The following is a 72,089-nucleotide window of genomic DNA, read 5'->3' as shown; positions in this document are numbered from 1 at the left end:
TTCTGAAAGAGTACAAAAGGCAACAAACTTACAATGGGAGTCGGAGTCCTCAGTCAATTTACCAGATAATATTGATGTCACGTTTACATCGTCTAACACTGATCAACAATCTCAATTGATGAAGAAAGTGGTGGATCATGTGTTAGATAATGATGAAACCGAGGAGTCAAAATCGGAGTCTATGTCGGAGACAAAGTCTGGGTCCAGCACTCCGGGTCAAAATGAAAAACAAGGCAAAAGAGTTTATGATAAAGAATTCATGTTATCAAAATCTAATTTGAATGATGAAACATTTAAAGTGGCATATACTTTGAATGATTCGGACAAATTATATTCTGATGAGAAATTTCCAATAAGAGGTGTCAAAACTGAAATGATCAAAAAGGTTTTCAAATTAACAGAAATCAATATTTCTGAAATAAAAGATATAAATCTTACTGATAAACCTAAAAAATACACCTCAAGAGTGCAACAAAGATTAAACAAGAAAAAAGGGTTACAGTTCTGGTTCTGGTTTTCAAAAGAAACCAAACCATAACGGTAATTTCAAAAAGAAAGGTTTAGGTTTTACTCCAACAGAAAAATGAAAAATATGTTCGAGATTTTAAATCAAAGATGACATTTGTTTCAGGTATATCCTCTGAAGAAGAGAAAGAAAAGTTATTCAAAAAACAGTCAAACAGAGAGTTCCTTGCAATGAAGCAAGATGAGATGAAGACTGTTGATCAGAAGAAGAAAACTCGAACCTGTTTCAAATGTGGAAAAAATGGTCATATTGCCATGAAGTGTTCACAGGCAATTCAAACCAAACAGGGAGTTTCTAAACTGAAAGAGAAAGTGATTGAGTTTGAACCACCAATTGATAGAACCAAATTATTTAAAAGTTCGAAATTTGAAATTGGTGAATGTTCAAACAGGTTTTACAAGAAAAGAGCTAAGTCTGACAACAAGAAATGGGTTGTTAAGAAGTCTGTTGATAGTTCTAGCGATGATTCTGATAGATTGAAATCAGAGGAGCTATCTTCTGGCGATGAATCTGATTCCATAAAATCAGAGGAGCCACAGATTGTAGAAAATGGTGATGAATCAGTTCCAACTGTGGATGATGAGAATTTTCCACCACTTCGGGCTGAAAATTTTAAGAAGAAAATTGGTAAAGTTGAAATTTTAAACCAATTTTATTCTGACAAAAAGGTTTTTGATGTTGAAAAAGCCTTTAACCCCAAGGTGAAACATGTCTTTGGAAAAATGATTGACCGAAAAGTTAAAGGGGTTAAAGAGTTCTATGAGAAGAAAATGGGAGGTAAGAAACCGAGTGTTGATGACTCGGTAACACCCAAGGTTGGTAAGGCTTGGGTGGATATTTTCTTTGATTAAACACCTGACTTGCCGGAGCCCCCAGGTTGGTAAGCGAGGAGCAGGAATCGGCACATTTCTTGAGAAATTCACGAAAAGTGATTTCGTCTTACAAGTGATACAGAGGTTTGATTGTGCATACTTGAAAGTGGTAAATCAGGGACATTAAATTGTACTTGATTTCCTAAAAGTGGTTAAAGATGAACAATGTGATGAGTTTACCCTGAACCTACAAATGGTAAAATCAACTAAACTTATTTTCTGGAAAAACCATTTTGATTAAAACAAACTTAAGTGTTTTGAAATCTAAATGGGAAAATAGTTTGTTGAAAGGGGGAGTTCTGATTGTTTATGCTAAGTGGATGGCGAATTGAAGCGATTTGATATCAGTTGTCAATTTACTTGTACAGTTTGTTTTCAATTTTCTTTTAATGGGTTTGCATTTTAGGGGGAGTAAAAATTTCAGAAAATCCAAAAACATTAAAATTTTTTGAAAAAGTCAAAAACATGATAAAATTCAAAAATGAGTTTTGTTGTATAAAAGAGGAAATGATAGTACATCAGTTGACTATCACAACATGCTAAAGATTTGGAAAGTTAAAAATGTGATAAACAATCTCACTGCGGATATGCCAGTAGGTTTTTCCACATTTAGTAGATTGTGACAAGATATAAACCTAAATTCAAACTTGCTTATATCGTGGGGAACATTTCTTGGATATATGGGTAATCCCCAAAATCTTGTTTGAAAGGTCCCTCTTTCTGAGATACTAGGTCTTTATACTCAATGATATCTGGGGTATTATCCTGGGACTTCTGCTAAATGGAAATTCTGACCTAGTCCCCGTATAATACTTTCTGCAAATGCTTGAAAAATAGTGTCGCCCTCAGTACAAAAAATGATGAAACATTGAAAAATGTTAATCATGTGCTGTTGAAGAAAAGATCCTCTAAAGGGGACACACCAAAAGTCGAGCCGTCATCTCTCTGCTAAACGGAAGTTCTGACCTGAGCTCTCACGGTTTCGCATCTAACCCCTTACAGATATCATCTAGGTATACTCACCTGTAAGACTGAATATTGGGATCTGGATATGGGAGCATATTCAAGTGGTGGGACACGCGATTAAGTTTAAGTGCTTAAGACATTAATCTCGAATCTTGAAACAATTGAACTTTGTGTGAAAAATTAAATGGACTAGTATACTGACAATCTAGGTGAATTGTTTAGAACTTAAAATGAAATGAAGCTTAACAGTGTTGGTGATTTGTCTCATAAACTGATATGATTCTCTTACACAAACTCACAAAAATAGTGTCTGTAAATATTTCTTTACTGCATTTTTTTAAATTCAAAAATCCAAAAAGATTTTAGTGTGTTTTAGCATAAATTTTGAAAAATTCAAAAAGATTTTCGACAACTGATGTTGGAGAGCTGATTTTCAAAATTCCAAGTCTTAGACATGATGAGCATGTGGTGAGGGGGAGTCTGTGTTTAAATGAGAAAATTTTTGAAATAAAAACAATATTCCTGCAAGTGGTTCATCAGAGACTATAAATGATAGATCTTTTTGAGATTCGCTCTACAAGTGGTTAGCAGTGTATAAACTTATCAAATTTGAAAACTTATGTTTGTGGTAGAGAATGTGCAGGTTTGAGTAAGAGCTGGGTTAATCGATTCTGAGAAGCTTGTGATTAGAGAGCCAAGTTTCGATTCTGAGCAAAGTATGAGCCAGGCAATGATCTTGAACCTGTGAAAGCCAGACTGCGATCCCAGCTTATTGAAAGAGAGGAATCTACTGGTGCTAATGAGAAGAGAAGATAGAGATTGAGGATACTTACAGCGTCAGATACTTTGAAAAGAAGCCCGAATACTGATAAAGACTGAAGATGCGAAGACTCGACACTGAATACTCGTCAACATTCGAGGGGGAGTTTGTTGGTGCATGCGTCTGTCGACTTCGTCTTGTATCGAGTCTTGTACAGAACTAGTTAGATCAGGGCACGAAAAACGAGAAAGTGTGAATTAGAGGTGATTCCGCTTGAAATGATACCTGGTCATTTCAAGCGAAATCAAAATGATTCTAATTCCGCTTGAGTTAAACAAACTGATTTCGCTTGAATCTTTGATGTTAATTCCGCTTGAAATGACCAATGGTCATGTTCAAGCGGAATCTCAGTGCCTATATAAAGGCCATTCCAAGCGAAATCATGAAACAGTTTTCCGGTTGAGCAATGAAGTGCTGCCGAAGTGTCGACTCGCTGTAAATCGTCATTATATCAATAATATCGACAGTTTAAAGTGTATATCTAGCTGAATTGACCTCAATACGTCTGTTTCCGCCTTTCGTATTGAGAAAAACTCTTCTGATCGACTCGTTCGGGTCTGAAAACGATCCTACATCAAAGGCCTCTCGTCGCAAGAGGAAGAACAACAACATCAGTAGCAAAAATGGGGCAGGTACCGTTGTCGTACCGTTGAATACTATCTATACCCTACCGTAGCCTCAACACCGCCAAGTAGCGACACCGATTACCAACGCACCGCCAGCTAAGCGTGCGTATACTGGTCCTCACCCGTTCTGCCCTACTTGCACCTACCACCAAGCTGTGGGAATCGCTTGCAGATACTGTGTGCATTGCAACATGTACGGCCATTTCACCGCCAACTGCCGTAATGGTCCACGTCAAGCTCCAGCTCCAGCTCAAGGTCAAACTACTGCTCCACAAGCTCTACTTCCTGCTCCTCAAGGACAACAAGCGGCTCCTGCACCCACGATCCATGCTAGAGCTTGCTTTGCGTGTGGTGATCAACCACTTTGTAAACATGTGCCCAAATCGAGTGGTGAAGCAAGCGCCACAACAGCAGTAGCCCCAGCAACAGCAGCAGCAGCAGCAGCCAGCAATAATGTGGTTAATGGTACGTTCCTTAGGAATAGTATATATGCTTCGTGTTTGTTTGATACTAGAGTCGATAACTGTTTTGTGTCGTTTGAATTCGAAAAGCTCCTTAATCATAAGCGCGCCCATCTCCCCTCGAGTTTCGATGTCGAAGTTGCCACCGGAAGAACCGTCGCTTTCAATTATGTTCTTCGTGATTGCACTCTCGAACTCAACAATCACATCTTCCCTATCGACCTTATTCTGATGCAGCTCGGTAGTTTTGACATAATAGTAGGCATGGACTTTCTTCGCAAAAACCATGCTGAAGTTGTTTGTTTCGATAAGATGATTCGATTCTCGCTTGCTAATGGAGACCAACTTTGTGTGTATGGAGAAACTCCTTCAAAAGGTCTCAAGCTCATGTCGTGTGTCCAAGCTAGCAAGTATCTCCGCAAGGAACACAGAGCTTTCTTGGCTAACATTTTATTAGCAGAGAAGGAAAAGAAAGGTAATCCTGGAATAAACGGTGTTCCCGTTGTTCGTGAATTTCCTAACGTATTTCCTAATTGACACATTTTTTGTACATAACATTGCAACAATTAAGTTCTTTTATTGATATTGATTGGGCTGAATTACCCGGTTTACCTCCAAGTCATGATATTGACTTTCGTATCGACCTTATTCCAGGAGCAAATCCCGTTGCTAGAGCCACTTATCGACTCGCTCCGCCTAAAATGCGCGAACTCTCGAGTCGGCTCCAGGAATTGCTTGACAAAGGCTTAATTCACCCTAGCACCTCTCCGTGGGGCACACTAGTCCTTTTCGTCAAAAAGAAGGATGAGTCATTCCAGATGTGCATCAACTATAGGGAATTGAATAAGCTAATGATCAAGAATCGTTATCCCCTGCCTCGAATAGATGATTTGTTTGACCAGTTACAAGGTGCTACGTGCTTTTCAAAGATCGATCTACGCTCAGCCTACCACCAATTACGCATTCAAGAGGAGGATATACCCAAAACCGCTTTTCGCACTCGATACGGCCACTATGAGTTCGTTGTTATGCATTTTGGTTTGACCAACGCACTCGCGGTTTTCATGGATCTGATGAATCGCGTGCGTAAACCATTTCTCGACCGCTTCGTCATCATGTTCATCGATGATATCCTGATCTATTCCAAGTTGAAAACCGAACACGCGCAACATCTACGTTTGGTTCTCGAATTGCTCCAAGGAAATCGACTCTACGCCAAGTTCTCCAAGTGTGAATTTTGGCTGGAAGAGGTTCAATTCCTCGGTCATATTGTCAATAGTCAAGGTATTCACGTCGACCCCGTGAAGATCGAAGCTGTTAAGAGTTGGGTTACACCTAAGAACCCGTCTGAAGTCCGTTCTTTTCTCGGACTAGCGGGCTATTATCGCCGATTTATCGAAGGATTCTCTAAAATCATTGTGCCGCTTACTTCTCTCACACATAAAGATAAGCCTTTTGTTTGCGGAACCGGACAAGAGACTGCCTTTCAAACCCTCAAGCATATGCTCTGCAATGACCCCGTCCTTACCTTACCTGACAGAAACGACGGCTTCGTGGTCTACTGCGATGCCTCGAACCTTGGTCTCGGTTGTGTTCTCATGCAACGGGACAAGGTTATCGCTTACACGTCTCGTCAGCTCAAGATCCACGAGAAGAACTATACAACCCACGACCTCGAGCTAGGCGCAGTTGTTTTTGCATTGAAGATTTGGCGACACTACCTTTATGGTACCAAGTGTACGATCTTCACAGATTATAAGAGCCTGCAACACATCCTCAGTCAAAAAGAACTGAACATGCGCCAACGCCGATGGGTAGAACTTCTCAACGATTACGACTGTGAGATTCGCTATCATCCTGGCAAAGCAAATGTCGTTGCCGATGCCCTCAGCAGACGAAGCTATTTGCATAGCGCTCGTAGTATTCAAGCCCATCATCATCTCGAAACTCTTATTCGCGAAGCCCAACGTGCTTGTTTCACCGAACGCACTTTGAAGAAGGAAAGGATTCTCAACGATGGAGCCCAGCTAGTGAATAAGTCGAATGGGATATTCCATTATCTGGACCGAATTTGGATCCCTAAGCGGACCGACTTACGACCGATTCTAATGGACGAAGCCCACAAGTCCCGATATTCTATTCATCCCGGTGCTGATAAAATGTACCAGGACCTTCGCTATAAGTACTGGTGGCCGGGCACGAAGAGAGATATCGCAATCTGTGTTTCGAAGTACCTGACTTGCTCGAAAGTCAAAGCCGAGCATCAAAGACCCTCTGGCTTGCTCGTCTAACCCGAAATCCCTATGTGGAAATGGGAGAGCATAGCTATGGACTTCATAACGAAACTTCCGCGCACGCCATCAAGTCACGCAACATCTGGGTTGTCGTTGACCGCTTGACTAAATCTGCTCATTTTATGCCGATACGAGAAGACTATAAGGTAGAAAAACTAGCCCGAATCTACACCGATGAGATCATTTGTCGACATGGGATGCCTCGCGACATCATCTCTGACCGCGATGGTAGGTTTACCTCGCGTCTTTGGGAAACGTTTCAATCTGCTCTTGGTACTACGCTTAATCTAAGTACCGCTTTCCATCCCCAAACCGACGGTCAGACTGAAAGAACGATTCATACCCTTGAAGAGATGCTCCGTTCGTGTGTCATAGATTTCGGTGGTAATTGGGACGTATACTTACCTTTAGTCAAATTCTCGTACAATAACAGTTATCATTCCAGCATTCAAATGGCACCGTTTGAGGCATTATACGGAAGAAGATGTCGATCACCTATTGTATGGCACGAGATCGAAGACTCACAACTAACCGGTCCTGAGCTGTTGCAAGAAACGACTGACAAAATCCTCCAAATTCGAGACAATCTGCTGAAAGCTCGGAGTCGTCAGAAAAGTTACGCCGATAGACGACGCAAGCCCATTGAATCTGACGTTGGCAACCACGTACTCCTAAAGGTATCACCTTGGAAGGGTGTGGTCAGATTCGGCAAGAAAGGAAAGCTCGCGCCTCGATATGTAGGACCCTTCAAGATTCTGGAAAGGATCGGCAAAGTGGCATACAGACTCGAACTATTGGAGGAACTTAGTAACGTCCACCTGACTTTCCATGTTTCGAACCTCAGAAAGTGTCTGGCTGAGCATGATTTACAAGTTCCACTGGAGGATTTACAAGTGGACAAAGCATTACACTTCGTGGAGAAGCCTGTCGAGATCATAGACCGAGAAACCAAGAAGCTCAGGCGCTCACGCATTCCCATTATGAAGGTTCGCTGGGAAGGCAAACGAGGCGCAGATTTCACCTGGGAACTCGAAAGCGACATGAAGGCGAAGTACCTACAGTTGTTTGTTACGGCCAAGGCCTAATTTCGGGACGAAATTCCCTTAAGTAGGGGAGGCTGTAACACCCCGTGTTTTGAAAATCAAAGTCAAAGTCAAGATTTAAGTCAAAGGAAGAAAAGATTGCTAATTGCGATCTGTCACTCCTGGCTTAATTAATGATTTGATTTCTTTGACTTGTAATCGAATCTTTATTTTATTTGCTTTAGTTGTATTATGTGGAGTATCTGTGAATAATCAAAGATTAATCGACATTTATCGCATGTTTTATCGCTTATCGCATTGCAATCGCTTTCGCAACTCGAACTATGCGTTCTGGATATTGTTTTACGTGTGTGTGCTTCTTATGTATTACTTGTGCATGTTTACTTTATGTTTGTGGTGATTAATTGAAACGCAATCGCAACTCTATCGCAATGTAATCGAATCGCAAACGCTACACGCAAGTTATTTACGATGATTGTATGTTAGATATAGTATTTGTGTGTTTATTGTTATTCTATCGCATCACTCGCTTGAAACACAACGCAAAACCCAACGCATGAAGCGAAACGCCGAAACTCAGTCATCGGAGCCACTCAATCGAGTGACCACTCGATCGGATGGCCAACCGATCGGATGGCCATCCGATCGGATCGGCATCCGATCAGAGTGGCATCCGATCAGTGACCCACTCGACCCTATGCACTTTCCTTTTGGGGAAGCCCTACAAATAACCTCACTTGTCACATCACTTGATGTGACAGCACTCCCACTCGACCAGCCGCACTCAAGCACTCATTTCTCTCGATTTCTCACGATTGTTGTAAGTTTTCAACCTAAATCTTGTACTTCTATGATCTACACACACTCCTTCATCTTTTTCACCTTTGAATCTTAACTTTTGACCGTGAAATCAGTAGATTTGAGGTGTTCTAGGGTGATGTCATTATGGAGTTCTTATGAACTTCAAGTTTGGCATCATTCCACCATGAATAACTCAAATCTAAAGGATTTTCACAAGATTTAACAATGTTTTCACACAGATCTACACATATTCATGGTTAAAAGGATTGAAAGATGGTTTTCCAACTTTCTTTCCACTCTTTTACACTCAATGCACTCAAAACCGATAGAATCGGAGCTCGTTCTGACCTTCTACTCTTTCTTGGTGATGTGTTGGTTCAAGATCTGGTTTCTATCAGAGAGACAATCGATTTCGGGTTAAACATGAACCACCGTCACGAACCAGTAAACTGATCGGACTTGGGTGATTCCTGTTCAATCGGGTCACATGGGTCATGATGGGCTTTCTGTTGTTTAGCACATTGTCAGACCATCTCGATCAACCGCAAAACTTTCAAAACTTAACAACTTCCAAGTTTGCAAAGAGATCAGATCGCGGGACGGATTGTCGTCCGATCGGATTGACATCCGATCAAACCGCAATCCGATCAGTTTGCACTTGGGGTTCAACACTTAAACTTTTTATTCAACTTTCAAAGATCTGGACGTCGAGCGGATTGCCGTCCGATCGGATAGCCGTCTGACCGAACGACCATCCGATCATGTGACGTTTGGAATTTCAACACTTAACAATTTTCAACATGTTCAATGCACTATCAGTTCTAACGGATTGCCACCCGATCGGTAGACCATCCGATTGGATGACAACACTGCTATGAATTTGTTCTTCGAGAAATATCTCGCCGAGCGGATCGTTGTTCGATCGAACCGCTGTTCGATCGACGACCTGAAAGGTAGAGATACTTCTCTGTTTTCAAAATTCTACAACGAAAACTTCAAAAGACAAACCATAGTACACAAACACATCTTCACCAAGACGAATGTCAATCCAATCGAATGGCCATCCAATCGGATGACCATCCGAACGGATAGACATCCGATCGACTAGCCATCCGATCAGATTTCCATCCGATCGAATTACCATCCGACACTTGGTACTTTTCATCGTTTTACGCACCGCTTATCGTTTATGCTATCGTTAACTGTTCAGGCTAATCTCTCTCAGCGCTCCCTTCAATCCAAGAGAGTGTTTACTTGTTAAACACAATCTGTGAGTATACCCGATACCTTTTTGCTTTATGCACTTTTGGGTGTTACATATGTTACTTATATTCAAATCACAACGACACACAACACAATCACTTTAACGCTAACCGTTATCGCATGTTATACGTGACTCGATGAATGCCTGTTTGTTATGTTTACATATTGATTGTTGTCTACCTGCCTTAGCAATGATAGTACTATAGTTTGGACTCAACACATGTTCACTCAGGGGTTGTTAAGGACAATACTTCACGTGTTCGCAGTGGTGAACATGTGTTGCACACTCGCTACTCGCAGTCAAATCGCAGTCATTGGTATTGATAGGATCTTTGTCGATAACTTACATGCTTCACATTATACGTTGTACACGCTAGTTATGCGTAAACTATTTCGAACTCTATTATGCTATATCAAACTTGTATGCTCACCTTTACACTATGTGTATTGACCTTTATTTTAACATATGTGACAGGTGTTTAGGATGCTTGCTATTTGGGAATCAAGTAGGATTGAGAGTCTAGAAACAAAGACAATTTAATTTATTTTAAATCTGAGTTGTCAAAACATGTTATTTGTTTTCGAGATATCTCTGTTTGTAATAACTTAATTTGCTTGATGGGTTATGGTATGGGACATAATATTAACTATCTGGTAATGTAGTTGTTATGGAATTTCTCTTGAACAACCTGTTTCGCTCAGTGCCGCACCTCGATGTTTCCTCCATCGGTTGGGGTGTGACAAAGAGAAGCTTCACGAGTGTTGGATGTTGTCGACCAGATAAGAGCCAAGGGGAAGAGATGAGATCGCACGTAATGGGGCTGATTAGGGTTTATGCATGTTTATATATATACACAACTTTGAGCCGGTGAGGGGTTATTAAAGTTGGTCCGAGTTTGTATAACAAGATAGAGGTTTCGAGTTTAGGAGGTATAGTGGGGGGAAGTATGTTAGAGTTTAGGATTTCCGAGTTTGGTGTTGGGTTTTAGGAGTGTCTGAGTTTAAGAGGATTTCGGGTTTAGGAAACTTTTTAGAGTTAGTCCGAGGTTATGGGTTGGGTTTGTTATGTCCACAATAATCCCCTAAAGTGTCAACACAATAAAACTTGTATAGAAAGTTAGCAATTTAACTTTAAGTGTATATGTGAAACTAGTCCCATTAGTTTATGTTAGTTCGTGTGTTATCACTTACACGTGTAATGTGCATGCAAGTACGTATGTTCTAGAAAACCATAAAGATTAAACTAAGAAAGCTAACGGTAATAACCTGAAAATGCGAGTTGTCACACTTTCAATGTATTGTTTCTCATTTTGTTTGTTTAACAAATTATTGTATGTTGCCATATATGATCCATTGATTCGGGGAAAAGCTCAAGCCATGCTTTTTAACTGTGAAAAACATGATGTGGGTTTAAGTCAAAGTGTAAAACAAAGTGCAACATTCATTGGCACTACAAGAAACGGGCACCTTTAGCGGCGCCAGCTGTCGCCGCTACAACTATTGTTTGTCGCCGCTATTGGTATTAGCGGCGACTTGTCGCCGCTAAAGGGTCGCCGGTATAGCTCGGCCGGTATTGCCCTTTTTGTCACTGCTCCTTTAGACTTTTAGCGACGACATGTCGTCGCTAAAGGGTGGTCGGTATTAACTTGGTCGATAATGGATAAAGATCAATAGCGACGGCATATGTTGCCGCTAAAAGTCTAATTTTTTTTTGCACAGCTGCTGAATGCAGCTACATCCAGCCTATTTCCGGCCGAAAAAACAAAATCTGCTAAATTACAAATAACGCAAACAAACGCCATAAACATATACTAAAAGTAATATAATTACAAACAACGTTTAGGTCCTACATTATCATCCTACAACGTTTAAGTCCTACATTATCATCCTATGTTAAAAATAATAAGTCACTCGTCGGATTCATCCTCATCTTCGTTATCGAATAAGTTATCAGAATCGTAGTCGTTTGCCTTTCCTTTTCCTTTTAAACCAAGATAATTGTCAAGTTGATTCAAAAAGGGTGGGGTTTGGAACAAGCTGTTAACAAATTCCTTCAATAATAAATATAAAAATGTATATTAGCATATTAATTAATGCTACCAACATATATTTACAAGGAAACATGCGTTCGTTTATCATTTTATAAATTGCGTAGTTTACCTCAGAAAAGGGTTCTTGAGTCTGAGGTTGCGAAGCTGACAAGTTCGAGAGCGTGCTTGAAGAAGGTTTGTTAGGAAACTTTATTTGTAAGTAATGAAGAAAATCATATTCAACTTGATCTATGAAGAAGACAACAGTCCTGAAGATCACAACAAGAAGAAGAAGATCGGATAGGACAACTGAAATGAACAGCATCTACTTCAAAGAATCACAAGTTGATCAAGAGTTGAAAAGGATTATCAGAGAAGGTCATTTCTGATGATATTTCTGATGAAATATCATCAGTTTTTGACGATTCTGATCATCAGATTTTCTGATGATTTGTTCACTAGAATTTCTGATGAAGTGGTTTATCAGAAATTTTGATGAATACCCCACTTGTCTAAAAATCAGCTCTATCCTGCCACAATGATCGAAGCAACTTGACATTATTGGATATCATGATTACAAAGGCAACTTGAACGTTGGATTCAATGAATATGTCAAATTCCTACTTTATGCAGGACTTATTGCATGAATAAACAATTGATTGTTCATGTACCCAGCCTTTTAAAAATAGAAGGCTCACCAAGCAGAAGATGATGAGTTTGAAGCTTAGCTTTCATACATACTACAAAACTCCATTGCTCTTCTCACCCACAGAATTCAAGATTCATTTGTATTAGATAATAATCTTACAATCACCTTGTGACCGATTTTGTTTCAAAGTGATATAAACTTGATAATTCTGTAGGTCTTGTTTCTTGAAAGTCTGATTTCCATTTCCGCACATCTTTTTCACATCTACTGAAATCACTTGTCATATTGCGTGAAAAGAAGTTTTTAAGCCCAAACTGGGTCCAACAATTGGTATCAAAGCAGATTGAATAAAGTATTTTCAAACGATCAATCGCTCATCTTCTTTTCTCTAAATATGGCCGACTTTCAAATCCTGGAATAATGCTTTTAACATTGGTTCTATGTCTAAACCTCCGACTCTAGTCAGAGAGGAATACCCCCAATGGAAAATCAGGATGCTAAATTTCCTCAATGGTCATGACCGAGCTCTGTTTCAATCCATTGAAAGGGGTCCACATATATCAATGACTGAAATACCAGCTATTCCAGCAACTGACCAATCACCAGCAATCCCTGCCTCCCGTGCTCCCAAAAGTGAAATAAACTGGAGCGCGGAAGACAAGGAACTGGTGGCTGGGGATGAAAGGGAAAAGTCACTTTTAATAATGGCCATCCCCAATGACATATTTTCACAAGTTGATGCATGTGCATCAGCTAAGGAAATATGGGATCAGTTGGAAAATCTTTGTGAAGGAGGAGAAAGGATGAGAAGAAACAAGAGAACAAACAATGTTTCCTCATATGAGAGGTTTAAAAGTTTACCCAATGAAAGATTAAATGATACATATCAAAGATTTACAAAACTTTTAAACGAGCTAAAGAAATTTGGTATAACAAAATCAAATGATGAAAGAAACATAAAATTTCTAGATGCTTTACCTAGAGAATGGAGAAGTCTAACCATGACTTTGTCCTCAACCTTAGAACTAGGAAATATGAGTCTTCATGACTTATACAACATCTTGATCGCTAGAGAGGAAGAAATATTTGAAGAAACAGTTCAAAGGGGGGGGGGGGATCTTTAGCTCTTATCTCAAACTCACAAAGAATACCACCTACCAATGATCCACAACCATCAAACATCCAAAATCTTGAAATTTCTGATACATCATCAGATTTTTCAGCTTTTGCTGAAGCAATAGCACTACTCACCAAAACATTTGAGCAGAAGTTGAGGGGAGGAGGCCAGAGATACCAGAGAAGTGACAGAGGGAGGATGGATGGAAGATCTAAGGAAGAAGGTAGATCTAAGGATAAAGGGAAAGCTGAAGTTGTGTGTTACAAGTGCAAGCAAAGAGGTCACTATGCATCAGAATGCAAGACCAAGAAGCTGAAAGATGTTGCTTATTATGAGAAGAAGCTGGAAGAAGCTAAGAAGCAGCAGCAGCAAGTCAGCTTAATTGCAGGGACAGATACATGGCTATCTAATGATTCTTCTGATGAAGAAGAAGAAGAAATGGCAAATTTCTGCCTCATGGCACTTTCTGATGACATACCAGAAACTTCAGGATAACAAGTAAATTTAGACAATCTTGATCTTGAACACAAGCTAAATGAGCTTATGTCAGATTTTCTAAATCTATAAGATAAACATCAATCAGATAGTAAAAAATCTGATGAGTTGCAAAGGACCATGAATAAAATCATTCTTGAAAACCAATTACTAATTGAAGAAAGTTTAGATCAAAGAACTAAAATTGAGTTCTATGAAAATGAAAGAAAAGATCTTTACAAGAAAATTAATGATAAAAAAATTAATGTAAGAGGTTTTCAACAAGCCAAAGAATTCATAAACTTCATTGAGTCCACACGAAAGAACAAAGGAGAGGGTTTAGGATATGTAAAAACAAGAGAAAGTAAACCCACTGTCTTTGTACAAGCGACTCATCAGATTTCTGATAAATATTCATCAGAATCTGATTCTGAATCTGGCAAGTCAACCTGTTCTGAACACTCTTTTGAAAAACCCAACTTTAAACCAAACAGAAGTGAATACAAACAAGAATCTTTAAAGACACCAGAAGCAGTTCACTCATCTTTTCAAAATTATCCACTCATTCTGATAAATCTTGTATGTGTGTTGACATACTGAAGCTTGTTCAACACCATCTCCAAATGAAAAATGTAAAATCTGTTTATAGCTCAACATATAACAGAATTTCTGATGAAAGGCCAACAAGAGAAAATAATTTGTTTAAAATCTCATTAGAAAGAGTACCCAAGCAAGCTTGGGTACCAAAAACCCTCTATCATTCCATTTCAGGACCATCATGTGCAGTAGATCTGGTACTGTGATTCAGTTGCTCCAAGCACATGACTGGGGACAGGAGCTTACTCAGCAACTTTGTTTCAAAGCTGGGTAAAATGGTAAATTTTGGAAATGGAGTGAAAGGGAGGATCATGGGATATGGATGCATAAGGTATGGATGTTTGACCATAGAGAAAGTAGCCTATGTTGAAGGCTTAATGTATAATCTGCTAAATATTGGTCAATTCTGTGATAAAGGCCCTTCAAATAACCTTATTACCAGAAAAATGCTTAAAAATTTGTCTCAAATAATCAAAAGAAAAGGATTGTAAATCTGATAAAGCACCAGAAAATCTGATAAATTATCAGAAAATCTGATGTATCATCAGAGAATCTGATATACCATCAGAATATCTGATAAATCATCAGAAATTCTGATAAAAACATTTTGAAAAATCAGAATCATTGTTTGATTATTAGAACAAATTTATGCATGTCATCATCTTTATCTATATCACATATCTGCAAACTCATAAACTGTAGTGTTTTCGTTTAGTTTTCTTTATTTTTTTATTTTTTTATTTTTTCTCCTTGGTGCTGGATAACGTCATATGACAGAAGATTTTCTAGGAACTCGTTAGTGGTTGTAAAGCTTTTTCTCTCCTTCATTAAATACACTTAAGTGACATATTGGTAGGTAATCATGATATAAAATCAGAAAATGGCCGCCTAAATCATTTAATGCAGGAGAGTTTATCTGAGATATTCTTTATGCTTTCTGATGATAATTTAATTACAAAGATTGTGATAAACAAAATCTATAGGTAGGTAGATGTCATTTATGACAAATTTTAAGTTTACACTATATGTTCACCTCCTTAAGCAAAGACTGTCACCATCATAAAAACACCAGAAAACTTAACTTCATCTTCTTTTTCAACACTCGCATCTTCTCACTCTCACAAAAATGCTTACCATAAAACTGATCGTTTCCCACTTCCTCACCATCCTTACCACAACCTCAAACTAAGAACCAACTTTGAGGGTCCTCACTGGGAAGGATGCCAAACAGTGGTGAATCTGCTCATGGGAAGTAACTTGAAATATGCCATCACTGCCAATATAATAGTCTTCCCAGAAATTCTTCAAATGTTCTGGCAAAATGCAGTTTTGTCAGAATATGAGAATAGAGGGCAGATATTTATTGAAAGTGTTGTGCTCAACCAAAGAGTTCGAGTAGATGAAGATATCATCAGGACGGTTCTACAACTCAATAATAATTGTGATGTTCAGATATGCACAAAGACTGAAATAGAAGAAACCTTGGAGCTGATGGGTTACAAACCTATAAACTCACCACGAGCAATCACCAAAAATGGCTTCATCAAGCCATGGCAATTTCTGATCACACAAATGGGTGCATGCTTCTCAAAGAAAATCATTAATCATCATGAAGCATCCCATAGGTTGATGGAGAATGTTCGAGCACTCATATTAGATATACCTTACAACTTCTCATATTACTTGATGAAAGATTTTGCAAGTAATATGTGGCCTGGCAGGCCATTCTTGATATATCCTCGTTTTCTGATGAGGATAATCACAAGCCAGCTAGGCTTTGGAGGTGTTCCTGCAAGGTATATCAGAGCTGAGATGAGGCTCCAACAAAACATGAATCTCAGTGTGCTTAGACCTACTGATCAGAATTCTGGTTTGGTGACTGATCTATGGGTGCTCCTTGAGATGGAACATGGAGAAGGAGTAGATATTGATTAGGTTTTTCTTTGTTTAAATCTAGTTTGTGTAGATATTTTGCATTATAATATGTTTATATAATATGTTTCTTATATTACTTTGTTGTCTGACTTATAGTTTGGGAAAAAGAAAAATGGGTAAAGAAAAATGAGAAACATGATCATCAGAAAACAAAAACATTTGACACAAAATTCTGAGTTTCTGATGACAGGAGATAAAAACTGGTAATCCAAAATTAAAATGCATCTCTAATTTTTTTTTTCTGTTGAAACTTCAAAATAACAAAAAGTTTTAAGAATATCAGAAAAAGCCATAGAGACTTGGATGCCACCAGAAAATCATATGTAAGTCTTCTGATCTTATCTCATTCCCTCTCATCTCAAAAAAAAAAAAAAAAAAAAAAAAAAACAGTACACCTCTAAATCAATCAAAAGGGAAACTTCAAAATCTGTTGAAGAGGGTCACAAATTTAGGGGGAATTTCAATTGAGAAATTCTGTTGAAGAAAGTTGACTTCTGTTGACCACATCTAAAAGGTCAACAAAAGTCAAAACAAAACAGAAAATATATTCTTAACAAAATTCATGTTGAATTTCTGATGACATCATCAGAATGGAACTTTGACTGATAAGGAAAAGAGGATGAAGAAAGCTGATTAGACCTCTTTACAAAATGGGGTCCACAAAGATGAAAAGGTGTCATATAACCGATAGCTTTCTCCAATCAAAATTCAGTGTAACACTTTCGTGAAGGAATGATTCAAGAAACTACAAATTGTAGGGACAAGTTGAAAGGGCATAACCACGATTACACGATCAACCATCATTAATGTCTTGTTACCCACGATCCAACGGTTACATTCTAAACCAAAAACTCATGTCACACGATCTAACGGTAATAAAGACAATTGATCTTTTAACCGCCATTACATGGCACGTTCCATATCCCCTCAACTCCATAAACCCACAATTCTCTGCTGAAACCCTCACTACATAACTCACACTTAGCAGAAATTCAAAAATCACTCACCTTCTTTACAAAAAAACTTCAGCCCTGAAAATCCCATGTTCCTCACTCAAAATCCAAAAATCCCTAAATTTCAAACCCTTATTAACAAAATTCAACAATGGCAGAAGTGAACCTCAACATCCCAATTGTTCAACATGAAGTACCTGTTGTTGAAGACACATAATTTCTACCAATGAAAGAAACAATCTACTGATGAATACAGAGCATTCAGAATATGATGTAAGATGTCAACTTCTGGTAGAATATCTTGTGAAATGTCCAATCTCAGGAGCACTAACAAAAGGAAGAGAAGTACCAGAAAAGCTACTATAGCAATTTGGTCACACTTTTAATGAAGTTGAAGAAAATCAGGTCTCTGCTCATGTATGGGGAAATGTTTTTGTAACATTAACCCTTGCAAGGGTAAGAGAATGGCTTGAACTACCAATTCTTGATAGTTACATTGAAGCACCAAGCAGAGAAGAATTAATAAGCTTAATTATTGAGCTTGGTTACAAGAAAAAGGATATCAACAAAATTGGAGCAAACAGCATCAAGACCACTGACTCCTGTCAGAACAGCCTTAAGGGAAGAGAGGATAAAAAGAGGTTCAAACAGCATTCACTACAAGAATGAAAATCCAGTGAAAAGGATCTTAAACGTGGATGAAATAAAAGTTACAACTGATGATATTGGAGGAACTTATGTGCAGAACAGATACACACTTCTCAGAGAAAATGGGAATGAAGAAAGAGTGACTGACGAAGACATAGCTGACAAGTTACATCCTTTAGACATTATGTTTATGAAGGATCACTATGAAAAGGAAAAGAAAAACACCCAAGAAGCCATAAGGGCATTAAAAAGCATATCAAAGGCTGGAATACTGCTGTTTGAAAGAATGGCTTTTTCAGACTTTGATTTGTGCATCAACTATGAACATGTGCACAACAAAAAGGTGTATGTCAGATCACCAAAGACAAAAGTTCCCACAGAGATATTGGAAAATGCAAGATCCGGAGACATCATCGAACTACCAAGTAAAACTGCCAGTCATAACTATGGTGTCATCTTCAGAGATTTTGAAAGAAACAAATCTCTGTTTAGAAGTGTGGATATCTGCAAATACTCAAATCAAATCTGAGGTTTATCATGAAAGGTATGAGCAAGAGACAAGAACACCTTCAGAAGAGAGGAAAGAACTTGGAGGGTCACAGGAAAGAAATTGAGCAAATGATTGAAGAATGGATCCAAGCAAGAACATGGTATAAAGACATGTATGACATCTGCAACAAGTATATCTCCTACAAGAAGCAGTTAAAGAAAGGAGATGTGCATAAGAAACTGAAGCTGACTTGAAGAACTTGTTTATTTGAATTTTCATCTTTTATGTAATTTGTTTTTCAGAACAATCAGTAACTGGTTTAATTTTGCAAATGTTATGTTTCCACTGGTTGGAAATTTTCTGTTCATGAGATAGTTCATTTTCATACAATACTTAGGGGGAAACTGTTAGGAAACTTTATTTGTAAGTATTGAAGAAAATCAGATTCAACTTGATCTATGAAGAAGACAATAGTCCTGAAGATCACAACAAGAAGAAGAAGATCGGATAGGACAACTGAAATGAACAATATCTACTTCAAAGAATCACAAGTTGATCAAGAGCTGAAAAGGATTATCAGAGAAGGTCATTTCTGATGGATCTGATGATATTTCTGATGAAATATCATCAGTTTCTGACGATTCTGATCATCAGATTCTCTGATGATTTGTTCACCAGAATTTCTGATGAAGTGGTTTATCAGAAATTCTGATGAATACCCCACTTGTCTAAATATCAGCTCTATCCTGCCACAATGACCGAAGCAACTTGACATTATTGGATATCATGATTACAAAGGCAACTTGAACGTTGGATTCAATGAATATGTCAAATTGCTACTTTATGCAGGACTTATTGCATGAATAAACAATTGTTTATTCATGTACCCAGCCTTCTGTAAATAGAAGGCTCACCAAGCAGAAGACAATGAGTTTGAAGCTTAGCATTCATACATACTACAAAACTCCATTGCTCTTCTCATACACAGAATTCAAGATTCATTTGTATTAGATAATAATCTTACAATCACCTTGTAAACGATTTTGTTTCAAAGTGATATAAACTTGATAATTCTGTAGGTCTTGTTTCTTGAAAGTCTGATTTCCATTTCCGCACATCTTTTTCACATCTACTGAAATCACTTGCCATATTACGTGAAAAGAAGTTTTTAAGCCCAAACTGGGTCTAACAAGGTTTATGCCCCATTCCCCGGTACCATCCTCGCCGCTTTCCCAACGCTTCCTGATACGGGCCAATTGGAGGACCATCACCGCTCCAGATGTTTGTGGCGTACTGTAAATTCCGTTGTATATTACGAAGATGATTAAATATATATATATATATATATATATATATATATATATATATATATATATATATATATATATATATATATATATATATATATATATATATATATATATATATATATATATTTGTTATAGAAAATTATACTTAAAAGAAAAACTTACGTAATTTTGTTCAGCAACTAGGTCAACCCAATTCTCGTGATTATCCGTGTGGGTTTTAGCGTACACAGGTACCCAATCTATATCTTGTTTAACATTAAACTCAGATTAGACATTAAATAAACAAAAGCTTACACACACGCACACATATATAAAACATTACATTTTTATAGGCGGTGCTACCATATGACGTTGTCCCCCTGTGGAATGGTAATAGTTGTTTCCCGCATACTTGCTTGTTGGCCTCGCTTCTTTTAATATATTTTTCGTCTAGGAAACCTTCAATGGTTCTCAACCAGTAATCATAGGGCATATCCTCGGGATGGAATGCCCTTGCCCTCTCAACATCATTGTAACTTCCCTTTCAAAGAAATAGTTTTTTTAGCATCGTGCTTGCGGTCAGAGTACCGCTTCATAAACACACTCTTAATTCCACCCTTCCAGTTTTTCGCCTCTAAATCACGTTTCATTTCATCAAATTAATATTTTCCTACGAATTAAATAAAAAAGTTAAAATATTATATATAAATTCAGTTTAACGACCCGTCAAATGGCTGCAAAATCGCCATAAACGGGCCTTTAAACGGCTGCAAACGTAGCCGCAAACGGCAGCGACTTCGCAGCCCTTTAACGGAGTGTTTCTTGCCATTTAAAGGCCCGTTTACGGCTGCAAATGCGCTGTTAAATGGATGCGATTTCACAGCCGTTTAACGGCGCATTTGCAGCCGTTTATGGTGATTTTGCAGCTGCAAACAGCAGCGATTTTGCAGTCGTTTGCAGCTGCGTTTTCCGCCGTTTAAAGGCGCATTTGCAGTCGTAAACGGGCCTTTAATCGGCTGCAAACGCAACCGCAAACGTCAACGATTTTGCATCCCTTTAATGGTGCGTTTTTAGCCGTTTAAACGCCCGTTTACGGCTGCAAATGCGCCGTTAAACAGCTACAAAATCGCAACCGTTTAACGATGCATTTGCAGCCGTAAACGGGCCTTTAAACGGCTACAAACGCAGCCGCAAACAACAGCGATTTCACAGCCCTTTAACGGCGCGTTTGCAGCCATTTTAAAGCCCGTTTACGTATGCAAAGGCGCCGTTAAACGGCCGTAATTTCACAGCCGTTTAATGACGCATTTGCAGCCGTTTACGATGATTTTGCAGCTGCAAACGGCAGTGAAATCGTTGTCGTTTACCGGCGCATTTAGTTATTAAGGATGCCACTTATTATTTGGAAGACGAATATCCGAAGTCTAAAATTGGGGATTTTAATTGAAGTGCGAAATCACCATTAAATGGCAGCCGCAAACGGCAGCGATTTCGCAGCCATTTAACGGCACATTCGCAGCCATTTAAAGGTCCGTTTACGGCTGCAAATTTTGCAAGGACTCGTTTTCTTTCCAAAAGAGAGCACAATCATTTGTGCACACGTCTGTCATCTCATATGCCAAACCAATCTTCTTAAATGTCTTCTTAACTACATCATACGAAGGGGGAATCTTGTTACCTTCTGGCATTGAATCTCGTAACAACGTGAGGATATGATCAAATGCTTCATTAGTCAAATGGTGCATATCTTTTATATTCATAAGCTTTGTTAAAATGTCAAGAGAAGAATACTTGGTACAACTAGGATATATTTCTGTTTCAACTTCCTTTGCCAGGTCTTCAAAATCATCACCAACACCGCTACTATCTCCATTCGAGTTCTCTTGGTTAAGGTATGTATCTTCTTCCACACGCTCCCCCTAACGTCTTCAATAACGTTTCCCATACCGTCTTGTGGCGCAACATCGTTTATTTCCGCAACTGGAGTCGTTTCCCCGTGATAGGTCCACTTCGTGTATTCTTTCCAAAAACTTCTAATACACAAATGGTTTTTAATTTGTGCCATGTTTATTAAGCTGGAATTTTTACATAGGATACACGAACGTCTAACTTCATCGCGGTTTTTGATCACTCTTTCACACATCTCGATGAAAGACTCGAGTCCTTGCTTGTAGTGAGGTGAATGACGTGGAAAATCAATCCAGCTTTTATTGATAGGCATTATGCAACTGAAAGAAAATCTAATTTAGGATTAACAAGACAAGGGTAGGTTGTTAAACCCACTTTTTGAACATTTTATCTCATATGTGAATGTGTATTACATGATTGTATGTTTAAGAAAAATTCTGATAAATCTTGTATGTGTGTTGACATACTGAAGCTTGTTCAACACCATCTCCAAATGAAAAATGTAAAATCTGTTTATAGCTCAACATATAACAGAATTTCTGATGAAAGGCCAACAAGAGAAAATAATTTGTTTAAAATCTCATTAGAAAGAGTACCCAAGCAAGCTTGGGTACCAAAAACCCTCTATCATTCCATTTCAGGACCATCATGTGCAGTAGATCTGGTACTGCGATTCAGTTGCTCCAAGCACATGACTGGGGACAGGAGCTTACTCAGCAACTTTGTTTCAAAGCTGGGTAAAATGGTAAATTTTGGAAATGGAGTGAAAGGGAGGATCATGGGATATGGATGCATAAGGTATGGATGTTTGACCATAGAGAAAGTAGCCTATGTTGAAGGCTTAATGTATAATCTGCTAAATATTGGTCAATTCTGTGATAAAGGCCCTTCAAATAACCTTATTACCAGAAAAATGCTTAAAAATTTGTCTCAAATAATCAAAAGAAAAGGATTGTAAATCTGATAAAGCACCAGAAAATCTGATAAATTATCAGAAAATCTGATGTATCATCAGAGAATCTGATATACCATCAGAATATCTGATAAATCATCAGAAATTCTGATAAAAACATTTTGAAAAATCAGAATCATTGTTTGATTATTAGAACAAATTTATGCATGTCATCATCTTTATCTATATCACATATCTGCAAACTCATAAACTGTAGTGTTTTCGTTTAGTTTTCTTTATTTTTTTATTTTTTCTCCTTAGTGCTGGATAACGTCATATGACAGAAGATTTTCTAGGAACTCGTTAGTGGTTGTAAAGCTTTTTCTCTCCTTCATTAAATACACTTAAGTGACATATTGGTAGGTAATCATGATATAAAATCAGAAAATGGCCGCCTAAATCATTTAATGCAGGAGAGTTTATCTGAGATATTCTTTATGCTTTCTGATGATAATTTAATTACAAAGATTGTGATAAACAAAATCTATAGGTAGGTAGATGTCATTTATGACAAATTTTAAGTTTACACTATATGTTCACCTCCTTAAGCAAAGACTGTCACCATCACAAAAACACCAGAAAACTTAACTTCATCTTCTTTTTCAACACTCGCATCTTCTCACTCTCACAAAAATGCTTACCATAAAAGCTGATCGTTTCCCACTTCCTCACCATCCTTACCACAACCTCAAACTAAGAATCAACTTTGAGGGTCCTCACTGGGAAGGATGCCAAACAGTGGTGAATCTGTTCATGGGAAGTAACTTAAAATATGCCATCACTGCCAATATAATAGTCTTCCCAGAAATTCTTCAAATGTTCTGGAAAAATGCAGTTTTGTCAGAATATGAGAATAGAGGGCAGATATTTATTGAAAGTGTTGTGCTCAACCAAAGAGTTCGAGTAGATGAAGATATCATCAGGACGGTTCTACAACTCAATAATAATTGTGATGTTCAGATGTTCACAAAGACTGAAATAGAAGAAACCTTGGAGCTGATGGGTTACAAACCTATAAACTCACCACGAGCAATCACCAAAAATGGCTTCATCAAGCCATGGCAATTTTTGATCACACAAATGGGTGCATGCTTCTCAAAGAAAATCATTAATCATCATGAAGCATCCCATAGGTTGATGGAGAATGTTCGAGCACTCATATTAGATATACCTTACAACTTCTCATATTACTTGATGAAAGATTTTGCAAGTAATATGTGGCCTGGCAGGCCATTCTTGATATATCCTCGTTTTCTGATGAGGATAATCACAAGCCAGCTAGGCTTTGGAGGTGTTCCTGCAAGGTATATCAGAGCTGAGATGAGGCTCCAACAAAACATGAATCTCAGTGTGCTTAGACCTACTGATCAGAATTCTGGTTTGGTGACTGATCTATGGGTGCTCCTTGAGATGGAACATGGAGAAGGAGTAGATATTGATTAGGTTTTTCTTTGTTTAAATCTAGTTTGTGTAGATATTTTGCATTATAATATGTTTATATAATATGTTTCTTATATTACTTTGTTGTCTGACTTATAGTTTGGGAAAAAGAAAAATGGGTAAAGAAAAATGAGAAACATGATCATCAGAAAACAAAAACATTTGACACAAAATTCTGAGTTTCTGATGACAGGAGATAAAAACTGGTAATCCAAAATTAAAATGCATCTCTAATTTTTTTTTCTGTTGAAACTTCAAAATAACAAAAAGTTTTAAGAATATCAGAAAAAGCCATAGAGACTTGGATGCCACCAGAAAATCATATGTAAGTCTTCTGATCTTATCTCATTCCCTCTCATCTCAAAAAAAAAAAAAAAAAAAAAAAAAAACAGTACACCTCTAAATCAATCAAAAGGGAAACTTCAAAATCTGTTGAAGAGGGTCACAAATTTAGGGGGAATTTCAATTGAGAAATTCTGTTGAAGAAAGTTGACTTCTGTTGACCACATCTAAAAGGTCAACAAAAGTCAAAACAAAACAGAAAATATATTCTTAACAAAATTCATGTTGAATTTCTGATGACATCATCAGAATGGAACTTTGACTGATAAGGAAAAGAGGATGAAGAAAGCTGATTAGACCTCTTTACAAAATGGGGTCCACAAAGATGAAAAGGTGTCATATAACCGATAGCTTTCTCCAATCAAAATTCAGTGTAACACTTTCGTGAAGGAATGATTCAAGAAACTACAAATTGTAGGGACAAGTTGAAAGGGCATAACCACGATTACACGATCAACCATCATTAATGTCTTGTTACCCACGATCCAACGGTTACATTCTAAACCAAAAACTCATGTCACACGATCTAACGGTAATAAAGACAATTGATCTTTTAACCGCCATTACATGGCACGTTCCATATCCCCTCAACTCCATAAACCCACAATTCTCTGCTGAAACCCTCACTACATAACTCACACTTAGCAGAAATTCAAAAATCACTCACCTTCTTTACAAAAAAACTTCAGCCCTGAAAATCCCATGTTCCTCACTCAAAATCCAAAGATCCCTAAATTTCAAACCCTTATTAACAAAATTCAACAATGGCAGAAGTGAACCTCAACATCCCAATTGTTCAACATGAAGTACCTGTTGTTGAAGACACATAATTTCTACCAATGAAAGAAACAATCTGCTGATGAATACAGAGCATTCAGAATATGATGTAAGATGTCAACTTCTGGTAGAATATCTTGTGAAATGTCCAATCTCAGGAGCACTAACAAAAGGAAGAGAAGTACCGGAAAAGCTACTATAGCAATTTGGTCACACTTTTAATGAAGTTGGAGAAAATCAGGTCTCTGCTCATGAATGGGGAAATGTTTTTGTAACATTAACCCATGCAAGGGTAAGAGAATGGCTTGAACTACCAATTCTTGATAGTTACATTGAAGCACCAAGCAGAGAAGAATTAATAAACTTAATTATTGAGCTTGGTTACAAGAAAAAGGATATCAACAAAATTGGAGCAAACAGCATCAAGACCACTGACTCCTGTCAGAACAGCCTTAAGGGAAGAGAGGATAAAAAGAGGTTCAAACAGCATTCACTACAAGAATGAAAATCCAGTGAAAAGGATCTTAAACGTGGATGAAATAAAAGTTACAACTGATGATATTGGAGGAACTTATGTGCAGAACAGATACACACTTCTCAGAGAAAATGGGAATGAAGAAAGAGTGACTGACGAAGACATAGCTGACAAGTTACATCCTTTAGACATTATGTTTATGAAGGATCACTATGAAAAGGAAAAGAAAAACACCCAAGAAGCCATAAGGGCATTAAAAAGCATATCAAAGGCTGGAATACTGCTGTTTGAAAGAATGGCTTTTTCAGACTTTGATTTGTGCATCAACTATGAACATGTGCACAACAAAAAGGTGTATGTCAGATCACCAAAGACAAAAGTTCCCACAGAGATATTGGAAAATGCAAGATCCGGAGACATCATCGAACTACCAAGTAAAACTGCCAGTCATAACTATGGTGTCATCTTCAGAGATTTTGAAAGAAACAAATCTCTGTTTAGAAGTGTGGATATCTGCAAATACTCAAATCAAATCTGAGGTTTATCATGAAAGGTATGAGCAAGAGACAAGAACACCTTCAGAAGAGAGGAAAGAACTTGGAGGGTCACAGGAAAGAAATTGAGCAAATGATTGAAGAATGGATCCAAGCAAGAACATGGTATAAAGACATGTATGACATCTGCAACAAGTATATCTCCTACAAGAAGCAGTTAAAGAAAGGAGATGTGCATAAGAAACTGAAGCTGACTTGAAGAACTTGTTTATTTGAATTTTCATCTTTTATGTAATTTGTTTTTCAGAACAATCAGTAACTGGTTTAATTTTGCAAATGTTATGTTTCCACTGGTTGGAAATTTTCTGTTCATGAGATAGTTCATTTTCATACAATACTTAGGGGGAAACTATTAGGAAACTTTATTTGTAAGTATTGAAGAAAATCAGATTCAACTTGATCTATGAAGAAGACAACAGTCCTGAAGATCACAACAAGAAGAAGAAGATCGGATAGGACAACTGAAATGAACAATATCTACTTCAAAGAATCAAAAGTTGATCAAGAGCTGAAAAGGATTATCAGAGAAGGTCATTTCTGATGGATCTGATGATATTTCTGATGAAATATCATCAGTTTCTGACGATTCTGATCATCAGATTCTCTGATGATTTGTTCACCAGAATTTCTGATGAAGTGGTTTATCAGAAATTCTGATGAATACCCCACTTGTCTAAATATCAGCTCTATCCTGCCACAATGACCGAAGCAACTTGACATTATTGGATATCATGATTACAAAGGCAACTTGAACGTTGGATTCAATGAATATGTCAAATTGCTACTTTATGCAGGACTTATTGCATGAATAAACAATTGTTTATTCATGTACCCAGCCTTCTGTAAATAGAAGGCTCACCAAGCAGAAGACAATGAGTTTGAAGCTTAGCATTCATATATACTACAAAACTCCATTGCTCTTCTCATACACAGAATTCAAGATTCATTTGTATTAGATAATAATCTTACAATCACCTTGTAAACGATTTTGTTTCAAAGTGATATAAACTTGATAATTCTGATTTCCATTTCCGCACATCTTTTTCACATCTACTGAAATCACTTGCCATATTACGTGAAAAGAAGTTTTTAAGCCCAAACTGGGTCTAACAAGGTTTATGCCCCATTCCCCGGTACCATCCTCGCCGCTTTCCCAACGCTTCCTGATACGGGCCAATTGGAGGACCATCACCGCTCCAGATGTTTGTGGCGTACTGTAAATTCCGTTGTATTTTACGAAGATGATTAAATATATATATATATATATATATATATATATATATATATATATATATATATATATATATATATATATATATATATTTGTTATAGAAAATTATACTTAAAAGAAAAACTTACGTAATTTTGTTCAGCAACTAGGTCAACCCAATTCCCGTGATTATCCGTGTGGGTTTTAGCGTACACAGGTACCCAATCTATATCTTGTTTAACATTAAACTCAGATTAGACATTAAATAAACAAAAGCTTACACACACGCACACATATATAAAACATTACATTTTTATAGGCGGTGCTAGCCCCTGTGGAATGGTAATAGTTGTTTCCCGCATACTTGCTTGTTGGCCTCGCTTCTTTTAATATATTTTTCGTCTAGGAAACCTTCAATGGTTCTCAACCAGTTATCATAGGGCATATCCTCGGGATGGAATGCCCTTGCCCTCTCAACATCATTGTAACTTCCCTTTCAAAGAAGTATTTTTTTAGCATCGTGCTTGCGGTCAGAGTACCACTTCATAAGCACACTCTTAATTCCACCCTTCCAGTTTTTCGCCTCTAAATCACGTTTCATTTCATCAAATTAAAATTTTCCTACGAATTAAATAAAAAAGTTAAAATATTATATATATAAACTCAGTTTAACGACCCATCAAATGGCTGCAAAATCGCCATAAACGGGCCTTTAAACGGCTGCAAACGTAGCCGCAAACGGCAGCGACTTCGCAGCCCTTTAACGGAGTGTTTCTAGCCATTTAAAGGCCCGTTTACGGCTGCAAATGCGCTGTTAAATGGATGCGATTTCACAGCCGTTTAACGGCGCATTTGCAGCCGTTTATGGTGATTTTGAAGCTGCAAACAGCAGCGATTTTGCAGTCGTTTGCAGCTGCGTTTTCCGCCGTTTAAAGGCGCATTTGCATGCGTAAACGGGCCTTTAATCGGCTGCAAATGCAACCGCAAACGTCAACGATTTTGCATCCCTTTAATGGTGCGTTTTTAGCCGTTTAAACGCCCGTTTACGGCTGCAAATGCGCCGTTCAACAGCTACAAAATCACAACCGTTTAACGATGCATTTGCAGCCGTAAACGGGCCTTTAAACGGCTACAAACGCAGCCGCAAACAACAGCGATTTCGCAGCCCTTTAACGGCGCGTTTGCAGCCATTTAAAAGCCCGTTTACGTATGCAAATGCGCCGTTAAACGGCCGCAATTTCACAGCCGTTTAATGACGCATTTGCAGCCGTTTACGATGATTTTGCAGCTGCAAACGGCAGTGAAATCGTTGTCGTTTACCGGCGCATTTAGTTATTAAGGATGCCACTTATTATTTGGAAGACGAATATCCGAAGTCTAAAATTGGGGATTTTAATTGAAGTGCGAAATCACCATTAAATGGCAGCCGCAAACGGCAGCGATTTCGCAGCCATTTAACGGCACATTCGCAGCCATTTAAAGGTCCGTTTACGGCTGCAAATTTTGCAAGGACTCGTTTTCTTTCCAAAAGAGAGCACAATCATTTGTGCACACGTCTGTCATCTCATATGCCAAACCAATCTTCTTAAATGTCTTCTTAACTACATCATACGAAGGGGGAATCTTGTTACCTTCTGGCATTGAATCTCGTAACAACGTGAGGATATGATCAAATGCTTCATTAGTCAAATGGTGCATATCTTTTATATTCATAAGCTTTGTTAAAATGTCAAGAGAAGAATACTTGGTACAACCAGGATATATTTCTATTTCAACTTCCTTTGCCAGGTCTTCAAAATCATCACCAACACCGCTACTATCTCCATTCGAGTTCTCTTGGTTAAGGTATGTATCTTCTTCCACACGCTCCCCCTAACGTCTTCAATAACGTTTCCCATACCGTCTTGTGGCGCAACATCGTTTATTTCCGCAACTGGAGTCGTTTCCCCGTGATAGGTCCACTTCGTGTATTCTTTCCAAAAACTTCTAATACACAAATGGTTTTTAATTTGTGCCATGTTTATTAAGCTGGAATTTTTACATAGGATACACGAACGTCTAACTTCATCGCGGTTTTTGATCACTCTTTCACACATCTCGATGAAAGACTCGAGTCCTTGCTTGTAGTGAGGTGAATGACGTGGAAAATCAATCCAGCTTTTATTGATAGGCATTATGCAACTGAAAGAAAATCTAATTTAGGATTAACAAGACAAGGGTAGGTTGTTAAACCCACTTTTTGAACACTTTATCTCATATGTGAATGTGTATTACATGATTGTATGTTTAAGAAAAATTCGACTGCATTTCCTCTTAGCTCCCAAGTATATATGTAATGATATATATATATACCTGAGGAGCAAAGAGAAAATGATAACCGAATCCTTCTTAAACAAACAATCATGTAATACACATTCACATCCTAAATGAGATAAAGTATTCAAAAAGCAGTCCCAAGTGAAACGGGGACAACCCGAAATTAATTTCTAAATCAATTTCGGGCGGGTATTTCTAAGCTCGTTATGTTTAAAATGATGAATGCAAACACTGGCGCAATTTTTTAAGCTTGTTATGTTCTTAATGATTGTTTTAAATTTTGGGCGGCACGCTATATTTTAAATCATGATTTCAATTTCGATTTGGTATCTTCTTAGCTCGTTATGTTTAAAATGATTGAATTCAATATCAGGCGCGGTTTTTTAAGCTTGTAATGTTCTTCATAATGGTTTAAATTTCGGGCTGGTATTTTCTTAGCTCCTTTTGTTTTAAATGATGATTTCAATTTTGGCGGGTATTTTCTATATTAGTTATGTTTTAAATGATGATTTTAATTTAAGGAAGGTATTTCCTAACTAATATATATTTGTCAAAGTTAAATATAAATGTTTTCAAACCTAAACACAAACATACAAATTATCAAACTTAAACATTTTTTTTGAAACCTACACATAAACATTCAAATTATCAACTTAAATATATTTTTTTCTCAAACCTAAACATAAACATAGAAATTATCAACTTAAAAATATTTTTTTCAAACATAACCATAAACATAGAAATCGTGAAACTTAAACATAATTTATGCACATTAACACATACTTTATACATACTTACATACACAAATTTACATACTTTATACACACATATTAACATACTACCAACACACATACATACTTATAAAACACATTTACATACTTAGATATACACATACATACTTACAAACAGACATTTTGACCAAAACCACAAAATTTATACATACTTACATACACATTTGCATACTTTATACAAACATACATACATACTAACATACACATTTTCACCAATTGCAAACATTTACATGCACAATTTTTCATCATTTACATACACCTACATACTAACATACACCTACATGCATACATTCATAGACTTACATACATACATACATGCTTACATACACCTACATACACAAATACATAGATTTCCATATACTCATTTTCACCAAAACACCTACATTATACATTTTCACAAACATTTACTAACATATACACATTTACATACAAACATACATCCTTACATACACATTTACATACCTAAACAAAAAATTATACAATTTCTAAATTTTGGAAAAAAAAATACATATAAAACTAACCTTAATTTCAAGTTTCAAGTAAATGTAGACCGCGGAGACGAGGTGGTGACCGGAGAAGTGATGGTGGTGATCCGATTTCTCTACCATAAACACAAAAATACACAAAATTTAAAGACTATAACATGTATATAACAATATAGAGAAGAAATTTTACAAAAAACAAACTTAAACTAACCGATTTGGGGCAAATTTGAGGTTTTCCGTCAGTAGAGGGAAGAAGTTTGGGGGGGGGGGAGTGAGGAGGTGGGAGAAATTGTCGCCGTATACTGTCTTTATGTCGATCGGGCATTACCGGCGACAATGTGTCGCCGCTATTGGTCTAAGTGTCACCGCTATTGAGTTAATCTCACCCCAGACGTTAGATCGTGGTAAGATTTGAGTGGCTGGGGTTTAATGAGGGACACGGAGTTTTAGCGGAGACATGTCGTCGCTGTTAATGCCCTAATTTAGTCGCCGCTATTGGTTCTTAAGTCCCCAACCGTTGGGTCAGGGTATGGATCAATAGCTGGGGTTTGATCTCAGATGGTGGGACGCGGATCGACCAATAGCGGCGACATTTGGCCTGTCGCCGCTATTGCCGTCGTCGCTAATGGTGTATATTTCTTGTAGTGTGGTTCAGTAGCTATAGGTAAAGGATTATATTTGCAAGTGACAATTGATTATATTAATCCCATTGAAAACAGACATCAACATTGTGATTTTATTACTTAATCTAAATAGGAAATGGAACTTTAGCGTAGCATTGTGCAAGACATACATACGATGCTTCTGTACATTGGTGTTTTTAATTGAGATTAACTGGTTTTACTATTTTATGATGAATTATTTACATTGCGCAGGTGGGGCGAAGAACAGGTGGGGCAACTGTTGGAGTATGTAATTGTGCTTCTGATCTTACAAACAAAGCAAAAAATTATTCATGCTTCTTGGCGTCTGAGTCGGCACCCATGAAAATTCATCACTACTTGTTTGATCAGTTATATTTACAATTTCTTATTGTTTTTTACTCATTCGATGAAATACATTGTTTAGAGGATACAAATCTGGCAGTTAACAGGTGAAACGTGTTAGGTTGTAAATTCTTAAATTGTACTTTTCACTTTAATTTTGTTATCACACAAAAACTTTGAACTCTATTTGATAATTTAGTTTGCTTTTTCATAACTTATATAAGTTGCTAATATATGACTTGAATCTTTTCACAAACAGAGTCATGGCGTTTGTGTTATTTAATTTCACAAGATATAACTATTTGTGTTATATAGCTTTAATTTTGCAAAAGAGAGCAGGTGATAGAAAGATAATAGTTTTAGAAACAAATTTGATTGGGAGTGACCAAATTATCACAAGGGTAACCCCACGCCTTCATGCATTAGACTCAAACCCGCACTGAATTGTGACCCTTTTATTCTTAACATCGTCAATCCAATTACAAGTTGGGCTTGGTGCAGTGCAGGCATATAAAGTATGGTCCTGAAACGGATCTCTATGTAGAATTGGATTCCTCACTTGCCAATATGGTCTTAGTGGGCCAAAAGAAAGATGCTGGATTTAGAGGTGTAAAAAAACTATACTCTAACTCAACCCCAACAAACCCGGAATCGTTTATTTTTGAACCCGGGCATGTTATATCCGAAACCGACCTTACTTGTAGGATATATAGGGTATACATTTTGAACTCAATATCCGTACCTGAAACCGTACCCGATTTATACAAAAAATACCTCAAATCCGGTTATACCCTACATCCGATACCAGTTGTTTTAATACCCGATAGAATACCCTAATATTTAAAGTATTATTTTATGTTTACTTTACAACTTATATATTTAAGGTTTTTTTTAAATGCATATTATTAGGTAAATACTTTGCACTTGAGTGAATTTATGTTATTTACATCTAATTTAATTATTTTTACAAATCACAAACCAAATATAATTTTTAAACAAATTTATTTTTGTGTAAAACAATAAAAAAAAACTTATTTTTTTGAATCCGGGTATTAATACCCGGACTCATACCTAGTTCCAATACCCGGTTATACCGGAACCCGATCACACCCTATACGGGCACATAGGGTATGCCCGTTTTCTCTCAAAATCCGATTTTCTAGTACCCAATCATACTCAGAATCGGTTCTATACCTGGAACCGGGTATTTTAAAAAAAACCCAATTTAAGCACCTCTAGCTGGAATTTGTTGTTAAATAAATCCATTGCATTCTCGGTCAAAGCAAAGAGGAGAAACACCTAATAAACACACTTTTGTTTATTGGTGAGTGCCCTTTGGTCCCAAAATAAAGTCAATAGAAAATGATAAAGTCTCAAAACTATGGAAAGAAAATGATAACTATGGTCACCTCAAAACTATCATTTTTTTTTTTTTTGAAAGATCAACAAATATTTATTAGGCTCAACTGGATAACCAACTGTTAACCAGAGGCCACACCAAAAACAGAGTCATTACACCAAAATACATATAATCAAATCCGCAAACAGTTTAGATCAAAACTACACCAATTCTCCCATGTGAGATTGATAGCCCTTGCCCGATTTTTCAGCCACAAGAAGCCGAATAGTCTGATCTCCTCTTTCATCCTCGCCACCCCCAAAACTATCGTTATGTTTGCAGATTCCTCAAATAATGATGCGTGCAAGAGTTACATGGATGCAGGTATTCAAACTTATTTAATATGTATATATATTATATGTAGAGAATAATGAAATAATGTACTACTGACTAATTGTTTATGATGGTACAATCAGTATAATTACAAAGGAAACCTAATTTGATTATAATATTATGATAATAATTACAATAGATCTTATTAACACAACAAATCCTAAATAATATATTCAATTCATTCGTATGCAATGTATGTGTTATCTAATACTTGTCCGCATTTAGGCATAGGGAAATCGGATGTTCTGAATCACAAAACAATGAAGAAGTTGGTATAAGAAAAACATACAATCTTGAAATTATAGAAAATAAATAGAACGTGTTAAATGAGACTCGGGAACACAGATGTGGCGACTAATCTAAAGGCATAAAGGCGACAACAAGAGGACGATGACAGAACCTAAGATTGCGGCAGCGGTGTTGTTTTGATATAGGAACCATTTAAACAAGGTACTTTCACTCTAAAAGTACCAAGTCATTTCATTTGTGATTTCTGATCAAAATCTGCAGTTAGATCTTTTTTGTTTTTTAATTATAACATATCCAAGTCGAAAGGAAAAAAAAATTAATTTGTGGAAAAGAAACTACAACTATATATAAAAAAACAAGAGTATAACTAGAGTAGATTTGCAAAGAGAGAAGGATAAAAGTGAATCTAGCTACGGTTTAACTAAATTCTCTAAAATAAATAAAACAAACACTTGTTGACAAAGGATCATATCTTTAGATAGATTTGAAGGCCAACTCCTAGCTGTAATCATTTTCTTAGAAATTTTTATTTAAAGAGGAGTTTGTATATATGATTGGTGGTCCTTTGTGGGGCATGTACATGATTGCATGAAGTAATATAATATGAATTTGTCATGACTTAGAGGATTCACAACGCTATTATCTTCAAACCTCCGGCTCACCATGCCAAAACATATTTCAAACCCCACTCTAACATCTCTTATTCCCCATAACACCAAACCATCACAAGCCTCATTAAAAATGTTAAAATAATATAATATGTATATAACAATTTGTGTGAGAAGGAGATGAGAGTCGGGGCCATATGTGAGGTACAGACCAGGTCCTTGTCTACGGACAAGCTCAAATTCACAAACCGGACTACACCCACCACACAAGTACACACAAAACAGCGATGTGCATGTTCCTAGTGACATCATAATTCATAAACTTGAACAGGACACACAAAACAGCTGAAATGTAGTACGGACACCTACAAAGCTCCAAAACGTGTAAATAAATAAAAAGGGTTATGTCTGGCATATTCTGTAGCAAGTAAATGGATTTTTTTTTTCTTTTAAATAATGGAAGCATGTAAAATGGGGCAGCAAAGAATCTCTATTTTAATGTCATAATTAACTATTAAACTGTAAAGTTATGAACTTCGAAGTTTTTTATATAATTTCGTTGAATAAAAGCATTCACATCGCTATCTACGTAAAGGTGTCTGGAAACACAAACCAACCTTTTTTTTTCTTTTTTTTTTTTTTAACGGCAAATCACTTTATATATATATATAAAGAGCCAGCTAGAAACTGGGAAACAAAACAGGAAAAAACGACAGAAACATAAAGACAATTACTACAGCCCTACATAATCAAAAATCAACCAATTCCAACCGGATCCCAAACCGACAACGAACCCCTTAGATATCGATAGAGATAAAATTCATTAATCCTGGTTAATCTCCATCTCCCCACACACCAAATTTTTAACGTGATTCTCAAAACCATCCACACCTATCCCCAAACAGGCTCCAAATTCCAACGTACGAGAAACTTCATCCTCGAAATTAAGGCGAACCTGCTCTTCCCCCGCAATCTCTTCCGACGTCTCCCTGTGCATACTCCAACTTGGAACAAATTCCTTCATCCTGTTGATCTCCTCCTCCAATCGGAAGATCTCCTCGAGGTTGAAAGGGTCCGAAGTGTTGGTAATCTCCGGCTCCTGATTAAGATCAGGGATAATTAAGTTTTGGGCCTTTTTCTTGGGTTTTTTACTGCGTTTGGGCCTGCAAGTGATGTAACTGGGCCTAGTATTGATAGGACAAGGCCCATCTTGCTCTTCTGCTTGAACGTTACCCGAGACATGCCCCACATCTTCTCTCTCATCGTGAATGTTTTTTTGCGGCGAAACCTGTTCCCGAAGCGTCTCCTCCTGCACGAGTTCAGCTGTCTCACCCAATTTAAAATTGGTAGGGATTTCCCCTTCCTCTAGCACCTCGTGCCCTCCTCCCTCACCCCTTGGGATAATAACCGTCACCCCCCCCCCATAATTATCTAAACCCATGCGAGCCTCTGCATTAAATATTATTACTTCTGTTGTGAAAATTTTCCCCACTTTTTTAAATGCCCCATTGGAAATAATATCTTCACTATTGGGAGATGAGCCAACACCCCTCTGTTCATCGCCCCCATTAGAATTAATGAAAGGACGCGCACCGACGACACTCAACTCTTCGTCTTCCGCCATCTTTTCCGAGACCAACGTTTCAGAAACTCCACTTGAGAACACATCATTCTTTACCGGCGACGAACATTCCGGCGAACCGTTCCTTATCGGCGATGAACTTGCCGGCGAACCGAGGCAATCCGGACTCCACTCGCTCTCCTCCTCTGCAATCCACACTCTAAATTGTTTGTCTCTCGTTTTCAAAACTAAGAACTCCTTGATCCTTGACTTGTTACCAGCCAAAACTCCCACACACTTCGACGTGAGATCTAGATCTTCCTCTAAATCCTTGGGAACGTATAAAGTCTTGCCAAAAACATCGTCTTCCGAAGCAGATCCTTGTCAAGGAGATGAAGCGGAATCCCTTGCACTCTTAGCCATGCTATACGTTCAACCGGTAACACCTGGCCTTCCCACAAATCCAAAGACGAAAACCACGGGCCCCAAAGGGTTTTATTCTTCCAAAACGCCGCATTAGGGAACGTCACGAGAATTGACAGCCCCCCTAGGTATTGAATATTCAGGTACTCAACCTTGCCGATCCGAAGGAGGCGATCAAAGTAGATCAAAGTATCCAAGTCTTGAGTACTTCCAACAACTGCTGAACGAAACAGATAATCAAACGTACTCACGATGCTCGAGACCTCCAGCACCTTCTCCGAGACCGACGAAACATCCCTTACTAGTTTATTTGAAGCCACCTCGCTGTAAGACCTATTATCCTTCTGCGCGGCAGAAAACTTCCTAACCGTAGGAAAAACAGGGAAAGCCCCCATATATTCCTCCCCCAGTATTATCCCTCGGCTTCTCCTTACCAAACTCCAATCCATTGTTCTCGACTGCGAACCTAGCAATGTTGGCCTTAAGCTTGTGCCCTCCCATACTAGATCCATTTACCTTCTTCTCCAGCTCCTTCCAATCCCTAACCCCCTAAAACGAAACAAAACCGAATCTGTTCCCGACCTTATCCCTCTTCTTAGCCACGTAAGCTTTAGAAACCTCCCCGAAACTCTGCATGAAACCAGATAACTCCCATGGGGTACATCCCTCCGGTAAGTTGGTAACAAAAAACTTTGTCACCAGATTTGCTGAGAACCACCAGGTTCAGCGTGATACTTCCCCTTCCCAGAACCGAAACTCATGAGCTAAATGCCACTAAAGTTGTTACCTGATTGATATAGTAGTTCCAAGGTGAAGTTAAAACCAACCTTACAAGGCACCCTTTTGTGAAAACTCGAAAACTAATTAAAAAAGCCAAAAAAACATACCAATTTTTTTTATTTTGCATAAAAATTTTCGCCATTTTTTCTATGTAAAAAACTTTTTCAAAAAAAAAAAAATTTTTTTGTACTGCACATGTGTATTATTACACGTGTACTACAATTTTTTTTTTTTTGAAAAAACAATTTATATAAAAAAACCTGTGATTTTTATAAAGAAACTGAAAAAAAAAATTTGGTGTGTTTTTTAGGCTTTTTTTAGTTAGTTTTCGAGTTTTCACAATAAAAGTGGTTTTCATTTGAACTAATTCGGCTCGTCCTTATACAATTACTCGGTTGAATACATCATTTATCCGGTAATCACAACAAATTACATCCTTTTTTTGTCCGATTATATTGTTTTTTTGTCATCTATATACAAATAAACATAATTTCACTTGTAACCCCTTTGTAATGCAGATGATTGTTGCTGATAATTATTTCACTGGCTAGAAAGACAAACTGAGAAAGTGGATTGGTCATCAAAGATTCGAGCTTATTCGTCATGGTAAATTTTTATTTACATGTTGTAGTATTGTTCTTCTTGCCCATTTTGGTCATTATGTTTTAAGTATTTCATATGACATAGTTTCTGAAATATATACATAAATCATACGATTTTGTCTTGATACAAGACCTTTATTAATTGTAAAGTAATCATATTATATACACCGTTGCAGATGTCACAGAACCATTGCTGGTTGAGGTCGATCGGATATACCACCTTGTATGCCCCGCTTCACCGATTTTCTATAAATACAATGCTGTAAAAGTGTGTATCCATCCTCATCCTCATTGCAGTTAGCACCTACAACAATATGTTATGTCCCTTTACTTAATGCCTCCAAAAATGATTATAACGGAACCTTAAGGAATGTGTAATTCTTGAAAGACAATAAAGACGAACGTGATTGGCACGCTAAATACGTTTGGTCTTGCAAAGAGAGTTGGCGCAAGGTTCAAAGATTGTTCCGTAATTTTGGTACTCTGGATTATCTTGTTAAACTTTTTCTTTATATGATTTTGCTTACCTCAACCTCAGAGGTATTGATGTGGACAAAATGCAACATATAAATTACATCAACTGTGGCATAAAACTAACCCTTTTTTTAGTACTAATGTTGGAAAAAGTGTGTGTTTGTCTTCCTTTTGTATTTTCAGGATTAAATGAGCTCAAATAAACAAAAGAAGCAAAAAGGCAGCTAAATCTAACACAAATACAAGAAAAGGAACAAACGTGGCATGCCCGACCCCCTGACAGCATCTTCCCAAGCAAAACAAAAGAACAGAAGGCTGAAGACGCCCCGTGCTCACTGAGCACGGGGGCGTGCCCAAGTGTCAGCAGAAAAGACAAAGTTGTAGAAGCTTCCATCGCCCACCACGGGGTCGTGCTCAGCAGACACGGGGCCGTGGTCAACTATAAGATTCGCTAAATCCAGGAAAATCTTGATAGTACAGATATGCTTCTGCACACGGGGTCGTGCTCAGCGTACACGGGGGCGTGGTCAACTAATGGAGACAAACTGCAATTAATGAAGAAAGAGAGGAGGATGGACACGGGGCCGTGCCCGAGCTTCTGTTCAGCCTATAAATAGGAGTGCTTGGTTCACTTGTAACTCATCCCTTGGCACACCACCTCTCTCACACTTCACCCACCACCCACCACCATCACAACACCATCATCCACCGCCATCATCCATTGTCCATCATAGAGTGTGTGAGTCGTCTCGGGATCCAAGATTGATCGTAAGAGTTCTTGACAATCAAAGGCCATGTTTGCCTAAGTCTCTTACATCACTTGGTGAAGACAAGTGTTTAGTGTAATACTTTTTATTTTTAATATTTTTGCACTTTTTATTTGGTTATGTATTAATGACTTTAATAACTAGTTTTTTATGTTGAAGGTGATTCTTCCTTATCGTTTGTCCGTGGTGTCTTGGCATTATTTTACTGTCTATATAAAATAAAAGATTTTCACCATTCATATCTCCACGGTCTATATGGAGATATGTTGGCTACCTGGTCGGGGGTTAAGGGAATGGTTTGGTAAGAGTCTTGCCATTGTTCAGTGTATAGATCCTGCAAAGGACCTGGGTCAAATTTAGTAGGACCTCCTTCAATACCCATCGGTATTGGATGGCAGGGGTCCGAACTCTTTGATCCCCTCATAAGTTAAACTACTATTAAAACTTTAACCCGGCTACTTAGGACTGTATCCCTGCTGACTCAGACTACTTAGCCGAGAGTAACGTCACCTTCAAAAGAGGGGCCTACCACATTATGCATTAACAACTTAATTAATTATCTTTCAATAATCCGACCCTTTAGGATTGTATCCTTGCTGACTCAAACTACTGGGTTGAGGGTAACGTCGCCTTCAAAAGAGGGGCCTACTACAATAACTAAGATAATCTCTTAAATGTGCAAAAGTGCGGAAATAATCAAAGGTTACACTACACACAAGTCGGATCCAAGTGATTCATCTTGTCTATCTGTTTTTACTTTTATTTTATTTTCAGCATTTTAGTTAGTTTTATTTTTCTAGTTTAAAACCTTTTTTCTAACTGTTGATTTGATTAGTCGTTGAGGATAAACCGGCTTTAACAGCTCTTGTGTCCTTGGATGACCTCGGTATCTTACCAACACAATACTACGTCCACGATGGGTGCACTTGCCCATATGTGTGTTTAGTGTTAGTAAATATCGTGTTTTACAAATTTAAAACTTGGCTAAAAAAGTGTAAAACAGGCTTAAAATATACACATAATATATATTGCACTTCACACGCATCAAGTTTTTGGCGCCGCTGCCGGGGACACAAGGATTTTAAGAAAGTTAGGAATCAACGGCCTAATCATTTTTTCTAATTTTTCTTTTGTTTTTAGGATTTTTCGTAATTTTTCAGCTTCTGCAGAACTCAGCACGGGCCGTGCCTGGTCGGACACGGGCCGTGTTCAGCATTGTCGCTGGCAGTTTTTAATTTCCGAGTTACAGAGAGCTGAGCACGGGGCCGTGTCGGTGCAACACGGGGCCGTGTCCAACTCCCCAGTAACAGGGGTCCGGAAACAATCACTGTATCTCCGACCAGGGGCCGTGTTCACCTGAGCACGGGGCCGTGGTGAATCTTCTGACCAAAATTCTTTTCTGTTTTTATTGTAGGACTTGGAACTCAGGCACCACATTCGCATTCTCCACATAGTGTATGAGCTCCAGTTCCAGTAGAGACATAAAAGAACCCCTAGACGAACCCGAACGCTTTCTACGCAAACGACTCAAGGCTAAAAATCAAGAGAAAGTTTCGGGGGTACCTACTTCCAATGGCGGACCAACGTAACCTCATGGATTACCTACGTCCCACCGTAGGTAATCTAGGCGCAGCTATCAATGCACCGAATGTCGAAGCCAACAACTTCGAACTTCGGCCACATTTGATACAAATGCTTCAAAACTCCGCAACCTTCCATGGGCTTGCGGACGAGGATCCCCATCTACATATTACTAATTTCTTAAAAATATTGATACCTTTCGGATCAATGGAACATCCAACGACACCATCCGCCTTCGAATGTTTCCATTTTCACGAAAAGACCGAGCTAAGGCTTGGCTCAACGCCCTCCCAGTTGGCTCGGTAAACACCTGGGATGAACTGGCCCAAAAGTTTTTATATAAGTATTTCCTTCCTGCTAAAACGGCTAAATTAATGACTGAAATTAATACATATTCACAAGAGGATGGGGAATCCTTATATGAAACTTGGGAAAGGTTCAAGGAGCTACTAAGAAAGTGTCCTCATCATGGTCTTGCGGTGTGGCAACAAGTATCCACGTTCTACAATGGGTTGTTACCACACACAAGACAGACACTTGACTCTAGCTCCAGGGGACTTTTAGGTAATCGCCGCCCAAATGAAATATATAATCAAATTGAGGAAATTGCTCAAACCAATTTTCAGTGGCACACCCCCCGAGGCAATAAATCTTTTGCCCTGGGCGCCCATAAGGTTGATGAAAGCACCTCTTTACAAGCCCAGATCGAGGCCCTTTCTTCAAAAATCAAAAAACTAGAAATGACAAAAACCACCTCGGTTATGGCTTGTGAAGGGTGTGGTGGGCCACACGAAAATTGGAGTTGTATGAAAGAGTTAGATGATCAAACAGAGTCCGTAAACTACATTGATAATAGACCTAGGCCGTCGGGTCCTCCAATGAGTACCTACAACCAAGGATGGCGTAATCACCCTAACCCTGGCTGGAGAGATTCCGGCAATAGTAGTAACCAACAAAACATAACCCAACGAACAAACTTTCAACAACCAAGAAACGAGTCACAAAATTTCTCTCAACAACAAGGTGGAAGAGAAAGGCTTGAAGATACTGTATCTCGCCTCATCTCCGATACCGAAAAGAAAAACTCGAATCGATTTCAACAATTGGAATCGAATTTTAGAAATCAACAAGCTAGTATACATAACAATGAGAAACAAATAAATCAATTAGCTCAAAATTTCTCCGAGAGACCACAAGGCGCGTTACCAAGTAATACCGAAACCAACCCAAAAGCACAAGTCCATCTCATAACATTGAGAAGCCGTACCATGGGTTCCGAAGAAGCTCCACCACTGCCAACTGAGAGAAGCACAACCCCGCCCCAACAAGAGAAGGCTTCTCCACCAATTTAAGAGCCTACTAAGGCTCCTCCGGTTCCATACCCCGGTCGGTTAATTCGTCAAAAGACCGATGAGCAGTTCGCAAAGTTCAAAGATCTATTAAAACAATTGCATGTTAATGTTCCATTTATCGAAGTCCTAACTCAAATGCCTAAATACTCAAAATTTATGAGGGACTTCCTCGCTCATAAAAGGAAAATTAAACCATTGTAATTAGTTTACTTAGGCGAAGAATGCTTCGCCTTACTACTCAACAAACTCCCGCAAAAGAAAATTGATCCTGGAAGCTTCACAGTTCCTTGCTCAATTGGGGAATCCCCCGTTCGCAATACACTAGCCGATCTTGGGGCTAGCATAAACCTTATGCCAGCTTCAATGTTCAAACGACTCGGCATAGGAAAAACGAGCCCTACAAAGATGAGCATACAACTTGCCGATCGATCCGTCAAATATCCACAAGGTGTCGCTGAAAATCTATTGGTCAAAGTCGAAAATTTCGTATTCCCGACCGACTTTGTCATACTACACATGGAAGAAGATGCTGAAGTCCCTATCATCCTAGGAAGGCCATTTCTAGCCACAACACAAGCAGTGGTGGACATGAATGACGGAACACTAACATTGAAGTTTGGGGAAGCGGAAGTAAAGTTTGGGGTTGGGAAAAGAGTAGAAGACGAAGATCCGGTCCACTACATGAAGGTCAACGACTCAAGCCTGGATGATGCTCTCCGACGGTGCATGGGATGCAAAACATCCCGCTTGGGTAACATATGACCAGGTTTTGGGTCTAGCCAAGGACCCTTATAAACGTGGTGCACCACGGAGGCATTCCGCGGAACTATCCTTAGTTTAGATTAAGTTTTATGTTTTCTAGTTTAATTTTAATTTTCAGGAATAAAACACACTCGGGGTGGTGAAGGATAATAAGGGAAACTTGCACCAGCGCCCCATGCACGAAAACAGAGCCATCCGACAAATTTTCTTCATTACAGCAAGTTCAGCACGAGCCGTGTCCGCCCAACACGGCCCCGTGCTGCACAATCTGCAGAAAATGCCCAGTTCAGGTAACTGGACACGGGCCGTGTTCATTGAACACGCCACCGTGTCCAGGCTTCTGTTTCTTTTTACAAACTTTTGTTACTGGCACTTGAACACGGGGTCGTGCCCGGACACCACGGGGTCGTGTCCAGAGTACCAGTAACATGAAATTTTGCTTTTTCACACCTTTTTACACATTCAATCAACCTAAAAACTTATTTTTGGGACACATTGAGGACAATGTGTAATTTAAGTGTGTGAGGGGGGGGGGGGGATGTTAAAACTTTGAATCTTGCAAAGTCCTAATTAACAAGCCTTACACAAAACTCTATTGGAACCGCTAATCACCCCAAATTTTTTCAAAAATTTTCATTTTTTTTACTTGTCTAAGTTTAAGTTGGGAATTTCAAAATTCTAAAAAGGTTATATTTTTACAAATTTACAACCGATAGCGTCGTGATAAAAAAAATCAACATAAGAAAATTATGAAACAGCATGACAAACTTAGTTAAAATTTGATTATACATACTTGATCACATAAAAACCCATTCCCACAAAAGTGAGTTTTGAGCCTTTATTGAGCATACAAATACATATCTTTAAACTAAATGCTCATTTTTCGTTTCTTGTGTGAATAGCCGCTTGGTTCTTACAACTCTAGAACTTGCCACGACAATACATTCCCGATCCTTACCAACTTAAACCCGAGTAAGTAAATGACGGAGGCATTAGGACTAACCCTTTTTATTTCTACACCATTATTTTTCTTTTTTTTACCACCTACCCAAAATCCCCCTAGTTAACCCCTTTGAGCCTAAACCTTTTCATTTCTTAAACCACTTCAAACACCCTTTCTACCCACCTAAACCCTTTTCCTTTTAAACCCTTTATTTTAGTAACAAAACTCGGTTTCTCTTATGTTGAAAAAAAATGATGAGAATGAAGCCAAAGAAATAAACAAAAAAGTTTATCAAAAATAACTTTGTTTGAAATGCTTCATTAAAATAAAAAGTTTTGAGAAATATCAAGTCTTACGAAAACCGACGCTTTTTACGCTTTTTCGCCCCTTTACTAACCACTAACCCAACCACCCACCTTTAGCCCAAGCCTAACCCTTCACCCAAAAAGTCCTCTTGATATCTACAAAGGTCTATAGTTAAAAAGGAGGAGGATTGATTACTTGGCAAGCATATGGTAGGAGTAAGTTCCATGCCGCTCTCGAGTGATTCACTAAAAATACACCTTCGGCCGAGTGTTGAGTGATCCCCCGTGGGGTATGTGAACTCGTATATAAATAGAATTTTAAAAAGGCATGTTATGCCCTAATAAGTAATTTATCTTATGAAACGTTTTTAATAAATCGTGACGAATAGGATTGTAAATAAATAAAAATAAAACTCAATAATGAATCTTGGAAATCCCAACACTCTATGACAAGCCCAAAAACCTTCTCTTCTACCCATTTCATTTGGGAGTGTAAAGCCACATTATAAAGAGTTTTGCTTGAGGACAAGCAAAGATTCAAGTGTGGGGGTATTTGATGTGCACAAAATGCAACATATAAATTACATCAATTGTGGCATAAAACTAACCCTTTTTTTAGTACTAATGTTGGAAAAAGTGTGTTTTTGTCTTCCTTTTGTATTTTCAGGATTAAATGAGCTCAAATAAACAAAAGAAGCAAAAAGGCAGCTAAATCTAACACAAATACAAGAAAAGGAACAAACGTGGCATGCCGGACCCCCTGACAGCATCTTCCCAAGCAAAACAAAAGAACAGAAGGCTGAACACGCCCCGTGCTCACTCAGCACGGGGGCGTGCCCAAGTGTCAGCAGAAAAGACAAAGTTGTAGAAGCTTCCATCGCCCACCACGGGGCCGTGCTCAGCGGACACGGGGCCGTGGTCAACTATAAGATTCGCGAAATCCAAGCAAATCTTGATAGTACAGATATGCTTCTGCACATGGGGTCGTGCTCAGCGGACACGGGGGCGTGGTCAACTAATGCAGACAAACTGCAATTAATGAAGAAAGAGAGGAGGATGGACACGGGGCCGTGCCCGAGCTTCTGTTCAGCCTATAAATAGGAGTGCTTGGTTCACTTGCAACTCATCCCTTGACACACCACCTCTCTCACACTTTACCCACCACCCACCACCATCACAACACCATCATCCACCACCATCATCCATTGTCCATCATAGAGTGTGTGTGTCGTCTCGGGATCCAAGATTGATCGTAAGAGTTCTTGACAATCAAAGGCCATGTTTGCCTAAGTCTCTTACATCACTTGGTGAAGACAAGTGTTTAGTGTAATACTTTTTATTTTTAATCTTTTCGCACTTTTTATTTGGTTATGTATTAATGACTTTAATAACTAGTTTCTTATGTTGAAGGTGATTCTTCCTTATCATTTGTCCGTGATGTCTTGGCATTATTTTACTGTCTATATAAAATAAAAGATTTTCACCATTCATATCTCCACGGTCTATGTGGAGATATGTTGGCTACCTGGTCGGGGGTTAAGGGAACGGTTTGGTAAGAGTCTTGCCATTGTTCAGTGTATAGATCCTGCAAAGGACCTTGGTCAAATTTAGTAGGACCTCCTTCAATACCCACCGGTATTGGATGGCGGGGGTCCGAACTCTTTGATCCCTTCATAAGTTAAACTACTATTAAAACTTTAACCCGACTACTTAGGACTGTATCCCTGCTGACTCAGACTACTTAGCCGAGGGTAACGTCACCTTCAAAAGAGGGGCCTACCACATTATGCATTAATAACTTAATTAATTATCTTTCAATAATCCGACCCTTTAGGATTGTATCCTTGCTGACTCAAACTACTGGGTTGAGGGTAACGTCGCCTTCATAAGAGGGGCCTACTACAATAACTAAGATAATCAAAGGTTACACTACACACGAGTCGGATCCAAGTGATTCATCTTGTCTATCTGTTTTTACTTTTATTTTATTTTCCGCATTTTAGTTAGTTTTATTTTTCTAGTTTAAAACCTTTTTTCTAACTTTTGATTTGATTAGACGTTGAGGGTAAACCAGTACTAAAAGCTCTTGTGTCCTTGGATGACCTCGGTATCTTACCAACACTATACTACGTCCACGATGGGTGCACTTGCCCATATGTGTGTCTAGTGTTAGTAAATATCGTGTTTTATAAATTTAAAACTTGGCTAAAAAAAGTGTAAAACGAGCTTAAAATATACACCTAATATATATAGCACTTCACACGCATACGGTGATCCTCTTGTGCATCCTCAACCTGAGACTTGCTGGGGTAACGTCAACCCAATTGGTAAGCCCGCACCGTTCTTTATCTTCATCAATTCTCATTTGTTTGCATAATGTTCGCACCGTTTTCAACATTGAAACCATACCATCTAAACTTATCGGTGCATAGTTTTTAATGTCACTATGTTTTAACTACATGTACTCCATTTTCAACACACCTATTATACATTGCAACATATACATTATGCACATGTGCTTTGCCAATATATACATGTGTATCACCTTGCCAACACCCCATATTCATCACTAATAAGCATTAAACAAATCACTGTTTTTTTTACATTCATTACTTTTATTTCCATATATTACATAATTCTGCACATGTGCATTATGTTGCCAACAATCCATAATCATCACAAATAAACTGTTAACCATCAGTGCATGATTATGCACATGTGCATCACATTACCAACACCCCATACTCATCACCAAAAAAAAAAAAACTTTTAAACATTTATACATCGTGCGTATACACACCATATACCATATTAATCACAATATTATCTGTTTTTCTTTTTCCTTATACAACAACAATTACGACTTCTACACCTAATGGCACACCATATTGGATACCCGATGTTGATGCCGAATACATCCCTATTATAAACATTACGTTTAACCGTTGGGAATACGTTGATTCCAATGATACTGATGAAGATGTTGATGATGATGCTAAAGACCCTGAGCAACCTCGTAGACGTTTATCCAGGCGTCATAAAACATTCAATGATTCTTGATTTTCCTATATATAATGACAAACAGTTTCTAAGCATTATTCTTTTTGTTTACAGTCATTTTGCACTGTCTGTATACGTATTCATAGGTTATGATTGCGATAATGATATTTTGATATCAATTACTTATTAGACATAAGCGTATGTAATTTCATTATTGACCACCTAACTTATATTACCAACATGGTTACTGTTTTGAAAAATGCACATGTGCATACATGTTTACTGTTTCACTCCACATGGTTATTGTTTCAAACAATGCACATGTGCATACATGTTTAATGTTTCACTACATATTGTTATTGTTTCGACCAATGCACATGTGCATTCATGAATACCTTAACTACATATAATCTGTTTTCCTTTACATATAAATCATCATATGCAATATGGTACCCCATACGCAATAGGGTACCACATACGTAATCTGATATGCTATATCAAACTTTGCACATGTGCAATACCAACATTTCTTGTACCAAACAACATAATACATCATATATAAACAAACATGATCATCCATAATACATTATACTATACCAAACACCATATAACATTGTAAACTACATATCCTACACCAAACACCATCATACATTACCAGTATGCATAATAATATATAAATATGCACATGTGCATTGGCAACATAAATATTTACGTCACAACAATAGACACTTGTTTATTTCTAACATATACTATACCAACCACTATATATCATTTGAAATCATTGTAAACTGAATATAATCATCCAGAAACACATCATATATCACCACTATGCATACTAATTCACCTTATCCACTATGTATACTAATTCACCATATGCACATGTGCATTGCCAACATATACTATACCATATTATATCAAATTACTGAATTAATGATCATATAGTTGTTACCGTCCAACAAACAAATATAACTTATCATTCAAAAATAACTAACATATAAACCACCATACAAAAAACAACCATAATTTTCAATATAACACTATTCTATCCAACTTTCTTTCATTATTATTTTCCACCGTCTCATCGCCCTTATCATCCATCAGATCGTGCTTTCGTTTACTTGTCCTATTTCTTGTATTTTTTTCTCTTGTCGTAACTGCACATGACATTAAACAACATCGTTCAACATGAAAGTAATAAATGGATGCACATGTGTATATATACTACCAACTGCATCCTCGACTAATAGCCAACCTTTTTGGCTTTTCGCTTAACTCTTTTGTATTCACCTTCCTTATCATCTGGCAATTCTATTGCCCCTTCGTCATTCGATCTCAACACAAATGTTACTTTCTTCGCTTTCTTTTCCATTTTTTTGTAATCATAAAAAATTAATCAATCTGTTTTACCTCTATGTTTAACTGTTGCGTAATCATCTTTCATTGCATGTCGCATAATCATCTTCCATTGCATCCGACATTTTTTGACCCTTCATCCATTAACTTCAAAACAAAAGTTACTTTCTTTGATTTTTCCCACTGTTGATCTACAATAATAGACAAAAAAATAATAAAATAATAAAAAATAGGATCAATAAACATAAATTATCAATGAATATGTGCATTAACATTAACTTTATCATCACCAAATACACTATGCACATGTGCATCAACATAAACGACCATGTTAACAACCTATGCATCAACTTTATCATCACTATATTAACTATGCACATGTGCACATGTGCGCATTAACATGACTGACAGTATCAACAGGTAATGTTTGCTTCAATCGAATAACATAACCATTACCAACTTAAATTCTGTATTACCTCCAAATATATTTAAAATTATTCAGTAACAAAACCTACATAAAAACGCACACACACATATCTACCACATTACAAGTCGGTGTATCACAACAATCACCCCGAATCCCTCAAACATCATATACATCAAACCATTTTTCCTAATTCAGATATGAAACTACGATTTAAAAGTTCTGAATCGACAATTAAGCATCATGTTAACATATGAAAGTGCAAAAACAAATTGTATAAACTTACAAATTCACAGAACTTTGTAGCATCATGTTACGATGAATACGTTGGAAGTTTGTTCTTTAGTTTCTACTTATTTGGGCCAAAATCTTCAATGATTCTGTTATTATTGCCCTAATTTCGGATATATGATGAATATATGATCGATGATTCTTTTCTTATAGCCGTAATTTGAATATATGACGAATACATGATGAATTATAAGATCGAGACGATGAATTTTGGGTGATTTGGAGTGTGACGTGAACTGAGATGACGAATTGTGTAGAGACTGGATCTGGATGTGAACTGAATATAAAGGATGGTCTAATTTGATGTTTGAAGTCCAGGAAGAGGAGGAGGCAGTTGATTTAATTTTTATTATGTATTTACAGTAATGCCCCTTGTTCACATTGATTCTCGCGGTTCTCGCAATAAAAGTGGTTCTCGTATGAACCCTACCCTATATACATACATATATATATATATATATATATAGGAGAGGGTTCAATTTTTTCCTTCTCATTTGCATGAACACACTCCATACGTAGTTATCATCAACTCAATCTTGTAAATTTTTTTCTCTTTATTCATATTTCCTTTCTTTCTTTTATTTTCTTTAATTTTATTTAAACAAAAATCAAAGATTATCACTTTAGCTTAGGGTTGTTTACATCACAAAGAAAAATTTATGGGCAAAACTTTAATGCATGTTAGCTCTCGCTCTTTCATTCATTGCTTTCTCATCAATACTTAGTGAGAAAGAGGTGACACCTAGGTAGTTCATGATTAAAATTTATCAGAACTTGGTCGCCTAGATCATAAATGAAGAAGATTTTATCTCACAATATTCTTTTATTCTCATGACATGTGATCTTAACTATAAAGAAAAATGAGATAGAAAATTTGAGTTGTTAGGTGCCATTAATGGCAAAGCATCACTTTCACTTATAAATAACTACTACTTCGAGATTTTCTTCACAGTACCAGTCACTTTCATCTTCAGAAACCCTAAAAGCAAAAATCTCTTCATCTTCTACAATCCAAAAATGACACAAATCAATGCTGCTCACTTCCCACTACCATTTCACGCCACACACAACCTTAGGGTCTGTATGGACCTGACTGGATGGGCATGGGAAGGGTGCAACATCATCCTTGCCATGCCGATGCAAAGCCTCCTTGCCTACGCCTTGACTGCCCATGTCTGGGTCCATCCAGACCTCCTACAGGAGTTTTGGCTCCATGCACGGCATCTCCTCCGGGCCGGAAGGCTGACCACCATCGGGAGTTGGGTGATGGGGAAGGCAATAATCCTTAGTGAGGATGTCATCAGAGAGGTTTTACAACTCAATGATGATAGCAACGTCATCACCTTCACTCAGTAGCAACTCAACGACACTCTGACCTAGATGGGGTACAACATGGAGGGTCATGTTAGAGGCATCACCAAGTCCGGCTTCATAAAACCATGACAGTTTTTGGTCACACAGCTCTGGATATGTTTCTCGAAAAAGATTGTAACTTCCATGAAATTTCTACAAGTTGATGGAACCTGTGCATACTGTAGTGCAAGAGGTTCCATATAATTTCTCTCATTATTTAATGAAAGATTTTACAAGCAACTTGTAGTCTAGCAGACCATTCCTGGTCTACCCTTGTTTTCTAATGAGGGTAATCACTCACCAGGTAGGGTTTGGAGGAGTTCCAATCTGGTATCCCAGAGCTGAGATGTTGTTACAAGAAAGTTTTCACAATACACTTTTTGTACCAACTGCCAACAACACAGGACGTGTGACACACCTCTGGGCTTTTGTTGAGCTGATCTTTGGTGTAGATTAGTTTGTTTTTGTTTGTTTTGTTTATTAGGTTATGGTTGTATATATTTTATGTTATATATATATATATATATATATATATATATATATATATATATATATATATATATATATGTGCATTTTGGTTTTAAAAGGGGAAGAAAAAGGGAACAAAAACATAAAAAGAGGGTTAAAACAAAGATAAAGGAACTTAAATTTATTAGAAATAAAATCATTTGACACCTAAAAAGAACTTTCTGATAAAACAAAGTCATTTTCTGGTACATTCTGATGATATAACTCTCAAATCTAGTAAATCATCCTTTTCTCAAAAATATCAAAATCATATAAATCTGATCTGTTACTCTTCAAAGATGGTTGATAATAATAAAAATAGACAAAAATTGTGTGAAAATATAGAGAACATTACTCTTGACTATCATTATTTCAATTTTTTCACAAAATATCCATTGAAGAAAAGAACAAGGAGTTCTACCAGAAGAATATGTGTAAGTAATATTTCTGAAACTCTACTCATTCCCACTCATCATCAAAAAAAAAAAAAAGAAAAAGAAAAAAAAGGCACTACATTTAGGGGGAACAATCACTTCTGATGAATTTTTGATGAGAATATACACAAGAAGTACTAATTCTAATAACCAAGTGTTATACATATTTTCTGATGATGTCATCAGAAAGGAATTTTTGAATTTCAGAAAGGGGGAAGAATGTCAGCTCTAGAAGGAATATTAATGGACCATTTCCTCAAAATGTGTCTCACAAGAGGCAAAAGGTATCACATGGCCATTAGTATTCACCAATCAAAATTCATTCTCCTGAAGAATATTTGGAGACATATTAAACGGTTTATGCAACGATAATCACCATTGGCCCACCATGAAACCCATGATCTAACGGTTATATCTGAACCATTTCTGAATCCCACGATCTAACGTTTAAATATGAAGTTAATGACCAATAAACTTGTCATAATACCCCACGATCTATGCCCCCACAACTCCCATACATACTAACCACCCCATGATCTCTGCTCACACTACTCCTATAAATACCCAATTTTAGAAACAGAGACTTCTCCTTCAACCTCAAACTTACAACCCCTAAATTCTTTCATTTTTGAAAAGCAAAAATTCACTCCCAAATTCACCATGTGTCAAGTCAATTTGAAAATTCCAGTCGTTGAACATGAGGTGGCCTTCATCCAAGAAAGCCAATTTCTGCCTCTCAAAGATAACAACCTAATGATGAACACCAATCACACTCAATATGATCAAAGATGCCAACTTTTTGTTGAGTTTCTGTTGAAATGTCCACTTGCACAAGCCATGACAAAGACAAGAGAAGTACCAGAGAACATCATTCAACAGGTTGTGCACACTCTTAAAGAAACAGGGAACAATGAACTCAAAGCTCATCTTTGGGGTAGCATCACTGTGACCATCACCCCAAGAAAATCAGGGAATGTCTGGAACTTCCCATTAATGGTGATTACATTGAAGCTCCAAAGAAGAAGGACCTGATCAAGCAATTCCTAGAGCTTGGTTACAAGGAAAACATCACAAAGATTGGTGAGTTCAAAAGGAACAAATTACCTGTCTTCTTGCAAGTAATGATGGAAACATTGAACAAATGTTTGACTTCAAAGATTGGAGTAACTGACCGGATCAACCAATCTATTCTGACAATCATGTTTGGACTCATCACTGGGTTCAACATTGATTACAGGACAAAAATCTTAAATCTGATGAAGAGGTGAGTTCTGAAAAAAATGGAAGGATAACCTCCCTTACCCTTTCCAAGATTTCTCTCAAACATCAATGCTGAAACATTTGAAGAAAGATATGTGGAGCTGCCTGCATCAGAGAACATTTGGAGATCAGCAGTGATGAAGCCTTGGTGTGCAACACAAGGTTAGACATCAAACAAGGATGTACCAATCTTACCAGAAAGCATGCTACACCTAGTACCAGAAGACTCTCCATACAGAAAGCACTATGAAGACATCCTAAACAAAGAAGATGAGCAACCAACTGTTGAAGTCTTTGACATCAGCTCTTCACTAGAAGATGATGTCCAGATGTCTTCTGTACCTGAAGCTGATGAAGGTAGGGACCAGAGCATCAAGACATCAGAATCTAAATAGAGTTGATGGATATTGATGTACAAATGGAACAAAATCCTGAGACAATAGTACAGCATGAATCAGGAGCAAAAAATAATCCCTCCTTATTAATAGCTAAAAACTACACAGTTTCTCATTCTGATGAATCCGTCCAAGGGAGTTATAGAATTATGCCTAGACAAACCAAGGCATTGATAGAGGAGAATGTTAGTATTCATCTTGACTCCAAATCTAATGAGGAGGAGTTAGAGATTGCAACAAGTGGAGATCAGGAAACTGATCAAGGAAACCTGGTAGAGGAAAATTTGCTTTTCTCAAAAACTTACAGAGGATCATTCTCATAATGATTCAAGGAAGTAAGGAAATCTAGGATGTGAATGAGTTTCACATTTCTAGTGAAGGTGCTTCTGGTGGATATAAGGATCAACCAGACCATTTTACAACAGCAGCAAGCGTGTCTTTTGCTATTAGGTTAGAAGGAACACCTGTTGTTCCAAATTTACCCCTGGAAACACCACCCATCTCAACAGAACAATTTGATAATGTGTTAAACAATGTCATAAGGGCTGTTGCAGATAATTTAAACAAGGAAACCAAGTCTCCTGTTGAAGCCAAGTTAGATATGCTGCTTGAAGAGATCAGAAGTCTGAAGTCTGACATAAAGACTTTATCAGAATCTATTAAAGAAATCAAGAGTCAGACAATGAAAAACACTAAGACCTTGAAAAACATGCAGCAGTCATCAGAACGCTCACTAGAAACTGACAAGTACATAACATAATTCAAAAGGGTCTTTGAAGAGACAGAAATTATATAGACTCAAGTGAAGGAAGCAGTGGAATCAAGGGGAGCTTCTAATTCTGGTGAAATATTGGAAGAGTTTAGCACTTTAAGAACAAGCAACAAAAGCATTACTAATGTTCTTGAAAGGATGATACTGGAATGGCCTGCACACAAGGAAGAAATGAAGACAAGTTTTGAAGAAGTGCATGAAGAAGAAAAGAAAAATGCACAACTTTTGAATGAAGTCTCTCAACTTCTTCTGAACAAGATGCAGCACAATGTTGCCAAACTGGCAAACATAAATGTTCAGGAATTAAGTACATCCATTCCACCAGAAGCTTCAACAAAAGGCACCAGCACTTCTCAGCCAGAACTAGTCACACCAGCCAGCCAGTCAGGGCCTACACCAATGAGTCCCCCTCCTCTAGTTTCAAGAATAGAAATTATTAAGAGGTTTGATACTCTTCCTATTGTTATTTCCAAATTTAGTAGTCTTCTAAAAGATTCAGAAAAGAAGCTAGAACCATAAAAAAGAACCTCATATGGTGAGACAGCTTTTAGTGAATCTTTGAACAGAATAGAGAAAAGAAGATGGGAAGAATCTGCTACTTCTTCCAAAAGACCAAAACTTGTGCAAATAAGGGATTCTACAGGGAGTGTCTCACTAATGCAAGAGATTGACAGAGAAGATATAATGTTCCCTAAGGAAAAGCTTATAGAATTCTATTGGAGTGGGGAAGACAAGCAAGATAGACCACTGAGTCCCATAAGCAGGGCCTGCAGATTGGAAAGGCATGAAAGGGAAAGTATGCAATTCATAGAGTTTATCCAACCAATAGCAAGAATCTTGAAGTTGGATACTTTTGCTACACAAGATGGTATTGTTGGATACCATTAGCAACATAAATACATCTTGATGAGGAGAGATGGAACTGAAGAAGTGATCAAAGATGGAGAACTGGCAGATAGGCTTCATCCTGTTGACAGCACAATGATGAAAAGATCCTTTAACAAAGATAAGGGAAATACAAAGTTTATCAGAAGAGTCCTGCACAGCCTATCAGAAGCTGGAATAAAGCTATTTAAAAGAATAGCTTTGACTGATTTTGACCTCTGCACTAACCATGCATACTGGAGTCATTTTGAAGATCCAAAACTATCAGTTATCTTCAGAGATCATGACAACAAGAAGGCTCTCTTCAGAGTTAAAGAAATATGTAGGTACTCTAATCAGACTCTCAAATATATTATAGACTACATGAACAAGAAGCATGAGCAGCTCAAGCTAAAAGGACATGACAAAGGGGAGTTGAGATCAGAAATTGAAATCAGATGAATGGGTTCAAGCAACAACCTGGTACAAGGAGATATACAAAGAGTGCAACAAAAAGATTGACTACAAGAAAAAGCTGAAAGATGTAGAGATATACCGAATTAACCAATGATTGGACAATATCTTGTTTATGTTACTTGTTTATTTTTAAACAATGTTTTTATCAATCTTTGAATTTCTGTAGTTTGAATTTATCTTATGTTATTTGAGAATGGGTAGTTTATTTTTCTTACAATACTTATGGGGAAATTGTTTGGAAATTATTTGTAAATATTGAAGAAAAATATGATCAATCTGATCATATGTTGAAGATAAAGTCAAGAAGATCAACAAAAAGGAAAATACAAGATAACAGAACAAGAGAAGAAAGAAAGACAAATCTTCAACAAAGATCACAATCTGATCACAGACAAAGAAAGACGATCAGAAGAGACCATTCTAATGAATCTGATGATAAATCTGGTATTTATCATCAGAATCTGGTATCATCTGATGATCATCTCAACAGAGTTCTGGTAAGAAGGCCATCAGAAATTCTGATGAGCCAACTTGTCTAAGAGATAAGGCTCTATCACATTTGTAAAGTAGCAAGTTGACCTTTACGGATTCAAGGAATACGCCAAAAAGCTACTTTATGCAGAGCAAGTGCTTGAATAAACAAATGTTTATTCATGACAAAGACTCTCGATAAATAGAGATGTCACCACTGACGGTTAAATGAGTTAAACCAAGCATTCAATACATAAAACAAAAACCCATTACCCTTTATTACAGAATTCTTTGGGCATTCATTTGTAATAGTCAATAGCTTCACAATCACCTTGTAAACTTTGTTTTCCAAAGTGACAAAAACTTGAAAATTCTGTCAGTTGTGTTTCTTGAAAGTTTGATTTCTAGTTCCGCACATTATTTCCATACTTGTTGAAATCTATTGTCAAATTTAGTCAAAGAGCATCATTATCTAGGATCAACAATTACAATCTTGCCACTAAAGAAAAAATCTAGATCTACAAAATTAATGGTCAGGATAAGTTCATTTTGTTCACAAATACACCCTTGTTTATTCATTAACCACACTATATATATATATATATATCTATATATATATATATATATATATATATATATATATATATATATATATGGGAGCCGCTAGAATGAGAACCACCTCGAGTTGTAAGAACTGCGAGAACTACACCCCACGGAGCGCCGTTCGCCATGATTTTTTTTTACAAGTAGATGTGTATATTATAAACACAGCTGTAAAAAATCATGGCGAACGGCGCTCCGTGGGGTGTAGTTTTTTACACCACAAGTTTCGTGAAAAAAAAAAGAAAAAAGAAAAAAAGTTAAAAAACACCAAACTTGTGGTGTAAAAAACTACACCCCACGGAGCGCCGTTCGCCATGATTTTTTACGGCTGTGTTTATAATACACACATCTACTTGTAAAAAAAAATCATGGAGAACGGCGCTCCGTGGGGTGTAGTTCTCGCGGTTCTTACAACTCGGGGTGGTTCTCATTCTAGCAGCCCCCATATATATATATATATATATATATATATATATATATATATATATATATATATATATATATATATATATATATATATATATATATTTATATATAGTGGGGAGTTCAAACGAGAAGAATTTTTGGTAAGAAGAAAAAAGAATAAGTTTCAACCAATAAGAATGCTTCATTTTACTTAATTTAATATTTGTATTTAATTTTAATGTAAGGGTATATTTGTAAACTTACATAGATCATTAATTTCTGGTCTTCCTCTTTAATAGCTAACTATATTAAATTTGTAACTTATTTTCAATATATATATATATATATATATATATATATATATATATATATATATATATATATATATATATATATATATTTTAAAAAAATAGAAAAGTATATAATTTAAAGTGTAGGACAAATTACTAAGTGTGTAGGATAAATTACGAGTTGTGTATGATAAATTTATTTGTGTAGGCAAAAAAATAATGTAGAGAATAATAGTGTTTATGGGTAATTAATTACTTAAAGATAGTAATAAATTAGATGAAACAAAAACTACTTAATATTTTACAGTTGTACCCTTTGTTCTTTTTCTTCTCAATTAAATTTTCTTCTCAAATGAACATCCCCCTATATATGCATAGTGGAGGGTTGAAATGAGAAGAAAAATTTTGTAAAAATAAAAAGAATAAGTTTTAAACCAATAGAAACCTGTGTATTACATGGGGTTGTACATTAAATTTCTTCTCAAAAAAGAATAAGTTTTAAACCAATAGAAACCCGTGTATTACACGGGGTTGTACATTAAATTTCTTCTCAAATGAACCTTCCCCTATATATATATATATATACTAGGTTAGAAACCCCTGTATTACACGAGGTTGTACATTAAAAACACTATAACACAATTTTTTTACCAAACATCTCATTACCGAAATTACATATTGTTACATGTAATAATGGTAAAATAAAAGGTATAGTAATATATCATAAAATTTAAATGCCTATTTATATAAAATGCAATATACTTTTTTTGAAAAGATTTAAAATGCAATATATAGCTGCCTAAACTCATCAAGAAGCAATCTTTTATAACCCCCATGTATATTTTTTTTTTACTTATAAAGTATGTTTCTAAAAGTACATCTTTGAAAAACAATTAAATAAAATTTAAAAAAAGTATAAAAGTATGGCTCCACATATTTTTCAAGCACCTCATTTGCATTTTCTTAATTATTTTATTAGTCTCAAGTATACCTATAATATTACCGAGTTAAACTATACAACTTTTGGTGTACATTTGACGAGGTTTTATTTTTTTTAAAAGGTGTAGTTGACAAAATTATTTACCAAATGACTTGTTTCAAAAGTATTTATCAAAATGGATTCTTTTATAAAAAAAATAAAGAAATACTAAAAAAATCCCCAATTACCATCCTATCTTCTTCCTTTTTAACTCTGGGGACTCCATAGTTATCGTTATCGCCACCAAATCACTATAACCTTTTGAAAAAAAAAACTCTACATATGTTGTTTTTTTTAACAATGAATATCTTGTTTTTCGTAAGATTTGAACCCAAAATCACATACTTAAGTAGTGAACTAATGATTTTTCAACTAAGAGTGTTACTATAATACTTGCATGCATCATAATACATTGAGATACGCATTTAAAGATATGCATAATTGAATTTAGGTAATTACAACTTATTTATAATTTACTTGTAGTAAATGCATTAATTAAATATAAATGTTGACCACGTTTACAAAATACCTAAATTTTATGAAGAAAAAAAAACATTTGGACTGATTTGAAAATTGTAGTGGTAATAGTGTCTTTGTATATGTTTCAAATTAGGTATCTTCTTCTAAATTCTAGCAATTCACTCCTAAATTCTAGTGATTCAAATTTAAACTTATTCTAAAATTCGGACATTCTAAAAAGTTCAGAAAATATGTAACTAAATATGTAACTGCTACAAGAAATATATAACACTATACATTCATCATATAACACTATATAACACCATATAACACCGTATAACACTATGTAACACCGTATAACACCATGTAACAATATGTAACACTATATAACACTATATAACTCTAAAATAGCACTATATAACACCATATAACACTATATAACACTATACATCCATCATATAACACTATATAACACCAAAAAAACACTATATAACACCATATAACACTATATAACACTATATAAATATATATAACACTATACAGTACTGAACGAGATGACACAAATTCATAGATTAATTCTTAATTTGTATTCCTATAATTAAGGGTGGCGATTATGTAAGGTTATCAATTAATTAAATCAATAAGAAAATTACTTGCTTACCCCTTTGAATTAATTTAGATTTAGGACACTTGTCATCACCACAATATTTCTCACCCTTCTCACACTTTTAGATTAATGTACAGGATCCTTTACATATATATATATATATATATATATATATATATATAGAGAGAGAGAGAGAGAGAAAGGTTAACATACAAAAAGACTTATCATACATCACGTAGGAGACAATAGTAACCGTTGGATCAGAGGTATAATCACTCATGGGACCACATAATCACGCATGGGACCACATAATCACGCATGGGACTATAATCACGCACGTTCTATGATAATAACGCACGTTATATTTTTTGTCATGTATGTTAATGTAGGTTAAGCCCTGAAGTACATTATACTTTCTATATATATATTGTCATGAATAGTAACTTTGACTTTTTGTTTTTTTAGTTTTTAGTTTTGATTATACACTTTGTACTATATATCTTTTTTGAATGATAATGCTTATCTCTACCCTACATTACACCAATTAACTAAATAATTCACCTTGCCTAGATTTGAACCTAGGATCTCCACTCTAAGAGACATGAGCCTTTACCAAGTAGGCTAACCCTACATTGACTTTAACTATAAATAATGTCCGTTTTTAACCCTATAGTTTATAACAATTACCAACTTGCGTGAACGGTAACTTTGGCTTTTTTATAATGTCTATTACACACCTTATACTATAAATAATATACGTTTTACCCTATAGTTTATTTTTTATAACTTAAGTTCGTTTTTTATAAAAATCAAATATGCGGTTCCGTTAAATTTTCTTCTTCGCATCAACTTTGATATGTTTATATTATCGGTAGAGTCGTTTAGAACTTTTCATGTATGACATATATAAAATAATTTGGATTTTCTCTTTTGGTTGCTTTATCGAATACCACTACCGTACCGATATCGTAACGAAACAAAACCAACAAATACCAACTGTATCCCCACCGCGTAACACGGGAAATTTTGCTAGTATTATATATAATAACAAAAAGTAACTTAAGACGCGTGTAGAGGGTTGCAACCGTTAATTTAAGACTAAAACCAACTTGCACCGTTTCAACGTTGTACCATTGAATCATTTCACGTCGGTTAAAAACAGATACACATGCAATTACCATAACTCGCATCAGTTATAAACAAACAAATACGACGCTTCGGTTTATGCGTAACCGCCTTCAAATTTAAAGGTGAAGCGGTGTCATATATTTCTAACTAGGTTAATGCCCGCGTAATACGCGGCTTCAACCAAAATTATATTATTTAATTTGAAATGTAATATTCTGTACAAACGTATACATTGGAAGAAACAAACAGAAAACTATTCAAATCCTGGAAAAAACTTCCTTGTAGACTACATTTGTTGTTTGCTGAATATATTGATTCACTGTCGGGTTGAGACATAGATCGAAACCGACTTAAACTTGAGTTGTTACGTAATAATCCTTGGAAAGAAATAAAATTTCAAGTACTAATAATCATAAACTCAAATTTAGTTACTTTACCCCACTCGTTACATGAGACAGAGGTTCTTTAAAATCAATATATGTATATATAATTATTATAAAATCATGAAGTTATTTAATTACATGTATTATGTATAATAATCGATAATCACTTTTATGATGTGCATGGAGTTCGTGGATATGATACTTTAGATACCCTATATGAAGCTTATCAAACAACTCGCATTGTCTCTATTATCTTAACTCTCATTGGTTGACTGATGAACTCCTTGAGCTACTCTTGTGAAATAAGAAAGGTTTTAAGATTAACCAGTAAGCCATCGGGGCTACTCTGATAAAGGTTCGCACTCTGTTTGCATCTCCATATGTCGCATGAAAGAAACACTCCATTACTTATGGAAAGTTAAATTACAATTAACTAAAATGAGAGAAATAACATTAAAAGAACGCGGTCAATAGTGAAATAGATTAACCAAAAGAGACCAACTTCACAAATGTACGATATAAGAATAAAAAGAGAAAAAACTATAAAAATAATAAAAATTCGTATATTACGTTTTTTAACCTTTTTTCATAAAAATTGATTAAAAAAAGTGCGCGAGAATCGGCTTGGAAGTGAAACCAAAATAAAACCGAACCAAAGACGACCACAGGTCAAACGCGTTGAGTTAACCACCCTAAACGCGTTGAGTTTGAGACCAATGACAATGTGTTAGTATATGTGAACGAAAATAAAACTTGAAGTTCTATTTTTTTGTATACATGCAATTTTGTTGGGATGATATTTGGTTGGTAGCAGGTCTAAAAGATACCAACAGATTGCGTACCAAGGTTGATCCGTTGATGACAACGACAGAAAGTGCAGGTCATGTTTGGTTGGTGTGAGTGTGGTTAACCTTCCTATCCGCACTTTGCACATCCGGTAAAAAGGAAACAAACGACCTGACCAGATGTAGCACCCGAAAACCACATCCCTTTTTATCAAATCATAACTGCAAACCAATTGTTTCAGACCAACTAAAAAATTAAAAAATGATTATAAGTAATAAAAACAATCGTTGTTACACCATGTGCCATAATTAGCCATAGTTAAAAAGTTCTACATGGAAAACAAGCAAAATAAACTTGTTTATCGGCATATCGCGCACAAACGAAAGGACGGAACATCTACATTCCATGGTTATTTCAAATTGCTACAGATACCTATAGTCCTAAAAACCACATCGTCAACAATACTACAAAACTAAACAATTCATACAAATTCATGATATATTCAACATACTTTTTAAAAACTATGCAAAATCAATGAACTCAGAACTGAACTATTCATAGGGTACCTTCCAAAAGCCTCCCCACCAAAACCTATAATCAAACAAACATGATATATTCAGACTTTCTCATTCTTAGTGAAAATAGGCCAACATAGCTTTGTAACATAAAGTCTTTGGACAAACCTTCCTCCAAGACTACGATGTAAGGCCCTTAAAAGCCATGGTTTAGGTTTATGGACCTCGTCCGCCCAGCATGATTGAAATCTAAAGCGCAAAAATGTAAATTTATCATTAAGAAGAAAATATAACCCAACGAACATTCAAAGTCCATCAGTTTAAAAGATATGTAAGTAGAAACAATAAAATACTTGTTGTTTAGTGTTTCTGTTTGGTCCAGGTGTCCGGTTTCCATATATCCTTTTCTGTAAGAGGTCTTTTATATCCCAAAGACATGAGCGGATCCATCCAAGAAAAGAAGATGCCTAAACATAATTATGAAAATATATCATAAACAGTTGCAATAAAGCATGTCATGAAAAGGTGACAATGAACTAATTTAGACACTCGTTTGTTAACGTCGCATGGTTCGTGATGCTAGCGCGTGAACCAGTTACTCCACAGACGGATATTCTATTCAAGATGACCGCATTTACTTTAGTAAGGTCACCAACCAATGTTGAAGTTGCGCGTGTATTGATGTAGTTAACTAAATGAATATAAGCTTAAGAGATGAGCATGATTGTTAAACTAAAACAATGAAAGATTCTATATATCACCAGAAGCAAACAAAAGCACGTTGTACGTTTGACAAAACAATAAAAGGTCATGAATATACAGTTGTTGATGCAACGATAGTAACCAAATAGTAATTACCAATTTGATTAAAAAAACTTCTACATGAAACAGTATCGCATCCTTTCAATACTAACAACTTTCCATTTAATCTCTTACTTTCAAGACAATTTGAATAATCTCTATCTAGGAAGGATATTGGTCCATAAACGAATATGAATTCCAACTATTGATGTAAAACAATTGATAATCCATAACAAAATTACCCCCATTCCTTCCCACAAAACCAAACTGATCTCATTTTTGTAATTTATAGACAATAAATCCCCTAAAAAACAAATAACTAAAAGCGATATTGTATACAAATGCCACTGACCTGCATCCCCGTTCATATGCCACCGTCACAGCTACGGCGATGATTCTTTTCTGGTCAGGTCTGTACAACTACGTGGCAATTATATCTGCCACTTGTGGCGGAACCCTAGACGCCGTAACCACCAGATCCGCTGGTTCCGGTATACCTCTGATCATGGGTGTAATCACAATGAGTCTAACAGAAAAACATAAAAAGTAAGGCTGCACAGCAAAGGACGAAACATCAGACCTGACTTGGGTCGCAGTTCCACCAGAAGCCTGTTCCAACACCTGTTCATCCAGCACCATTTGGATATATTTACTCTATGCTTTTCTGCTGCTGCCCAAATTAAAAAGTAAAAACCGTTTTTTGTAATAACTCATTAAAGAAGTTAATTCATGTAACACCTTGAAAATTCATGTCCAATAATATATCGACACGTGTCATGGACTTAAAACGTGTAAAGGATTGATTTAGAGGGACCGAAGTTGACAAACAAGGAATCTATGTGTGTAAAACAATTCAAAGTGTCAACAATGAATAAGTATATCTTTCAATAACCCTACATGACGTTTATACCCTTAAACGAATAAATCATGGATCATACGAAGCTAATTGTGAAAGAAAGTGAGAGATTGCAAACTACAGGGGTTAAATATGTCAACATGTTTAAATATATCTCTGAGTGACCTTTTAGCAAATCCGAAGATTTGTAATGATTAATTATGCTCATGAGAATAAGTGATAAAAATTTCACAAGGTTTTGATAAAGTATGAGAAAGTTATGACAATATTCGTATAAGAGGGGTTAAAAGCGTCAACGTTGAAATTTAAGACTTTTCGGTGATCTTGTGAATGACCGGGGACTTAACAAAGTTGGTTTATGACTTGGGGTCCTTAAAAGTCAAGTTTGGGGGTTAAAAGTGCAAGAAACCATGGTAAAATCAAGTTTAGAAGGACCAGGGGCCTAAAATGCAATATTTGAAACTTGCTGACCGGACTTGACCCTTGACATGGGCCGCGTAAGGCCAGGCCCAATCCTTACGTGGGCCGCCTGAGTCCCCCAGCATCAGAAAAACTTGGCAGCTGCCTGTACAGCCGGTTTAACCGACTTTAAAGCCTTGTTTTCGATTCTATGGGCTTGTTTGATGGTTTATAAGGACCTAGGGACACTTGGGATGATCAGGAAACATCCATAGGCCTTGTTGGAATGATCTTGGAGCTCTAAGAAACCTATATAAGGGCCATGAGTTCATTTGTTCAAGTGCTCATTCACTTGCAACAATTCAAGCACTCATTTATGGAGGTAGCTGACTTGGGAGAAGATTAAGAAGTGTAGAAAAGATAGCAAGGACCTTAAGTAAGAGTTCTAATCCTTGTTTAGTTCTTTTAATTAGCTTTTAAACCAAAAAGTCAAACCGTCGTAATTAAGATTTGACTTCATCATTAATCTTAAATTGTCCAGTCAAATTTCAAATTGAAAGTACCTATGAGTTGGTAATTATGTGGGTAATAAACCCTTAAAAGGGCACCCTCTGATTCCTACTCTAACTAGGTCAATTGTCGGGTCAAACTTGATATTAAAAAGTCAACGGAAAGCTTAATTTCAAATTAATGCATAATTAGCAATGTAGAAGCTATGCAACCTGTTTTATCATTAATATAACTTGGTAATTAATGTAAGAACATGTCTAAACATGTTCAACCTGACAATTTTCAGTAACCGAAAGTCGCATAAGTGGACTTTTACTTTGACTTTCAGTTCTGACCCATTAGAGCATAGTTTAGGAATTCCTTAGAGCTTTATTAGGACCAAGTTACCTATAAGTATAACCCTCTGAGATTATACAACTTGGTTCATTAGTTATCCGATTCATATGCATGATTCCGTTAAATGCTTAAATGTTGATTATTATGCCCTTTTCACCTTAATATGTGATTTTTGAAAAAGTGAAAGAATAAAAACCTTCACTACTGATTTATAAACTTGTCCCTAAAATTTGACATCAGTTTGAGGTCTAGATTAGGAGTTATGCTCATTAGTGTAAATGAAAAGCTTTCTAGTAATTAAACGGCGTAATTAGCATATAGCCTATCTAAACCCAATTTTTGATACCAAATTTATTACCCACTGATGTAATATATTATTTTGGAATTTTTGGAGATTTTTATTTATTTTTAGGCTGAGCATAACATAGAGTTCTAAGCTTGATTCGGTTATTGCCGGTTTTGCCCTTTTGGGCTATAAAATGAGTTTTACAAATCCTTTTGGTACCAAACCTTTTTCTACTGATCTAATATGATAAATAAAATATTTTGAGCCTTCTGGAATAATAAAAATATCAGCTTTCTATACAAAACCCGGAATTAGCCCAAGATCGCCTTTTTAAGCGTTTTAAACGCATAGTATGTATCAAAACTATTTTAAACATATAAGGTTTGATGCCTACTGATATTTTCAGTAATTTTTTATATTTTAAAAGTAAGCAAAAGTTTTAAACTCAGATTTTCAGTTTTGACCTTTTAGGCTTATGTGAAATTACCAAAATGCCCCTACGGTGCATAGTATGGTTATAATTAATAAATTTCACATATATATGATACCCTACTGTTATAATTTATTAAATTAAGTATATTTACTGATTAAATCAGACCTGTAATTCAGATTACTATTTAAACTCTTTTATAACCTTTAAAATGACCAAAATGCCCTTACGGGGCATAGTTTGAGTTTAAAATCATTTTGGACATAATAGAAGATATCTTACTAATGTCGCAACATATTTAAGGCATATTAACTTAGGAAACTTGTATATGACTCATTTGGTTACTCGTTACGCACCTTTTGCGTTCGGATCGGCATTGTAACTAGTTTGCATATATTAGCCGAAACGGGTCAGACCATATTGTTTTTGTCTCAAAATCCAGAATGTGTTTAAGCTACCCATATTAAACAAGCATACAAGCTTGTCGGGTCAAAACCACATTCTAAACCGGTCTTCGCTGTATCATGCGTTTGAACCGTATCTTCCTTTTGAAAACTAACCGGTCTAAGTCTAGGCTTAATTAAAGACCCGTTAGGATTCTAATGGGTTATTAAAAACCTTCGATCCAGATTAGGAGCCCAGTAAAAGCTACGTGCACTTGCTGTATTTGATTTATACTTTGCTCAGGTAAATACTCTTAACTTATTTTCCCTATACGGGCTTGGGATACGGTACTATAAAAGTACCGCTTGGTCGGGTGTGTAGTCATTTAAATCGGATTGTGATTAATGTATTTACATGACCCGTTTAATATGTATTATTTGGTGTATGGCCTTTGGGGGTTAAATGACCATGTCCCGGATATCCTTCGCATCATTCAAAGAAATGGCCATGACCTAAGCACGGGGTGTAGGCGTACACCTGGCAGTTGCATATGTAAAAACTGGTAGTCCACTTAAAGGAATCAACCTTGTGGGTATTATACCTGTGGCGTGTCAGTTAATCTAGACCGGCCCTACAAACCGGCCCTGATGGACGACAAATAAGTAAAACTGTATACAAGATTATTTTTAAATAATTGTCCCAAGTTATAAAAGATATTTTTGCCTAAGTGCATTCAAATCAATTTTCAAACTCTTTCCAAAATGAGTCAGTTAAGTTGTATTTTCCAGTGTAAACTGACGTATTTTCCAAAAAGGCTATGTGCGGGTACTAGACGAAATAGGCTGGCTACTCCAGGCATCAATAATCAAGTCTCGCAAGCTCTAGATGTCAAAGTCTGTTGAACAGTTGTCCTTTTTATTTGATCCGCCTGTGGATCTGTTTCAACTATCTTGTGATACTTAATATTACAATTTATTCAGTTGAAATAAATCTATCTTTTGCTTCCGCTGTGCATTTATAATTTGTGTTGTTTGACTATGATGATATCAACTACATCACGATACTTCCCACCGGTAATACGTGGAAATATCGGGGTGTGACAATTCAATAGTTCATTCTTCAATTATATTATAAATACATATCTTCCAAGATTATTTTTATGTTTTAGAACACAATTCTTCATTGCAATTGAATAACCACTGCCTTCCAAAGAGATCGACTTGACGTATAATTGAATAAACGAAGCTATAGAGTGGGAACCAAACCTGATATACTTGCGTACAGTGAAAGAGTCATTGATGGGATGTACATGACTTGGAATAATAGACAACTGCAAATGAAACTTGCACTTAGCACAAAACCGGTAAACAGGTTGGTAGCAGGTTAATACGTGTATATGTCAAAAGGTGGAACTTTAATATTGATTGAAATGGGCCAATTTGATCTAAATCACTTCTTGTCCAACTTATATTATAGATAATTAGTTTCTTAAACCTTATTACATTTAATATGCTTAGCATAAGAAATACCTGTGTTTTTATGCTTATCCCAAAATTTACAACAACATTTGAGGTACCACCTACTTCCAGACTTGTACCATTCGCAGCAGCAGTAGGATTTGAGGCAGCAGGGTTTGTGTTCTTTGCACTTCTCATATCAGGCGAATAACCACATTCAACGCCCCATTAACAGGCTGCACAGCAGAGGACGAAACATCAGACCTGACTTGAGTCGCAGTTCCACCAGAAGCCTGTTCCAACACCTGTTCTACGTATAAATGAATTAGAATTTAGGTTAAGCCGTTTCAGATATCTAGTATATGATTTCTTCAGTTTTCTGTCCAGTCCGTTGTATGTCACCTGTCAAGTTCAATGTGAACGCCAACTGTCACGGATACTATAGGCCTCGTTTTTCACTTAAAGCATAGATCCACTCAATTATCACAATCTGGGAGCTTGGGACAACAAATGTCTTGAACAAATGAAGCTCAAAAAACAATTTTTAACCTATTAAAAAAAGAATTATAAATTTCTTTCAGAAAAAAATCATGAAATAATAACCAAGCTTCGATAATAGTCGCCCATACTTTTTATAACTATAAATCATAAACTTGAAGTAAACGACAATCGATCTTATTCTTTGTTTTAGAATCAAGTGGAGATAGTGGTAGATAGCAATAGATGTTGATAGATATAGACACTTTTTGTATGCCATTTATGAATTATGTAAAGAATTAATTTGAAACTTTAGAAACAATATACCAACCAACTTAATCTCCACCTGAATACACTATTTTTTTCCACCACTGTAATATATATAAAACATATATGGATCATTTTTTTTACTTAATACAGTTTGAAAAACATAAAGAACTTTTCAAACTTACATGATACCAACCACTTGTACCAACAAAAACATTCAAAACTGCCATCATTCAAATTTCATGTTCTTTATTTATATTTTGATGCTAAGATCAAAATTTCCACTGTTTGTTCGATCTTCAATCAATCTGCATAGCTAATACTCGATAAACTTAAACAAAATGTCACTAAATAACTAATTCAGTGAATTTTAAATTATAAACAGAGAACGACAACTTACAGGCCAAACATGACGATAACCAGATCCATCCATCTGATTGAAACAAACTCTTCACCAATTTCACAAAATACGCCGCCGTTTCTGATTCAACTTCGCCGCCATAACCTACAATGGCTGACACATCTTCACTAATTTCACAAAAGTACGCCGTTGATGTGCACAAAATGCCACATATAAATTACATCAATTGTGGCATAAAACTAACCCTTTTTAGTACTAATATTGGAAAAAGTGTGTTTTTGTCTTCCTTTTGTATTTTCAGGATTAAATGAGCTCAAATGAACAAAAGAAGCAAAAAGGCAGCTAAATCTAACATAAATACAAGAAAAGGGACAAACGTGGCATGCCCGACCACTCGACAGCATCCTCCTAAGCAAAAACAAGAGAACAGAAGGCTGAACACGCCCCGTGCTCAATGAGCACGGGGGCGTGCCCAAGTGTCACCAGAAAAGACAAAGTTGTAGAAGCTTCTATCGCCCACCACGGGGTCGTGCTTAGCGGACACGGGGGCGTGGTCATCTAATGCAGACAAACTGCAATTAATGAAGAAAGAGAAGGAGGATGGACACGGGGCCGTGCCCGAGCTGCTGTTCGGGCTATAAATAGGGGTGCTTGGCTCATTTGCAAACCATCCCTTGGCACACCACCTCTTTCACACTTCACCCACCCACCACCACCATCATCCATCATTCATCATAGAGTGTGTGAGTCGTCCCGGGATCCAAGATTGGTCGTAAGAGTTCTTGACAATCAAAGGCCATGTTTGCCTAAGTCTCTTACATCACTTGGTGAAGACAAGTGTTTAGTGTAATACTTTTTATTTTTAATCTTTTCGCACTTTTTATTTGGTTATGTATTAATGACTTTAATAACTAGTTTCTTATGTTGAAGGTGATTCTTCCTTATCGTTTCCGTGGTGTCTTGGCATTATTTTACTGTCTATATAAAATAAATGATTTTCACCATTCATATCTCCACGGTCTATATGGAGATATGTTGGCTACCTGGTCGGGTGTTAAGGGAACGGTTTGGTAAGAGTCTTGCCATTGTTCAGTGTATAGATCCTGCAAAGGACCTGGTTCAAATTTAGTAGGACCTCCTTCAATACCCACCGGTATTGGATGGCCGGGGTCCAAACTCTTTGATCCCCTCATAAGTAAGCTACTATTAAAACTTTAACCCGGCTACTTAGGACTGTATCCATGCTGACTCAGACTACTTAGCGAGGGTAACGTCACCTTCAAAAGAGGGGCCTACCACATTAGGCATTAATAACTTAATTAATTATCTTTAAATAATCCGACCCTTTAGGATTATATCCTAGTTGACTCAAACTACTGGGTTGAGGGTAACGTCACCTTCAAAAGAGGGGCCTACTACAATAACTAAGATAATCTCTTAAAAAGTGCAAAAGTGCGGAAATAATCAAAGGTTACACTACACACGAGTCGGATCCAAGTGATTCATCTTGTCTATCTTTTTTTATCTTTTATTTTATTTTTTAGCATTTTAGTTAGTTTTATTTTTCTAGTTTAAAACCTTTTTCTAACTTTTTGATTTGATTAGACGTTGAGAATAAACCGGTACTAAAAGCTCTTGTGTCCTTGGACGACCTCGGTATCTTACCAACACTATACTACGTCCACGATGGGTGGACTTGCCATATGTGTGTTTAGTGTTAGTAAATTTCGTGTTTTATAAATTTAAAATTTGGCAAAAAAGTGTAAAAGGGATTAAAATATATATAAAAACCTATAACACACGACACGCATCACCGTCATTTCTGATTGAACTTCATCGCCTATTTGGATCCGTAATATAAACTGTTAAACACATCCTACATAAAATGGAAAAAAGAAATCAATAAACACTCCCTTAGCTCCCAGTTGGCCTGGTCCACTACCCTAACCGTTTTGAATTTGAGCTTTTTACAAAGAAAGCATCAAACTAATCAGATTAAATCCAACAGTAAGTTGAATAATGAGATAAAATTGAGCCTCCACTTGTTTAGAGTCAATCAAAACCATGCTGAATCTTTTGTACTATTGCATATGAATTTCGAAAAAAAAAATTAATTGATTTTGCCATTCAAAAGAATCTACCATTCATATTTCATAGTTTCATACATTGATTACTAATATACATTAAGCTTTCACAAACTATGATCATGATAAAAACTTTAAAAAAAGACTAATCTTTTACCAAACCAGTCCATTCTTGCCATACATCATAACTCAAGTGCCGAATCTCACAATCCATCACGGTAACCTTCAATCAATAGACAAAACACAACCTTAATTCCCAACTCCACATACCAGCATCAACAACCATACACACACATAGAAGTCACAACACAGAATTCATAATATCAAATTAACACAAAAACAAACAACAACCATAAAAAGATTCCCCTTGATGGCCTTTATATATTTAACCTGAAACAACCTGCCTTCTACAGTTAAGATATTGACACCCCTGTTATACTTGGTCCTACATAAACATGAGCATCAACTTGAAAACAACGATTTGATACAGATGGAAATACAAGACATATTGATTTTAGGGCAAATCAAACACGACGCCTTCTTCATTACAAACAACAATCGTTTCATTTAGAACCCAATTAGTCCATGATTCCATAATGCCCAAATTTCAATTCCTATATAAGAAATGCCTATAAAGCAACAATAGATTAATACTATGAGAAATTAATTACAAAGAAAGTACGAATCTTTATTGTTGGTGTCAATTAAAATCTCATGAATCCATTATGCTCGTATTTGAGCATAGCGAAATCAAATAACGAAAATATGAAAATACACAAAAACAATCAACATGAGATAATTCCTGAAAAACAAAAATGGCTAATTAGATAAATCATAAACATGAAAATGGCCAATCAAACAATGAAAATACAAAATAATAATATAAGATTCGAAAATAGTTCTAACCTTCAATCGTTGCGTCAGTAGAGAGAGATCTAGGGTTTGCGAGTGTTAACATGGAGAAGATGAATTAGATATGGATCCGGGATGAGAGAAAATACGAAGGTTAAAGATTAGGGTTTGTTCATCAATCGAGCCTATTCATTAATTGAAAGTCAGTGTACAAAGCATAAAAATAAAAAGATTTGAAGGTTATGAATCGATCAAAAAGAAGAAGAACAGATCGAATTACCGCTTGAATGTTGATGCTTCAATGATTGGAAGAAGGAATGGAAGGAACGAGAGAAGATCGATGGATGAGAGATTAGGAGGGAGAGAGTAACAGAAACGTACGTAATAAGCTTCTCCAATCCTGGCCTTAGAGGTATGCCACATGTATGCTTATGTGGCTGCTTATTTGGCATCAACCATAGGGTGACATGTGTCCCCCAATGGTTTGCTTTATTAGAGATATAGATGGTTTGGTTCATATGTAACTACCTGCCTTTAAAATTGAAGCGGCACTTTGTATTCAACTGTTTCTCCAGACAATTACGACTCAAACAAAAACATCATT

At 36.6% G+C, this 72,089-nt stretch overlaps 1 long non-coding RNA gene and 1 other non-coding gene across 2 annotated transcripts; both read right to left on the bottom strand.

The window, feature by feature from the left end:
* Positions 1-41,235: 41,235 nt before the first annotated feature.
* Positions 41,236-41,342, bottom strand: LOC118489652. Its single transcript, XR_004887669.1, has one exon. It is a non-coding gene; the product is annotated as a small nucleolar RNA R71 (small nucleolar RNA).
* Positions 41,343-62,152: 20,810 nt separating this feature from the next.
* On the bottom strand, positions 62,153-63,602 carry LOC110925987. The gene is made up of 4 exons (XR_002584903.2): positions 63,367-63,602; positions 63,139-63,285; positions 62,339-62,452; positions 62,153-62,234 (listed from the first exon to the last, which is right to left on the bottom strand). It is a non-coding gene; the product is annotated as an uncharacterized LOC110925987 (long non-coding RNA).
* Between the last annotated feature and the right edge of the window lie 8,487 nt (positions 63,603-72,089).

The sequence above is a fragment of the Helianthus annuus genome, chromosome 17, assembly GCF_002127325.2.
Source record: "Helianthus annuus cultivar XRQ/B chromosome 17, HanXRQr2.0-SUNRISE, whole genome shotgun sequence".
Lineage (NCBI taxonomy): Eukaryota > Viridiplantae > Streptophyta > Magnoliopsida > Asterales > Asteraceae > Helianthus > Helianthus annuus.
This window is presented reverse-complemented; position numbering and strand designations above follow the sequence as displayed.